We start from the raw sequence: 71,970 nt of genomic DNA, 5'->3' as shown, positions 1-71,970 counted from the left end.
AAGACCTGCAGCAAAATTGAAATTTATCTAGAAATTCTTAAACTGTTTCATTTTTTCCATCTTGTATCAACAATCATCACCAGGTCCTTTGCTCAAAGCATTGGGAAAGAGCAGCTTTCTCAAGCCTGTGACCTACACTTCATACTCCTTCCTATTCCGAGGCATCAAGCCATGTCTGGTCCAGTTTTATTTTTTTTCTTCAAATCGACCAAGCATTTCTTGAGGATGGAACATTCTGGTCAACGCATGCTGGCAAATAAATGATATGCACCCAGAAGGCTTTCCAGCCAACTGATCAATATATGTAGTGTCGTCATATAACTCAACTGTTTTCGTACTTGGAGAATATACAGGGTGTTCTGTAAGTGCTAGCACAGCCTTTATCTCTTCAACCGTCCATCGTAGAGGTATGATTAAAGTTCAAAAAATTTCCTGTACCAGTTTTGAGTAAAAATAGATTATGTAACGGAATAAAAAAAATATAAATTTTTTTTGATACAGTCCCCCCTCTCTAATTTCCAATTAGTAAGTTTTTGCCCTGCTTTGCCGATGCCAACAAAGAATTGCACTTAGACGGAGATTACACTATAAAAGTTTGATAAAGGTTCTTTCATAAAACTTGAAAAATACCACCAATAAGCGCATTGGAGTGAAGATTATTGGTTGTTTTTTCTCCAAGTTTTATAATAGGACTTTTATAGTGTAATCCTGGCCTTAGAAACACGCAACTCTATTGATTGAAACTCGTAGCTATTGAATCTATTTTTTCAAACGCTAGACTTTTTTTTGGTCTTGGGAGAGGCAGGGCAACAACTTTTGAATTGGAGACGGCCGTATCAAAATTTAGATTTTTATTTTGTTACACACTGTATTTTCACTCTCAAAACTGGTACATGGAAATTTTAGAATGCCTTTTGAGCATTTTTTAAATTGTAATCATACCTCCAAGACGGTTGATGAGATAAAGGCCATGCTAGCACTTACCGGACACCCAACATTTCAAAAAGCATTGAACATAATAGAATTATATTTTCCTTTTCCTCTCTTACCCAGAAAACAAAAAATGTAACATATTTACGCGTAAACGCTTTTCATATAAAAAGGGTCCCTGATGAATTTCACGTGAAATTTCTTGCTCGAGCTTTTATTATTATACCTACCAAGGTAATACTCAGTTTTAATGATCACGTGCTTGTATTTCTACTAGCTTTCTGATAAAATGCAATGATTTGCATCACCACATTTATGGCCATACTAGCATTTTTATTTTGTAATTAATCTATCGTTAAAGATGCTTTCAATTAGGCAAAGTGAGTCTGTCTATATTAGAAGAAATTTGACAGCACGATTAGAAGAGATATTTGCTGCGTGTAGCTACGGCGTTATCAGATGTTCTCCTAAATTTTAAAAAATTTGTCCTCCCCTTTTGAGGTTACCAGAATTATTTTTCTTTTTTTCCTGAGGAATCCCCCCCCCCCCCCCACTGTTTTAAAACACTGACCAATAGGTATCGAAATTCCCAGAATACAAGAACCCACGTTGCCCCCAAGCAGGGCAGATGTTATTTTAACCATGGCTCGGCTTGCTCCAGGATAATACGGAAAAGCCAGTCCGAAAAACCGCTCTGGAAGAACAAAACCGCCACATCCGTTTTAAGAATACCATTGTGCACCAACAGCTAATGTGGTACAGTAGAACCTCATTTATCCGAACAACTCGGTCAACCGAACACCTTTTCAACCTAACTCATTTTCAGTTTTCTACAGTTAGTGATGCTCAACAGTTGGTACTTTCTTGGAGCATAATCCTTGTACCTTCATTCAATATTTCACTTCCAAACAATTGTACATACCATACTGTACCTGTGAGCTATAGATGTAAGTAGGGGCAGATCTGGGTACAGTGTATGTAGTTATACGATTGACAAGCAAACAAATGTGTGAATAGGAGCAGATTTAGAGTAGTCTTTCCCCCCCCCCCCATCTAATGAATTCATCTGAAATTCAATCTATTCCTTTGCATTATCAAGAGAGAGAATTGGTTTCGAAATCGATTTTCCAGACTCCCTTCGGTCCCGAATGTCGATTATATACTGAAATGGGGGAGGGAAGGGGTATTCCCTCTTCTAATCAAAAATGTAAATAAGATGCACAAATAACGCTCATTGCTGCTTCTTATGGCAAAATCGCCCAGCACCTCCTAGAGGTGTGCCTCTGCACTCTGCTTGTGACGTCAGTAAGTAGTTAATTTTCCCTCAGAATATTTAAGGAAAATAATTCCCTGCACGTGCCAGTGTCATCGTTGTGCAGAAAAGAAATTATCAGGCTCAAAATAGGCGAATTCTATGTTCCACATCCAATCACTATGCTATTTGTGAGCCAATCAGGAAGATTCTACGTCAAAATAAGAAGAAACTAAATAGGATGCTGTATTGTCTGAATGACGTTTATGGCAATCCGTGCAGAGGCCTTCTATTTCTAGGAGGTGCTGAATCGCCCCTGGCAAAAAGCATTGAGGGTAGACAAAGAAAACCTTTCCCCTTATTCTGGGCAAAGTAATAAAACTGACCAGACTGAACAATTCATTAAAAGCGAGCAAAGACAAATCTATATTTGTTCTTTTTTTTTTGAGGTTCTGTTTTAGTTGAGAAAAATTATTGTAGCAACAGGTTTTGTTATTAGTACAGAGGCGCCATCAGTTGTAAAAGTTGGAAAAATTGACTGAATTGTGCACATGCTAGCATCCTCCTTTTTCGGTTTTTGAATCTGGTAACCTTAGTTACTGGTCAAATAGACTGGTGATGGTCCTTCCTAATATAACTAAAAAATACCTCAGCCAATTTTTTTTTTAATTTATGACAGTTGGACAGTGTAATATTTAAGCATTTTTTTTAGGAAAAGTCATGAAATTTTACAACATTCTAAACGATCTGATTCATCATGAAAATCAAGAGAGAACGAAAACGGTCAAAATGACAGCCATGGTCCTTCTAGTATGAGAGTGATGACAAAATTTTGCACATTGTATTCTTCTGCAACGTGTGCCCTAGTTGACTGAAAATGTTCTGCAGTAGACTTCCAAAGAAGAGTCATTTTCTTAAAATCCTTTTAAAAAATGTTCTCCGGCATATGTCAGTTTTCAGTTATTCTCACCCAGCTCAAAGATCCTCACTGAGGCCGCGAACTGCTGCATGTTAAACTATATTTAAAAAAAACGCAATAGCTATAAATGATATACGAGCAAGTAGGAACCACTGCCTTCAGTATACTATATTATCGCAAGCTATAAATAAAGTTGGTCTTCAAATTCGGCACAAAATAACACATCATAACTGTAATAAATAATGCGCCATGTTTTGAAAATCTCACAAGTCACAGAAAATTTTAATTCTCTCAATAGAACACAGATGGATCAAAAAGACAACATTGACGTCATAAAATATGTCGCGAAATTGCAACATTTTTTTCCCCCTTTCTTTTTGTTACACAAATATATAATTTTGTATAGAACATACATACATATGTATAGATTATATAATTTATCATTTCTTCATATATATATTGGATTCCCTTTATGCGTGTAAGTACTAAAAAATATCCACGATGTGATGATAACTTTGAAAACCGTATCCACACCAACATGCACTCAAAAACATTGTAGTAAAAATACACGCTGACAAAGAATGTATGCGCAGTCGAACCCCGCTTATAACAAACAAAATTTTCTCAGTAACTGCCCTGTATGACCTTGTATTCATTCTTCAATCCCTTAATCCTTTAAGCAGCAATGGCGAGATATCTCGCCTCAATAAAAGCCTCTTATTTTAACGTTGACAAACCCAGCTATTTTGTAAAGTTGATTTCCCAATGGAAAACTTTTCCCTATACCGCTTAGTTTACACCTGCTGAAAATCGGAATAAAGCCTACTTTATTAAAAAATTGATGGCATTTTGAAGAGGGTTAGTGATTTCTAACTGCCGCTTAAAGGGTTAGAGTTCGTTACAACAGGGGTTTGACTGCAGATAATTCACAAAACGAAGTCGAGTCTTCCGCAGGAGAAAAATATGTCAACAATCGTACACACACATGTATATGGCCACAAAACACATAGGTCCAAAAATATATATATCACACACACGCACACATATATAGTTAGCTTGAGTTTTTTTCCCGCCCGGTATAAGTTAGCTCATGTTGTTCTTTCTAATGAACAAATAAACAAATAAAAGAAATATCAGATCTATTGTGGGTGGAAAAAAAAGGCACTTGCGAATTCCCAAATGGCAAATTACATGGAAGATTCAGACAGGAGCTGAGATCCAGGGAGCTGTGTAATATAGGAAGCCCCCCCCCCCCCCTAATGCACCATCCTACTAAATCTGCACCTGGATCGGAACATATCGAGCAGGACCGTCAATTCAACTTTTTCCAGGAAGGGGGGCAAATGACAGGCCTGATATCAGGCATACATATAAATAGGAAGAGATCAGTGATTGTATCGTTGAAATTTCCATCACTCGCAAATAGGAAAACTGAAATCTTGCAGACCGCACTTATATAGTGTGTGCAGAAAAATTCATAGCCAACAATTCACTTCACTAAGAAAATTTACAGACAAACAATTTATCGATAAAGTGAGTGAGTGGATGAGATCAAGTTAGTCAGGGAGTTAGTGAGTGATTTAATGACCAGGTGAGGTAACGAGTGAATAGATGAGCAAGTGAGTGAGCAGGTCACTGACTGGATCACTCGCTCATTTAACAGTTCATTCATACACTCACTCAGGGAGTTAGTGAATGAGCAGGAGTGAAAATGAGCTAGTGAGTGAGGAAGTTAATAAGTGAACAGCTAAGCGAGTGAGTAACTCAAGAAGGCACTCACCCACTCAGCGGTTCACTCAGTTATTATTACAGTATTATAATTTCACTATATATACCGTAAAGCAGCACTACCTGTATCCGAACAAGGCGATGCCTCACAGATGCAATATTCTCAGATTTGATCATGGAGCTAAATTAATTATTGAACCTATTTTTTCATCATTAACACAGGAGGCAGATTCCTGTAAATTCCTAGAGGGCGGCACTGATACAGCAGGTGCTATGGTTTTGTGAAAACGAAAAATAAATAATACAGAAGTGACACATCTTTTTCATTGCCAAAATACATATCTAGCACCATAGATTCATCATCAAGATATGATATTAGTCTAAGATCGCTATCCCACATTTCTCAATGGGAGCTTCCAGAGACATCAATGAGAGATTCTGCGAGCAGTAGCACATATGTGTGTTTCCTAGTCAAGCCTGTATTTGATTTAAGAGAAATTCACAGGCAGCGGGTAAGCGAGTAAATGTGTAAGTGCCCAAGTAAGTAATTGCATGAGTGAGTTAGCAATTGAGTGATTCACTCATCTGCTCACTCACCAACTCCCTGACTCGATGAATCACTAGTTTGCTCATCGACTCACTCATTATGTGACTTCGTCTATGTATTGTTTGACTGAATTTTCCTAGTTGTGAATTGTCATGTGGATTAATTGTTAGTGATGAATTTTCTGCACATACCTCTCTGTGTGTGTGTGTGTATTCAGGGTCTTTTATACCCCTATACCATATACCACTTCAAGGAGGTTGAGCCCTTAGACCTGAAAGATACAGCGGCTACATTGCTGTATGGCAATTTCAGATTATCATCTTCATGAACTAGGTATCTATGTGGAGGTCAAACCCACAGCAAGATTTCTTTGTAGCCTCATGCACAATATGATGTTCCGATTTTCTTTCTGTGCACTGTAAGGCAATCAATCGTATATGGCGATGGTGAATTTCAAGATTTTGTATGAGCAAAAGTAATTTTCACTGTTTACAGCTTAGAAGAAAAATTTTGGTGCAGTTGTGTTGCACATGCCTATATATATATATGACCATGGTTCCGCTAATGTTTGAGACAAGAGAAGAACTATGGGGGACGGGTTTCTCTAGAAAATGGATATTATAACGGTTCCACAAGAGTAAAAAAATAATAATGCACAAAGCTGGTCAAAATCTACCAAATAGAATCAAAATTTGTTCTCATAATGATAATGTCTAAAAGAACTTCAATGTTGATAAGTTCAGGGGATTTTTTCTTTGTCTTTATCAGGATGAAATTGCTCAGGTATCAGATTTGACACAATCAGCAAAGCTTGAAAGCTGAACACACACACAATAAGAATTGCAATATCAATGAAGCATAACAATGCTGTAATAAATTCAAGAAATTTCACTACAAGTCGAGAAAAAGCCCTGGTCTTAAATGTTTCGCATGAAATGTAATTTGCAGTTATCAGGATAAACATGAAACAATATTTATGATTTGATAGGATATGATTTACACGAAATGTTCCGAATAATATTTAATATTGATAAAAGAAATCAGCCTTAGAAATCTCAGTATTTGACAATTGATACTCGATGACAATATAGTAACATGGAAGAAAGTAATTTCTCAAATTCGGCAGTATCTTCTGATATCTTTTCATAGATTTCATAATTTAACAAAACACACAAAGATACACAGACAAGCATTGACAAAACACAGTCGAAGCCAGATTCGATGAATTTTTTTGCTTTAACAGTGTCTCAATGTGTATAAATTCACATTCATCTTGACCCCATTGATTTAGTTGACAAAAAATGTCCTTGCCATCCCATTCATTAAATATGGGTTCGACTGTATACTTCACACACAGAATATACAGATTTTTTTTAAATGGACCGATTTCTGGAAAAAGAAACGTAAGAAAAAAACTTGTTCATCAATAAAATACTATAAAGCAACAACTGACATATTTTAGCAGTTTTTGTTATGGCATAGCTCAGTTATAATGATATGGTTCTTACATACTTATATAATGTCTTGTATGTGAAAATATGAATACATATAGCAGTAATAAACCTTGTCTTACATAACACAGAATTTGGGGGTTCGACTATTGTTACTTCACAGTATTTTATTGTGCTATTCCTTGAAAGAGAAATAACAAAACATTGCTATGCTAGATAGTAGAAAAATGTCACATATTAATACAATACCATACAATAGAAACTTTTTAATATCGAAAGTTCCAATTTTGCAGGAAGAACAAAAAAAAAAGGTGTTATAATCATTGAAGAATTTATATACGAGGTTCCTTTTTTTTCTCCATAGCGAGCAGATCAGGATAAAAGAAATTACATAAATAATAATCGATGCGTCCTACTATTATTCAATTTTCACGCAAAGCCCATGTTTACCTAGATTGCACACTCATCCTGGCATTCATCCATAATGTAGTACAAGCGTTGTCAAACATTTCAAGATAATTTTTGAAGCTATCCATCAACTCTACATCTCAGAAACATAGACCTATAAGCAGTTAACATGCAGTCTTAGTACTCTACGTTTAACAATTCAGTCATTCAGCTTTTATATAGGCGTAAAAGAAGTTATTCAGCTCTTACACAACCTTACAACCTTCAAATAAGTTATTCATCTTTTATTTTGTCCCAGAAGCTTTCAGTTGTATATGGCCCTCTGAGGGCCATTCTACGCTGGTGTAACACTACAAGTGATGCAGCCTGCAGCCTGACACAGATTAATTAAAAACCTGAATTTCAGGTTTTTTAAGCGATCCACATTGAGTTGCATCACTTGTAGTATCACATCAGTGTGGAATGCACCTGAGAAGTCACATTCAACTTTAGAAAGCTTTAAACTTTATAAGACCCTCTATAAAAAGTTATTCAGTTTTTATTTTGTCCCAGAAGTTATTCAGCTTTATATGATCCTCTAAGAAGTTATTCATCTTTCATTTTGACATAGAAGTTACTTTGCTTTTCCATTTCATTAAGCTCAGATTCATAATACATAATAAGTTACAACTCTAGCATAAGTAACTGGATAAATTTTATGCAATTTGCCATAACTGCCTCAAAGCATTATTTTTTCTGAAACTCTTGCTATCTTGAATCTTAGATTACATGTGTCAGAAAAATGCAAGGCATTTACATAATGATGTTAAAAAAGGTCTTCTCTCGCTGATCTCTATTCTCTTTCAAAAAGAAATTACAGACCTTTCTTGAAAGTCCTAAAAAGGGCACAGTGATTACAAGTTGAACCTTTCAGAAGGGCGTAATCACCACAGTTGTGATAATCTTCTAACAATTGCTAAGACTGTGAACAAATTTCACCCCTGGTAACCACAAAGCCTGAAAAATTCTTACAAAAACAGTTTTTGAAGATTATGGATTGACCAATGATTAATTGGCAACTGAAAATTCATTTCATCAAGTTTATACCATAGATATGCCCACAAGTTGATAATTCCAATCTAATAATTGCCAGGATATCATCATAGATTAATTATGACTTTTAGATGATCAGATATTCTTCCTCGAAAGAATGATTTTTATATTTTATTTAATTTACTAAAAACATGTATTTTGAATTTTACGCGGAGCAGGTTGCCAAATCTGATAAGTATGAGATGTCATTCATTCTTGTTGAAACCGTTGCAGTTTTTGTAAATTTCTATGGAATATGTGGACAAGGAAAATAAATGGGTTATAGAGACATTACAATCTCGGTTGTTCCTTTAGACCTTTTCCCCGTTTTTAGTGCTATTCATAGTTCTCATTTTCGCTGTATCTGTAGACTAAGTGCCTAATCTCATTTTATCTTTAAACCGCATCTTAAAATCCAGAAAAACAGTCATCATAATATTAAAAAAAAGTGTTCAGATATTTATCCGAATTGAATTTAATCCTACTCCAACTAGTTGACAGTGGAAAAATATTTGGTGGTGAATCTATTAATTATTTCATACATTCAATGTGATAAAAAAAGTTAAAAGGAAGACTGGCTCAAAATGCATGACAAAAATTTGATGACACATGTCCTTGAAATGTAGGGAGTGACCTTGATAATGAGAGATATAGTGAACAGGGGTATGAGCTTAATTTTGGGTGAACAAATTTTTTATGTTCTTTTCTTTTCTTGCTACAGAAGCAATTATAAAAATTTTCAACCACCTCAACCAACAGATCCTATTCATGAGGATAGCTGCACTGGCTTGATATTGTTCCTGAAATCACTGTCTATGTTCTTTTGTTGGCCACGCTAATTTAGGGCTTTACAGGGGTATGTAAAACAATATTTTTAAATGAGAAAAATGACATAAAAGGATACACATATCTGGTTAATTGATTTTGTTTATTTTATTGTACAGTGGACTATTCATATTCCGGCTAGTTCAACCCATACAGTAACAGCTCATTTTTTCTTCTAGCAAAGAGAACATAGCCACTGCATGTCTATGCACACAGGCGTTTATATTATTTATAAATTGGGCTTTTTCAACTAACTTCCAGTAAATCAGTGATTTTAGTAATATGGCATACCCTGGTCTGATATGTGCCAGATTAGCAAAAGCCTCCTGTATGGCTTTGGATGTTAAGTAGTCATACCCAGTAATTCGAGTTGGTTATAGTCTATACCCACTCATTAATTGGGATTGCCATTGATTGGGGACTCAACTGTAATTAGTTGCATCTATTCCTGTTAAAATATTTAAGATAAATCAAGTTAAACGACATATCATGAAACTTACAAACTTCAAGTTGCTCGGGAAGTACATGAATTTCTCTGCTGTACTTGTGAACACAAACATAAATGAATGCATCTCACAACACAGCTCTAGGTTCATGATCCATAGAAAAATGCTGTCATGTAAAATATATATTTAAGAATCGAATGATATAGTTTTGCATTGAAAATTGCCAGCAGTGAAATGTATGTAATATCAGCTCTCAATCACCAGTAACATAATCAAATCACTCAAAATGTGTGATAGCATCAAAGCATATGAAGCGACTAGTATTTAGCAGTGAAAAAAAATTAAATAGATATACGAATAACTTTCATTGAACAAAACACTCACACCTAAAAAAAATTGATTCAAGACGGAAATCAAAGTAAACAAAAGCTTAAATACGAAGAAAAAAAAAATCGAAAAATTGCTACAACCACTGTGTATATGTCGGCTGTGAGTGCATGAATATTAGTCATTCCATAAAATGAAATTAAAGAAAAATGTACAATAACTGTTCATAAATAAATATACAAGTTTGTAGAAACATACGTCTTGATGTAAAATTAAAATCAAGACATGCAAAACAAACAAGAAAATACAGATCTTTCGCTTCAATAAAAAACAATAAAAACCATAGATTTAGATATTTTAGAATAAATTTTTCAACATCAACCATACAACATAAGTACCATGAAATGATTCAAAGACCGAAAAAAAAACAATAATCATAATACCACAGAGACGAACCAACTGATCTATTTAAAATCATGTTAATTTTTAATTATCAAAATCATAAATTTCTAGATCAGCACATCTTATGACTTCCGATTTCTGCTAAATTTTATGCAATTTCATAAGAATCAATAAGCAAAAATAATTCTTTTAGCACTCGCTGCAGCTTGCAGTACGACATACCAAAAGAAACAACAAAGAAATTTTCAGCACATGATGCAGCTGTTTCCCAGAGATATGATAAATACCATATCCATAATTTATAGCATGGGCGCACAAACTCTTTCCTCTCGACCAATCTGGCTCATTTAAAATTCCATCAAACCTGAGAAGCATTCACAAACAAGAGCACTTGCTTAAATTCATTTCAAAGTTTCCCATTTTTATTTAAATCTTGAAGAAATAGTTCAACTTCTGAATGGCTGTTGAAGTTATGCTTTTATACAGCCTTAGAGAAATTATTCAGCTTTTAAAATTTGCCCAAGAAGTTATTCAGCTTTTTTTTTAAGCCCAAGAGCCAAAAAAAGCCATTCAACATTCACATGCCTTAAAAGAAATTATCAAGACTTTATTTTGGCTGAGAAGAAGTTATTCAGGTTTTATTTTAATTTAGAAGTAGTTATTCAGGTTTTATTTTAATTTAGAAGTAGTTATTCAGGTTTTATTTTAATTTAGAAGTAGTTATTCAGGTTTTATTTTAATTTAGAAGTAGTTATTCAGGTTTTATTTTAATTTAGAAGTAGTTATTCAGCTTTTATATCACCCAAAAAAAAGAATTGTTTATATCACCCAAAAAAAAATAATTGTCATTCAGTATTTACATGGCCTTAAAAAAAATATTCAGCTTTTATTTTGCCATAGAAATAGTTATTCAGCTTTTGTATGGCCAAACACAGAGTATCATTCAGCATTTACATGGTTTCAAAAGAAATTATTCTGCACTCATTTTGCTCTAGAGAAAGTTATTAAACTTTTATTTTGCCCTAGGAGTTATTCTACTTTTATATAGCCCAAGAAAGATTGTCATTCAACATTTACATGGCCTTAAAAGAAATTATTGCTTTTATTTTGCCATAGAAGTTATTCAGCTCTTATATGGCCAAAGAGAAAGTGCCATTCAGCATTTACATAGCTTTAGAAGAAATTATTCAGCTTTATATGGGCCCCACATGAAGCTTATATAACCCTAGAAGTTTTAGTTTCCATTTGTAGCCATTCCATTTAGGTTTAGTTTCCATTCAAACCTGGAAGTTATTCAGCCTTAAAAGAAATTATCCTGCTTTTATTTAGCCCAAGAAGAATTTATTCAGCTTTTACACAGACTTAGAAAAAATTATTCATCTTTCATGTATAATGTATACTTCTAGTAAAAGTTATCTGAGGCTAATAATGGATGGCTAGAAAGAAGCAAAGTTTGTGCACCCATGACCAAGAGCATTGAAAGAGAAAAAACAAGATGTGTACATTACAAATCTCGAGTTAAAAACATTTTGAAGGAATCAAAATGCAAAAATGAATAGCTGAGTGATTCGCAAAAATGACAGAATGTCATCATTTAAAAACAAAATAGGACATGAAATGGGGAAAAACCTCCATTTCAATCCATAATTCATGCACTTGTACATGCATGTTGTATACAAATATAACATATTTTCATGTCAAGAAAATTCCATGTTTCATAAATACCTATGTCATATGTTCAAAGTTTATATCATAGAAAATATATGTATATATATATATATAAGTACTTTTTCCACAAATGATTCTCGCACATGGGCACTTGCTTGTGCACCAGCTATAAAAATAATAATTGATTCTAAGTAATTTGATGCAATAAATTACGCTCGTATAATTTTGGCTTCTCCCTATTTCCCCCTCTTCAAAGTACGGACAGCAATGAATATGTATAATATATATGAATAGTATCGATCATTTTGAATGAATACATGACTTGTGTATGTCATTGATCGGAATGTTGTAGAGGTTAGACGGTATTATATGGTATATGAAAATAATAGGCATGAAAAAATGTAAGCCTCTTCTCCTTTCTGAGATTATGCAAAATACATGACTTTGTTGGTTTCTGAGTGGACGGTAACAGCTCTCGCTAGTGCAGTGGGAGTGCGATCTTCACCATTTGCAGATTGGTGACTGCCATCACCACTGTATTACAAAAAAACAAAGTAGGGAGAAAAAAAATCATTGATCAATTGAATTTTGATAAACGCAAAAAAATTTTCATGATAACCTAAAAATACAATCATAGTTGGAATATGAATACAAACATATATGAATCTTACATTGCCAATTGGCACCCAGGATTATTTTAAATTGCCAAAAGGTTTTCAATATGCCCCAAACGCAGAATATATGGCACCTTAAGCTATAGCCATTGTCAAGGCATCTCCTATGAGACAACATTGCATACACAAACCAAAACTAACATTTTAAATACAATTGCATTCTTTTTTTTTGTAAATAGATTTATGTACAGATGAATTCTGGTTCATTGAATTCAAATAATGAACCTTCGAATTTAATGAAAGAAATTTTTGGTTCATCCTCCTCATGATATTTCTTTACTAGTTCTGATAGAGAACCAAATTTTGGGATATAGCAAACAAAATGTTGTTATAACAGTGACCAAAACAGATTTATACTTTTGCCACCCTTCTCCCATTCTTGTCTAATTTTCTAGATCACTCATTCCTCAAATTACCTGCCATGGACAATAGCCTGCTTAGCCCCTCTCTTGCCCGTCTTCAAGTCACTCACATGCGTGCACATGCTACAGGTCACTCTTTTGGTCCCCCCACTGATCTGGTCTCTTCCTCTCTTTTGATCACTCACATGCTTGCACATGCTATAAGTCACTCTTTTGGTCACTCATTGACCCAGTCTCTTGCTCTCAGGGTCACTCACATGTTTTCAACCTCCATAGGTCACTCTTTTGGTCACCCACCAACCTGATCACTCACTGATCTGGTCCCCTTGTCCCTTTTGCCATCTCACTCACACACATAGTCCCTTGTTATTAAGGCAGAGGCAGATAGCTTCACTGCTTGTTGGGCTGTAAACATTTTGTCACCCTTATCCGATACTACTAACTGACCCCACTCATACTTTGTCACTCTGGTCTATATAAAGCCCATCACACTTATACTTATGGCATTGCAATTGCTTATCCCAAGCTTGTGTACAAGCAATTTGCAATGCACTATCAACAAGCTAACATTAAAGGTACAAGCAATATTCCTTTATAACAAGTTGCAAAATTAGGAAAAACTTGTTATAATAAGAAAAATTAAGTAAAAAGTCTAGTTCTCCTTTTTTTCATGTCAATAGTTACAACTTTAACTAACAACACAAACCACAGTTTACTGCTACTACTAAACCATGCATGCACCTCATACACATTCCTCTGGAATTTCAAACAAATTGGTATATGGAAGGGTGTGTGCGTACATCCATAGTCAAGACGTATTTATGTTAACAGAATTATATTTGTTTTGTGTTATTGCTAGCACTACTATCTGGCTTTCATATTTTAAAGTGAAAATGAGAAATGCTTGAATTTCACATGTTATGCGAGTATCGTGGTGAAGGTCTACATGTGGTTCCAAAACCACAGTTTTGTAAGGAGACTCGTTTGATTGGAACTTACACTTCACAGGTGCTTCCAACTGGTCAGACAGATCGAAATGCAAAACCAATCATGCAAAAACCCATCTGATTTGTATAAAGGTAATGACAAACTCTTGAAGCTATCTTTGATAATTACACCATGTTTTTAGCTGCAATCTTCACAATCTGTATGCATATGTGTCATATTTCAATCAACACAATACATCTATATGCCAACAAGATCTAGACTTAATTATTATTAGCGTGATTGCTACCATGTTATGTTATTACTCCTGCGTAAATAATATCAGTAACACTACTAAAAAGGTTATCATTATTATTACCTGTCATGTTCTTTTTCAACCATATGGTAACGAGCACGGAAAGCAACCAAATGTGCATAGTAGGCTGGAGCTGGAATTGAGACAGACCGGGTACACCTGACGTACGTATGGCAAAGCTGATATGTAAGGCACTGGAGCTCATCAGCAGAAAAATGATTATCATCCCACAGCACATGATAATGAGAAGGCCTACTTGTGCCCTGAGCAAATAAATAAATATAAACATATGATATATAGATTGAGTTAGTAAATGAAACTGCTTGGCACAACAGTAGTCATGGAAGGGAATGCAAATTTAAAAAATAAACATTGCTTCAAACCATGTTTTATTAGAAAAATGAAGTCTAATGAGATTTGCTCAAAATACAAAAAAATTAAACACCAGACAGTTGTTTCAAGGTTAATATAGTGGAAAAAATGTCTCTTATATAATTATATAATCATAGCACACACCACTTGCTGAAATGAAAGCATGTGATTGGATTGAAAGCTGATGCATTACAGTGATGATTAGAGCCTGGATTATATGCACTAAAAAGTGGTGAATCTTTCTACTCTGTGTCAAAAAAGTATTCCCATTGTTTATTAGTTGCTTTTCTCAATTATCAGGACCTGTCTGCTAATGGGCACATCAGTTTTCTGTGTTAATTTTTTCTTTAGTGGTGAAGAAATTATTAATTATTGTATAATTCTTTTGTAGAATGAACATTTCACAAAAGAAGAAGAGACTTTGTAAGTGGAATTGAGATTAACAACACTTTTCAGTGTTCTTCACAAGGCATTGAAATCTAGTGTCATGCTTGAATTTTTTAGTGCCAACACCTATTTTTCAAATATTTTGGTAGTTGAATATATATATATATATCATATTAAAATTAGTATAGATGATGCTAGATTCTTAAATTGATGGACATTGGAAAATAAAATTGATGGAAATTACAATTCATAGGCTTGCCACCTGATTTATGTTGGATTATTAATCAAGGATTGACTTTTTATTGTATTATCGTTCTTCGCTATATTACACCTCAGTTCAAATCATACAGCACAACAAAACATGCTTACCTGTATACCCGCATGACTACAGAGGTAGAAATCGAATTCGGTGGGATGAGTGATGGACACATCTACAGTAGTACCAGCTGGTATGTTTCCACTCTTTCCAGTTTGCTCTTTTCTTTCGGCACAGAACAGTCGCGTGTGGTGCCTTTTCTGAACTAAAATAAATGTTATGCCCGGTTTGTAATCTGCTTCCAGCTGCAGGCATGCTTCCCTCACCGCCAGAAGTTCATGAGTGAGCACCTACGGGAAAAAATATATAATCTCACCGAATCAGCTTTTACTACAAATAGCATCATAACATCTGATTAGTTATGTAGTGCATGTTCATAATTTGTTACATACATTGAGGTACATAACCTTAATACTATAATTGAATCGAATAAAAGTCATTAAATCACACAAATTAAATACCTGATGAAACTGTCCTTCCGAGACACCATCTCTGTAGAAAATTATCCTGAATGGTTTGAATCTCGTTGACTTGTAGAACTGGAGCAGCAGTTCTTTCACCATAGATGCCAAATCTTGAATAACTTCCTGACGATGCTGCTGGACACGTACTGTCGCAGCATATCGACTAGGGTGAGCATCCATGCTGCCAACAGCCTTGACAACAAACATAAGCAAATTATTTGCAAACTGAACATCAAGAACTCAGATACACACACAGTACAGTTTAGCATAAGGCAAGATAGAAAATAGGTATACCCACCGCTGCTATAGAAGGTTTCTTGGTATCTCCAGCAGTGGGATGAGTGACATCAGCTCCTAGAAATATTACTGGTTCATTGAAAACTTTCGGCCTGAAAATAAAATTATTTTTTAAGAATTAAACTACAGTCAAATCTAGATATAAAAATACTCTGCAGACCAAGAAAAAAATATCATAATGTAGGGATTATCGTTATTTTGATAGGCAGTTTGGTATTTGAGTAGAGGCATTTCCAAAAAGACTTGAAAATATATCATTGTATAAGGGATTTATCGTTATATCGGGTATCATTTTGTAGTGAGGTTTTACTGAAAATAGAACTCAATAGAAGAATTCTTCAGCTTTCACAAATAATCAGGGCCATGATACACATTGAAAAGAAAGACGGCAGAGAAATTTAAATTCAGTCAATCTGAAATTATTTCATCATTCCAACACAAAATTTTAATAGCAGTAATTTTTTTTTTTTTTTTTCGATTCTGGAGTGTTACTCATATTTCATGTAATTTGAATGTTACCCTAAAGGTTCAAGTATAATAGAATAGTTTACTATCTACTCCAGGGTTTAAGCTTTTTCTTTTAAACCGAAACACAACTCAGGTCTATCACCATTAACGGGCGATTTACTACCTAGTGAGTTGTGCCGGAGGTGTAACTGTGTGTGTACCTAACAGTCTGAGTGTAGTGTTATGTGTGATTTTTCAGTGCTGCCATCTATATTTCAGAAGTGAAGTGAGTGATGTGTTATGATTGATTTTGTGCTGTTTGTAGGTCTGTTGTCAGGGTTTAAGCTGGATAAAAAATTCCTTTTGCAAAAAAGCGAAAATGGGAGGGAAAAGCTTTAGCAAAACGCTGCAACGCTAATGTAATGATTGATGGTTGGACGTCTACTCGTTGCGTACCTCCTGCACGCATTTCTGCGAAAGTGGTTGCTACTTTTTTCGCATTCTACGATTTTCTTTCGCATTTTGCAAAAAATGCGACCGTAGCTTAAATCCTGATCTACTACCTGCTACTAAATTTGTTCAATGCAAAAAATTTTGTTAAGAAGTCACCAACAAATAAGGCAACTATACAAAAAATACAACTCCTAATGCAGTTCGACACGCAGTGGGCATTGTCTTCAGAGGAAAAAATATTTAACCATTAATCACACTGACTGAGGATCCTACTTGGGTTGGATGCCAAATCTTAACTCTCAGTTGCTCAGTGGAATAGAGTATGTCTACTTCAAATGCTGTGGTCAGAATGAAGCTGAGAGCCTGCACATAAGAATAATGCAGCACCCTTATTGGATGCTTGCAAAACGGAGCTACCCAATTGGTCTATATGAAAAAAAAACCATGTAAATATTTTTCATTGAGTCTGTCACTCACTTACCTTATATGAGGAACTAGAATGCTGTTTATGCCACCAAGCTTGACATTGATTTTGAGACACAGATTGGAAAGTGTTTGTGCTGTTATTTTGTTCACATTTTTTGCCTGCACGCATTGTGTTGCCATACCGAGCACAGTGTCACCAACTCTCTTTACTTCAGCTGCAAGGTGAAAAACAATAATTCATTAAATTGATGGGAAAAATATATTAATTTTTCAAAATCTACAACCAACCATAAAGGTCTATTTCCACGCAACAGTCGCAGCCCATCTCTGTTCTGAAAGATAAGGCTCTTGCCTTTCTAAAACATATTAAAATCTTATTAATCTTCTTCATTGCACCTGAAGAATGTGAATGAGTAGGCTACAAAAGACAGATTTTTTTAAAAACAGAAATGGTAAGTAAATGTTGCATGTGAATAGACATTAAAGCCGGAAAACTTTCAATTACCATAAATTGGTGTTTTTCCTGGCAGTACAACCACAGTAAGCTGCAAGCCAGAGAAGAAAGTCTTCAAGTAGCGAAACATTGGCTCCACCTGATCAGGACCCGTGCCGTACTTACAGAAGCAAGGCTGACCTATTATTGGCATGCCAGCATCGTTGCTTATCCGTTGAAGCTGCTGAATGAAGTGTCTGCAGGAATATAGGTATACACTTTATAAATTTTCATATTGAAATCAATTTTAAGAGTTATTTTTTTTATCATTCTGCTATCTCCCTGTTAGATTGTACATGTTAGGAGAAGGAAAAAGCACTAAGCAATGAAAATGCAATATATTTGTACTTGTTAATTAAAATTTTACTCATGGGTTTTAGTGAAAAAGCACAAAATATCTGAATGCATGTTACAATGAGAATCTAATGTATAATTCAGTCAAACCTCTTTTTCTAGAAACTCTATTTCTGGAAAAAGTTTTCTCTCGAAGAAAAAAAATTCAATGCACTTCCATTCACTGTACTAATTCAATGCATTTTACCTCTGTCTCGAGAAGTAATTTCCAAAAACTCTCTATCTTGAAGGCAACCCACGCTGATAGTGAAAAGCAAGGCTAGATAAATCCTAGGCGCCAATACTAAAAAATTGGTATTAATGCCTAAAATTTTCTTTGTTAGAAAATTACAGGCTGAGAGCAGCATAAAATTTTTGAATTTATAGCTGCATATTTTCCAACACAAAAGAAGGTAAATAATAAAAGGTTAAAAAAAATAATAATAAACATTATTTTGGGCCCTTTTTCTTTGGGTGAAAAATTTTTTGGTACCTAAAGTTTTTTCTCTGGCACCTTAAATTTTTTTTTTTTGTGATTTTTTCAGCCCTGGTAAAAAGAAAACACCTAAATTCTTCTTCTTTTGTGCAAAAATCTGTCTTTTTTTCTGAAGGTGAAAGAAACTGATAAGAAAAGATTCCTATTACAACTTATTGCGTTGATGGATCTTGTCAATCATAGACGGATACTATGATTGACATGGGATAGATACTATGTGGGTGGCTTGTTCAGCATAGCAAAAAAGTCAGCCAACAGAAAATTCAAAAAATTACATAAAAAATTCCCGGGTTTCAAACCAGTCATGTCGCTGATGAAGGATCAGATCTTTAACTGGTATTTCAACGATTCTCGGAACAATGCTGAAGATAAAATTTCAGAAAATTGGGACATTGCCAAAAAGCACTTCAACCTAGAAATTTCATTTTCCGATTTTGTGGAAATGTAATTTCATGACATTCTCTTGCGTTACCTTAATGGATACAAAAATTACTGCTGGATGTATAACGTATGACTACAGTTATGAAAATACAGCGGAAGATGATTCAGAGGAACTAGTATAAGTAACAAGAAAAATGCCAAACATCCTGCACATAAATGTTGCATCATTTTCCGGAGCAAATTAAGATAATAAATCCTGATATATCTTTCTAATATAGATGACATTATGAAGGCTACAAAAAAGCAAAAAATATGCATCAATCTAAGAGCTTATGGTTTCTTTTAAATAAGATATGTCAATAAAATTGGAATTTTAAACAAAAATAAACATATTCCTGTATATTTGCATATAGTGTAATTGAACATTGTGTAATTTGACTAATAATTTCATTAGGATGTAGTAAAACATAGTACAGTATTTTTTTAATTTTTCTCAATTGAAATTTCCATTATCTTTGGCATGTGTGTTTTTCCTTTCCTTCACAAAGAAACAACTATTTCTGGTTCTATATCTTTATCTCGAAATTTTTTTTTGGGCCCATCAGTTTTGAGATAGAGAGGTTTGACTGTACTTTTAACTTATGACAAAAAAGTACACAGAGAGAAACTCCAAGTCTGTTTCATGTAAACTGTTGGCTATAGAAACATACTTTCAATTAGAAGAAGTATTTAAATAATGTACCATCTTAGTTGGGTTATTTATTATACTAAGGGCCATATATGTACCAAGATACAAAAAAATATGCTAATTATACAAACAAATTTTGTCGACAGCAAAATAATGTTGCTATATACACAGGTGGAAAATAAAATCCCAACACCAAAAAGGAGTTATGGTAGATAAACAAAATTTGGAAGGCGTGTTTGCACATCTGAAAGATGACGTTCATTCAAATTTCGTACTAGACGAATAAAAGTGGCACTAGTTGTGCCACTATGATCATGCAACTAACATTTGCTTTAAATATGCAATGTAAATTTCATGAGCGTTATTTATTGTCCGGATTGGACGTTGTGAGCTACAATTGAGTCAAGAATGTCTTTAAGGAGATGAAAAAGGCAGTATCAGCTTACTGAGTTTGAAGGAGGCATCCAATAGGGCTACGAGTCTCACGACCTGTAGTGTGTTTTCCACTAACTCCAAATCACTGCCATCTGTGACATCAGTGGTATCAAATTAGAGCTCATTGAAGGGCGGAGTGGGGATTTCTTCAGATGAGAGCCGTTTCTATCTTGGTGCCAGTGATGGTCATGCGTTGGTAAGAAGGAGACCAGGTGAGCGCGTGGAACCAAGCTGTCTGCGGCGTAGACACACTGAACCTACACCAGGAGTCATGGTCTGGGGAGTGATTTCCTATGACAGCAGGAGCACTCTCGTCGTTATTCCTAGCACCTTGACAGCAAATTTGTATGTCAGACTGGTGATTGAACCGGTTGTGCTGCCATTCATGAGCAGTATTCAAGGGGGTGTTTTCCAACAGGATAATGCTCATCCTCATACTGCTGCTGTCACCCAACGTGCTCTACAAAGTGTCAACATGTTGCCTTGCCCTGGGAGATCTTTCTCACACAGAGTACGTATGGGACATTATTGGAAGACAAATCCAGCATCATCCACAACCAGCATTAACCATTGCTGATTTCACTGACCAATTGCAACAGGCATGGAAATCACAAAATGACATACGGCACCTGTATGACACAATGCAAGCACGTTTGCATGCATGCATTCACAATCGTTGTGACTACAGTGGTTATTAATGTACCATTTCACATTTGAAATGCATTTTCTCATGCTTATATTAACCTGTGACCTTGAAACTTTAATCAAATAAATGTTACCTAAAAGAAACAATTGCTTTGCCTAAATTTCATTCCCCTAAACTGACTTCTTCTTGGTGTTGGGATTTTATTTTCACCAGTGTATATCTAGAGAAATTGTCAAAGGGAAGTAAATCGCTAATTATAGCCCAAAAAAGAAGTGAATCTCATTACATTCTATTGCAAGAGTGTAAAACCTGTGAACTGAGGGGGGGGGGGGGAGGATTGTGTTCCTGTAGGAAAGTATGAATAGTAAAGGGCCGACCATATTCCTTTCATAAAAGTATGAAAAATTGGAATCCATACAGAAGATCACGAATTATCGCCAAAAAATTGAAAAAAAATAAGTAAAGTTGCCAACTACTGTCAGAAAAATTGTTAAAGGTGATTAAAGTCGCCAACTATCATTAAATTTGCTCAAATATCCCCAATCATGGGAAAATAAAAGCCCATTGCGACTCACTATTAAATAAATGTAATTCCCTAAAAAAATATTTTTGACAAATATGTGAAATGAAAATATTTATCTGACTATAATTAATTATTATTACGGTGGTGATTATGATCATATAATTTATAATCTCAATCCTTGATTTCAGTAAAAAATAGAAATTTGACTAAGATTCCTTGAAAATCAGGGGAACAACAGGGCATTTTATAAACAAAAAAGTCAGGCTGGCCAAAATGAGGCTGAATGTCCCATAAAATACAGGTCATAACTCTTATTTCTCACATGGTCCCCGTCCTGTAACTCCCAATTAGAATGTTGTAGCCCCGTTTTTCCTAAGCCAAAAAAAAATTCCCATGTTTTCAAATGCACCATTTGATGATATATTTGAATTAGAAAATTACTGCAAGAAATTACTGAAGCAAAGAACAGCATATAAAGTATGGAATCAGCTTGTCTGTTAGTTCAAATGGTTGTTTCCCTTATTTTCAGTGATTTTTGAATTCAAATAGCTAAGCGAATAGGGCACTTAGGAACATGATTTTTTTTGGGCTCACACACACAGGAGAGACAAGGCAACAACTTTTTAATTGAAAGTTGGAGGACAGGGTCATCATATAAAAAATGAAATTTGATTTATTTTGTTCATATACAACTCTTAGTAAAATAAATGACCCATCTAAGATGGGGTATGTTATTCAAATATTTTTCCAATTACAAGTATGTTTAAATAGTCAACAGTTCACAAGTTATTTGAGGTGAAATAAACACAAGTTTTCACCCTGTTTATGTTATGGAAAATGTGGAGAGGTTAATTACTGACGAAATCCAGTAAGTTACGGTCATGGGCGTAATATTATGTCCAAACATGAGTGAAATACATTCAAACAAGCTCTCCGCTTTCTCTCCTCTCTCTTCACCATCGCGGTACTTAGCAAACCTATTACCTACGGAAGTTGCTTTTCCCTTTTTTCCCTCCTTTCTTTATGTATCTATGTATCTTTCTACTATATACATGTAACAGCGCGAAAAAAAACATCTAAGGTAAAGGTGAAAAGAAGACTCTAAAAAAATATCTATTACTTGCTCCTTATATATATTTTCCCCCTTCTTTTTTCTAACACGCAGTTTAGTTAAGGCAAGGTTACCAGATTTATTGTTGATTCGTTTAGTAGAGATAATCCTAATTTATTGTGAAAACCTTGTATGTGAAGTGGTTAAGCCCAATCACCTGCCATTTGGTAACTTGATAAATTTTACTAATATTGTGAGTTTATCACATTTTACTGTGATTATATATGATCCCCAGGTTATACTGTATGTATGAAAAATATTCTATAAATAACTCCAATTTTTTGGACATTATGCATAAAATTATGTTTAGAATGATGAATTGGATCAGTAATGTTGGTTTTATTTGCACATGTTGATAAATGAGAAGAAAGCTAATATTAACGAGACTGATAATGAATTTTAAGGTTTTTATCTTTTTAACACTCATTTTCCTTCAAATAAATTTTAATGGACAGAGGTGATAATTCTTGTAGTACTTGATCAAACTTACCAACTTCATTTTGGAGCAATGCATAATTGCTGGTAAAAGTGACAAATCTAGAAATATTTAACAAACTTACCAAAATGATTGGTGATTACATATAATAACCGGCAATAATGTATAATTACCAATTTATCACACATATTGTAACATGTACATTCTAGATTAATAGTTCACCTTAGAGCATCATCTCTACATGATCTTTGAGGAGCAAAACAAGCAATGGCCCAAACTTTGATCTCTATGCCTGTATAAAATTGCTTCCCTCGCATGTCCCAGACACCAAGGGTTGGAATTGCTTGAAGTTTTGTCTGCAAAGAATACCATAAAGAAAATTTCAGTTATGTCTACATGATACATTTCATTTGATGCACTCTAATTTCTTGCTTATAATTATCATAAGAAGTCAAATAAGTCAGTGGGGAGAGAACTCCCCCCCCCCCCCGTCAATAATCTAGAACAGACTACATTTACAAATGAAATATTACAACATCATAGGCATAATGTGTGATATGAAAGCATTATTGGCCCCCTCTTCAATTTGAATGTACATAAAGCCAGACATTTTAAACAATGTAATGAAGATTTACTCAATACCCTCAAATTCATGTGATTCATCATACGTGCAGGATAAGATCCAGCAAGTCTAGGTTTAAATTTTGTTTAAACCTAGTAAACGTTGCTCATTTACAATTTTTGGTTTACGAGAAACATCTTTCGCACCTTTTCAGTTGAGACTCTCACAAAGAAAAAAAAAAGAAAAACACAACAACAGACCCTTATTTATATGGTGATGGCTGTACAGACCAGACAAATCTATTTCTCTATTGCCCAACAATTGTAGAAACTTTGATTGGGTATGTATTTCTTTCCCTACAACATGCTTGATGTATTACTTATACTAGAGAACTTCACTAAGTAGAACTTCAAAGTAGTTGAGATCGGGACCTGTTCAGATCATTGGAAAGTTCAGATTAAGGTGACTCGACTTTTAACCCACAACTTTTTTTAAACTGTAATAATATTGAGCATCCCAACAGCTGGAATAAGAGTTATAGATCAGATAATTCTATTTAACAATGTCCAAAAGTAAATAAAATCTGATGCTTTTCTTTCTTTCTCAGAAATGTAATAAATTCATTGAATGAGAGCGATAGTGTGCATTGAGTGGGTGGTGGGAATGCGGCAGCTGTTTGAATTACACAAGTTTTCCGATTTGTATATTGATTCAGGTATGTGCTATTTTATGTGTGACATGTAAATTTTCATTGATTTGTCCAGCCCAGGTGTAGACATCATCAACTATTGAAACTTTATAATTCACAAGTTGTTCAGTCAATCAAATCATATTTCAAAATGATTCAGCAAATTTATAATAGCTTACAAACAAACTTGTAAGTAGATATTTACTCATATAATTTTTATATAATTTAATTGCAACAAGAAATTAAGCTCACCCTTCCACCATATTGCAGTTTTGGGGGTGGCAGAACACGTCCTTTGACTTCCATCATGGTATTTGAAATAGACAGACCAAACTCTTTCACATAAGGATCTTGATTGAAATCAGCTTTCTGAACCTATTTGAAGGGAAAAAAAAAAGCCAATAAAAAAATTAAAATAATATTCCTGATATATATATATATATATATAGAAGCATAAATACTATACTTGTGTATAAGCCGAGTTTTTCTGTGGAAAAATTTGTTCCTCAAGTAGGGTGGTCGGCTTATACTCGGGTCAGTTTTTGATGAAAAAATATTGACCCCCCAAAATCAGTAGTCCTTTTTGTAGCAGAGTTCGAGGAACAGGTATTATTGGTATGATCTCATACCAATGTATGTTCAAACCCCACAGAACCGATGTCAAACCGAGGCAAAGAAATCAAAAACATCATTGGCTTTGATACCAGGTGAGCTAACGTTGATTGTACAGCCTTTAGATGTGAGCATCAACAAGCCTCTCAAAGACTATTTGGAAAATTTGTGGATCGAATGGATGAGTTCCGATGATAAAGAAACAACTACTACAAAAAAGTGGTGCCTTCAAGAAACCTGACATTGGCCTAGTGTGCCAATGAATAATGAATACACGAGGCGTAGAATTCTGCTTCCGCTGATCCTTGAAAAAGTGTTGCATCAGCAATGCGATGGGCGGAACTGAAGATGATATTCTCTTTGAAAGTGACAATGGCGATGATAGCCCAGATAAGGATAAAAACGAATATGCCACACCCACTATGATGATCCGATGGATTACGATGAGCTTGGAGACTCAGAAGAAACGGATTAAAAAGTTTGAATCATTTTCTAATGTAAATTTCCACAAGCTATTTGTTTTGCATGAAAATATAAGAATTTTTCTTCTCTAAAATGCACAAATTTTTTGGGGTCTGCTTATACACGGGTTTTCAATTTATTGTGGTTTTGGTAGTCCTGAAGTGGGGGGGGGGGGGTTTGGCTTATACACGAGTATATACGGTATACATCTACAGGATGGGTAGCAATTTTTTAAAGTAAAAAACGCTTGCTTAACAGAGCGAGGGAAAAAATTCCTTAAATATTTCAGCAGAAAAGTATGTGATTAACATGTTAAATGACCAGAGATTTACTTAGAATCTATTTACACTTTCTCCTAAAATAGCCAGAAGTTGGAAAAAAAAGTTGAAAAACTTCTTTTTAACCTATTTGAAAGTAGTAATGTTCATTTTGTAGGGAATTTAGTTTTGAATAAAGAAGAATAATCAATATTCGTTACGCATTTTGTATGAGGAGAAAATGACATAAATCTGTTTGATTACAAAAATTAAATGAAGTCAAAGAATGAGAAACAAAAAGGTATTCATTTTTTTCGCAAAAATCAATTTAAATATTGCAAGAAAACAGTATAACATGTATCATTCATACATTTTGAATACTAAATTAATTTTCCATTAATTTTTTAGTCTTTACAGGGTTCGGAACAAAATCTGCTTGAACATTTCCCTGACTAAACTCAAAATTTTCCCTCACCAAAAATGCATACACAGGGTTCGCACTCAAAAAACTAGAAAAAGTAGGATTGGGGGGGGGGGCCCCCCCCATCATAGCATAACATTAAAAGAGTCCATCAAAAATCCCCCCTTTTTTAAATTCAAAAATAATTTATTTTTTCACAGCACTATTTTAGTTATCCTATAAGACTGACACAAGCTTAAGTAAAATGACAGGAATGACTTGGCAACAAAAACAATTTTTGGCCAAAACAGTGTACCAGCAACCACAAATAATTCTTTTGTGTCTCTCCCCACCATATGTAACCTTTTTTTGAGGAGTCTTCCAAAGTCCAGCGTGTAAACTCTCTTCCTTGATGTGGAACAAATTATAAAGACATGCAAGTTTTTTAAAGAATGGCCCTTCTTCGCGAACACTTCCAAAATGTGTAAATTATAGGGTCCAATGTAAATAAGTCCAGATGAACTGGATGGTGTTACTGCACTGTCCATCTTTTTTAAAGGGATTTGTTTACATTTTACTGTTCAATGCCAGTGTCATAATTTTTGATAAATGAAGCACACTTTTATTTCTAGCTCTTCGCAGAGCTTTGTGAACATTGTTTATGCTTGTATACATGTCCTAAAAATACAGAAGACAATCCAATGCTATTGGGACAGAGTCACAAAACCTAGAATAAGTGGTTCTTAACTAGGAGTGCGAAAGAGCATTTTAAGGGTGCGAGATCAAAAATATCAAAACAAAAAACATGTTGACTGATTATTCAGGAAAATTAAAATCAGGGGCGGCTTCCAATCCAGATCAATTTTAAGAAGTTTTTTGTGGAAGTTACAGCCTCTAATTTATCAGATTCCAATCTTGCAATAAGTTTACAGATAAGATCTTGAAAAAAGTTTCAAATAAAAAAAAGAGCAAAATGTTTGGAGTTTTGAAATATTTTTAGAAATGACTTGCACTTTGGAGGGACAGTCTTAAAAACTCATCCCACACTTAATGGAATATCTTTTACTGCTAGGCCAACAAAGGTTGCAGGCTTACCTCAAAGAGACTTGTTGTCAGGGTTTAAGCTGGATAAAAAATTCCTTTTGCAAAAAAGCGAAAATGGGAGGAAAAGCTTTAGCAAAATGCTACAATGCTAAGGAGCCATTCAAGTATTACGTCAGCAGATTTTTAGCCATTTTTGACCCCCCCCCCCCTTGTCAGCAAAAGTACAGCAAAACACTGACCCTCTCCATCCCTTGTCAGCAAAATTTAGTTAGCAGCTTAGAATATTTCATACCTTCAAAAAGGGTGGTTGATGACTTAAGCAACCCTCAACCCCCCCCCCCCTTGTCATCAAAAGTCAGCAAATCCAAAACCCCCTCCTCCCACCCGATGCTGACGCAATAATTGAATGACCCCTAATGTAATGATTGATGGTTGGATGTCTACTCGTTGCCTACCTAAACCATGGTTTTAACCAAGTGGTGTTTTTCAAAAATCGAATAAAAGTGGCCTAAATATAATTTTTTCCCTTGAAAAATATCATATTGGTTCATTTTATTAGTCAAAAAGTTTTTTCATTCTTACCACATTTTATATTTTAGGGGACATTCTGATGGTATATCTTCAAATGGTATAAGAGGTTTTTTTCCAAAAACTCTCATAAAAGTGGCCGGAATGTATATTTCTTTCATATAAAGTATCTTAGTTATTTAAAGTGATTGTAACCATTGGCTATATTCGGATGCTCTATTTTTAGAAAATTCATGAATAAGGATTGCATTACACATCTAAATATAGTGCTGCATTATCTCACAAGGGTTTTTTTTCCCCTTCACAAAGAAGCAGCAACAGTAGTGACACCATCATGATAGGAGCAGGTGGTCTTGTAATCAAATAACGACACCAGCTGTCCCTAAAGGACAAAGACCAGTATACTAGTAGTTACATTACCCCACAGACATTTTCATTTTCTTTCCCATAAGAAGTACCACATCTCATACAGACGTCCAATATTCGTCTTAAAATTCAATAATTTTTTTTATACTTTCACCATTAAGCCCAGATAATCAAGGTTCTGCTGTATAGTAGTAACAGATTTATGAAAAATAATCAGCTATGCACAGGGTGATTATAATTTAAAGTTTTGATTTCAAACTATACAATAAGAACTACTGGTCAGAATGATTTGAAAATTTGTATTAATACTCCTGAAGCAATGAAAATTTCTATGGCAAAAGAAAAGAGAAAAAGTGCAAAATGTGCACGTAGATGATGCTGTACTTGGCCAGCAGGATACCATTTTGTGTAACCACATCATTTCCGCACTTCAACATCATCAGAATACCAGCAAAGCAGCTGCTGAACACCCATTTTGATAATAACAGGATGGCATGACACTTAACTGGCCATCAGTTCACTTGACCTTAACCCTTGCAACTTCTGGCTGTGGGGGGGGGGGGGGGGGGGGGGGACTCAAAATGTTATGAACAGTGGTCGGATTGCAAACTCCAAACTTTGGTGAATTGCAAGCTTCAGCGCATCCCCTATATGTTAGAAGTTCCTCAGGAATATTAATGTGGGAGAGCGTTGGTTTAATAAAGTTGAATTGCAAGCGCAGCCACATCATGACCATGGCATACTTTGATCTGTTGTTGAATAAACATTTTTGTGCTTTCACTTCATAGCCAGAACACAGTGGACAACATATTTAACATTTCTTAAATAAGTTTTAATTGTTCAATTACTTCATTTTTGTAATGTTTCCATGAATTGTGAAATCGTGCAATGCTAATTAAGTTAGCATTTTGCCCTGACTAGCTATTATTTCCATTCTGTAAGCAAATTTCCCCACGTGTTGGATGAGTACAGTGTCGTTAATTTTACATTTTTAAATATTTCCCCCCCCCCTTATCATTTAAAATTCCATTTCTTCAGGAATATTCATGTAAATTTTGAAGTCATTCTGATGATGGTTCCTTTATTAAAATGTTTTGAAATCAGAATTTATAATCACCCATAATTTAATATCGTAAATCATCGCTAATTAATCGGCATTATTTGTGCTTCATTAAATACATTATATTCACCTAATTTTATGTTTTTGCAAAATAGCTTCCTAATTAAGCATACTGAAAGTAACCAGAGAAAAAAACCTTAATGTTATTATTAACCATATAATATAAAGCATTTTCAAACACAAAGTAATTCATTGAATTAAGCAAAAAAAAAAAAAAAAACTAAACTGCAAGAATGGATTTTTGTTAAAATTTAAGAAATACTTGTAGATTAATTAATATGGGAATAGTGTTAATTACATTAATAAACATTTTATTTTAATTAATTATTAGAAGTTTGAATGATTTTTCAGAAATTTTATTGCTTTTAATGTCAATGCTATTTAAACCAAAAAAACAGGGGTTTTTTTTTATTCAAAAAAAAAACAACCCCTGGTTTTTTTACCAACCCTGCTTTTTCTAAATATTAAGAATTTTCCCTGACTTTTGACAAATATTTAGCATTTTTCCTGACTTTCCAGGTTGATGGGAACTCTGCTCTATACAAAAATTTGAATTCTGTTAATGGGAACATTAACACCATTTGAGTGAAAAAAAAAATCCCTCCTATACCCAAAGTTATTCTATTTGTAAGGACCTAACATGGTACTAAAATATATATACTAAAAGGATTATTAAGAAGTCCCTAACGAATAAGGCAAATACAAGAAAAGGATTAGCCCGTATCTACTGGTCAAGTCTATTATCGAGTAAACAAGCAGTGCATGAAATTACTGATGTCCAAAAGTTTACAAGCATTCAGAAAAAAAGAATTCGGAAAGAAAAAATATTCCACAATAAGCTAATAAGTATGTATACTTACCAAAGTATTTATTTCTTTCTCTCTATCCGGAGCTGATCGAGCAGTTGCCTAAAAAAAGAGAAATGAAATATATGGTAAGCATTCTCAGGAATGAGAAATGAAATTTATAAAATACTCAAAAATAAGCAGAGTTGAAGATACCATTCAAGGAATGTTACTTTTAGTTTAATGAGGATACAGTCACTACTCAATTCACAAACCTCCAATTTATAAAACATGTTTTTATGAACTAGTCCACTGGTCCTGAGCAATTTTTTTAAAAACATATTTATCACTTACAAACTTTCAATTTCATAAACTGATTATTTAAGTCTGTTCAATTTTGTAAAAACGAGCAAAAGAAACATATCCATAGAGATACATGGATTCTAGTAACCCAAACCAATATTCATGTTCAACTTATAATGGATAGAAACTGAACGGTGGTAGACAACTATGTGACAAATCTAGTATTTATTGTCATAAAGGTTTCTATGAGTATATGATGAAAAATTCAAATAATCAAAATAAAATCAAGTTATTGTTTCAGTATAAAAATTTAAAAGTTTTTCAATGTAAAATAGGATGTGTATAAGAGAGTTAAATTTTGTAGTTTAACTAACTTTTGTAGATTAAAAATAAACCAACCTTGATCATCGTAGATGTTTGCATATCCGATAGCTTCTTTATACAACGTTGTCCAGCTACGATGTTGCAAACCTATTGGAGATAAACAAAAAACAAGTGGAACTTATATGTTTGATCATGCAACAAAACTCCTATATATAGTGATATTCAAGGGTATGAGAAACATATCTTTATAAAGGAGTGGTTGTTATAGATGGAATGTTTTAACACTATAAAAAGTACATTGGGAATGTGCTCTGGACTTGAGTATGCTGCAAGATTTTGGAGACCATACCTACAGAGGGACATAGACTTGGTTGAAGGGGTGCAGAGAAGAGCTACATGTGTCCTTATTGGCACACGGGGCTTGAGTTATGAAGAGAGACTTCATTTTTTGAATATGTTTACATTGAATGAACGCAGGTGTCGAGGAGATATGATTGAAGTGTTCAAAATTTTCAATGGGATGGACCATGAACTTTTAGTACACCACCAATCGACTGCTTTTACAAGGGGACACCAGTATTGATTGGTGAGGGACAATGCAAGGCTATGGTGTCGCAGGGAATTTTTCTCTAATAGGTTGTTAATAAATGGAGTAACTTACCCCCGGAGGTAGTAAATTGTAACACAATTGACACGTTTATAAAGAAATACGATGAACATGTTGGGGTAAATCGAGAAGCTATCGATACTTAGAATGAGACAACCATAAGTGTATTTTATGGGCATTGTATAATATTTTATCATGTGTATATATTGTTTATAATTCTTATTAATTGCATTTTTAATTGGGTTGCTGTATTTTTGAAATATATGACATCCATATTTTTATGGGCATCTTTTTCTCAGCCACCTCGTTGGGCATTTTGCCTGTTGTGGCTTTGTATTTGTAATGGAGATGGATATCATTAGGTAGGCAATTGTCCTTATAGAGGTTATCAACCAATATAAATACAAATAGATATCTGATGATACTCACTTCTAAAGGCAAATATGTGTGTTTATGCTCTTGCCCAACTTGTAAGCATGGCAAGTGAGGATACCTAAAATTCAATAAGAGACAAAGCAATGAGTTTCTGTGCAATCAAGTAAATTTCACAACAAAGTAAGCTATAGCTATAATTTCGATTTGAAATAAAAAGCAATCAAGCAATTTTTATACTTATCAGAAGAAATGTATTTTTGCCAATTTAGTGATTCTAAGTGAAACATATTCTGCCAAAATATAAGATAGCCCAAACAAAAATTTACCATTCACATAGTACTTACCTTAGTTTCATCTTGTATTTGTCAGCAAAATATTTTGCGACCGTACATTCCACGGTCTGTCCATTTTCAAGCTGCAAGGGAAACCTGCGTAGATAGGAATTGAATGATAATCCAGTATTCATTGCTTTGAAATGATGTTACAATGCTGTAGTTAAAAGATACATTTAGACTAAATCATTCCTATCACAAAATTGTCATTTCACCAGCACGAGTGCTAAATTAGACAAGGATCATTAGTCTAAAGCTGATTCAAAAGAGCTAAGTTTCTTTGTCTGCTCATTTCTTCTAATTCAAAGAGCTATGCCACTCCCTATGATTAGAAATAAGGCCAGTTGAACCAGAAGCTATGTATGCTACCATACTAAGCCATTTTTATGTCACGTTATGTCTGAAAATTAAAATTATGCCTGAAACATACTTGACATAAAAACATCTAAAAGTACCTACTTTTCTAAGTACTTGTCTATAAAATAGTACTGGAGTTAACATTATAAATAAAATTTTTTGATATAATGCGTCTCGAAATGGTGAGCACTATAATAAATTTTGGACTATGTATGCCATTTTATGCAAAACAGTCATTTTTCTATCACATTTTAAGCAAAGTTTGTGAAACATTTGAAACAAAATTTCAAAAAATTCTATGAAATGTTTTATTTTCACAGTATAGTCAGCTAGTAATGATGCAGGATATGAGCTAAAATCGAAACAATTGTATCACATGCTCATAGGTTACACCCAAACATCTCATTTTACAGATCATGTATAAAACACTATAATTAGACAAATAGAGCTTAGATTCAGTTCATCACCTTAACAATATACGACAGAATATAATATTAAAATTTTGTAGTGATACAATCAATAGATTTCCAGAAATCATGTTACAAACTCAAGTAAAAGGTGAAAATAATATTATTCGTAAAACACTTTTGAAGTTTTTATTTACATAATACTTGATGCAAAAATGCAACACCAAAGTCAACGTGACTTTAGGGTCGAATAAGAGGAACATAATTTTCATTCAAGAACCAAAAAATACCAATAACGCACAAATGAAATTAAATTTTGTGTTTAACTTACTGTTCAAGTTTTTTTTTTTAGAATTTAATAGTATTACCCAACATTAGACATTATTCTGGAGTACAAATTTAATTTTCAAACTGCATTGGAAAGAAACACATAGCAAAAAAGCTTGCAAGAATTAACAAGAATCCCTTAAAGTTAGAACATCACAAACAAAATTAATAGATAGGCCATAGCTTTGAATTAGCCACCAGCTAAAAATTAATTTATAAAGATACATAAGGTTAAGGTAAGTGTACCAGTATAGTGGGCTACTTGTTTTAAAAGTTGAAAATTATAAAGATAGATTATGAGAAAAAATCACATTGTTATAGTTTTCAGTTTGTGTTGAAGTTAGATGAATTTTTCTGAAAATTTGGTAAAAAGGGAGTGTTGCTTCACCTGATACTTAGCACTTTTTTAAAGTCATGTTTGTATTAAATATTTTTTCTCCTCCTCAGTACATTTCATTTTGTTTTAAAGTGTTATTATTTCACGTTAGTATATTCTTAACATTTTATCCATTGTGGTTTAAAGACATGAACTTGATGGTACATGAAGTCTAAGGGGTGGCCCACTTTAGGATCAATAATTTTCAAATTGCTGCAATAGCGGGCCACATGACCTTATGGCAATTATAAATTGTGCTAGAAACAATCTAAATTATGCTATTGTTGAGCAAATAACATCTTTATCTTTCAAGTGTTTTTTTTCCCGGCCAGATATGCAATATGCTTCGATATCTCAATGAGATGGGAAGCGGGGTGTGTTTGGTTTTCAAAGGGCCAGATATGCCAGCATTTGTAGAACAAAAAAAAAAGCCATAGTTTCCCCAATGGCAAATTCTAAAATGTTTCAGTATTTTAGGAAAGAATAAAAAACACAAACACTAAAACTTCCGAAGCAGACAAAATCAAGAGTAAAAATAAAGAAAACAAATCGAAACAAAAATAGAAGAATCTTCAGTGATTTTGTATCTTTTATATCATTAAACTAAAAATAGTGCTCAAAAGGCATTTATGTATGGTTCAGGAAATAAAAAGGTAAAATTATATCTGTTCAAGGTTTGAGATCAATAAGAATACTAAGTCTTGTTTGAGTAGAAAATGTGTTCAAAATAACATTTCCAGATCATAATCACAGCTAAAATAAAAAGTTCACCACCTTGTCTTTTCCATGGAAAAAGTACTGGTACAAGAGCGTGAACTGAAAGAGTTTTTGATGGAAAGTGTTATTACAGACATGGTTATTAAACTTGCATTATTTTTTACAGTTATGTTAATAACAATGAAGGTAAAGTATAAATTTTTTTTGGGGGTCCTTTTCATTCAGTTTTTGGGGGCCCATAATTGGTGGGCTCACTACTGGTGCACAGACTAAGTGTACATTTTTATTTTTTTACAAAATTTTAGGCCGTCTTAAATGTAATGTTTAAATAATTAAAATTTAAGTTCTAAATGTAAATTAATTAAAACATATATTTTGAATGTAATGAATTAAATATTCTTAAGTGGCCCACTACTGGTGCATTTACTTTATACCATAAAATTATAGTACATTTTATCAAAACAATATCTGTAAGTAGCGATTGCCAAAAAAGAAAAAAAAACCCCCCATTCAAATATACTTACGATTGCAGCTGAGCAGGCCGCCGGGTCACATTGCAAACCCTATACTTGCGTCGCATGTTGCCACAGTGCGTGATCTCAATCTTCAGCCCTTTTACTTCTTTGGTGAATTTTACTCTTTGAGAATCTGTCAATGTTTTCTTCTGCTCACTGATATCTCTGATGTCGAGCACTTCGCACATGAATTCTGTCACTGGCTGGCATTTGTAGAATGCTGTTGCAGATACTGAAGAAGAAATAAGTGTATTACTTCTGTTGAAAATCACAGAGCTTTTCCAATGGAATAACATAAGAACTTGACATTAGATCTTGAATATGCCAGTTCAGAGTGCAAAAGCAATGTTAAAGGAAAAAACATGTTCAAAATTACTACTAACCTATACAGTACATACACCTCATACATATTCCTCTGCATAATTCCTAACAAATCGGTACATGCTGGAATGTATGTTCCGAGTGTAAGTGTGGCCACTAATGTATTTATATTAGTTATGCATAGTTGTATATATGTGTATGCAATTTGTCTTCTATATTTGGAAATGAAGATGGTAAATATGTGAATTTTCATGTGATGCGAGAATTACCTGAAGGTCTGCCTGCTCTCTGCAGACAAAATTACTCCTCCTCCTAACCATTTCATGACTCGCTACTCTGTCTCAATAAAGAAAAAAAAAAGGTGGTCAAAGAAGACCTGGGTAATGCTGGAAGCTGTGAGCATGTGTGTTGTGAACCTAATGTGAAGTTTGTTTCTGTGTAATGCATGTTGTGATGCCGCCATCTGCCATCTATATTTTGAAAGACAAAATTACTGAAAGCTGGAAATAAATATGACTCTCACCATCAATATTAAGCATCATTTTCCACTGACTTGGACGAACACTTTGATGGAACCCGAACCAAACTTCTCTTCCTCCACCAAGAGGGTGATAGTATCCATCCGGAGAGGAGAAAAATGATCTTCCAACAGGAGTATAACTGGAATATTAAAGGATTAAATAGAAGTTCAGTTCCACAACATTTACCATCAACTCTATAATAACCACTTTACATGAATTCACTGAAGCATACTTACTTCATACTGGGTAGATGCCTCATGACAACATCCAATGCCTGCATGGTGTCCATAGGAATAGTCCTTGATCTGCCCTGCAGGGCCTCGTCTAATGCATAAAGATCAACTCTAGCCATCCAACGTATAGCTACGCGAAACACCCTGTCTTTCCCTTCCCCTGGTAAAGTCACTTCAAGCTCGATCTGCAAAAAAATCCAACAAAACAAGCACTGTCATCGCTGTCCCTAAATCAAGTTCACATTAATATCATATTCTACCTCATGTATATTGATGTCCACTTCAATATAGTCAGTGTTCATTATAATGACCTACTTGACCCAACAGAATTCATATTTATATGGAATAAAAAATTATACAATTGGTGTTTATTATAACAACCCTCCCTGTTAAACAGAAAAATAGCGTTATATTGGGAAGTAAAGAATTTTTGGCTGTAGGTGGATTTGCACTAACAATCTCAGAATCTGCGAGAATCAAGTTTGGATTGAGACCAAATGATCCATCTTGGAAAACCCTGCAACCCAAGTTTGGATCCTGACTCGGAGGGCAAGAACTTCTAATATAATGGGTTAATGTCAAACACAATTTTTGCAAAAAAAAAGTATTTTGTGCATTTCTGTGTGAAAAAGAGGTGGAGCAGAGCTTCCATTGGACATTGTTTTGGATTGAATGATCTTTGTTGGTCGTTATATTGGATTAATAATAACATGGGATGATTATGAAAAAATTTGGGACTTATTGCTCGAGTCATTATAATGGAACAGCCACAATAATGGATGATTCTTATAAGTGTCGACTGCTTCAACTTTGTTATAATGTGAGCAGCTTCAGTGAATGCATAAGATTAGGAAAAAATAATAAAATTTTAATAATTACATGCACACTATGGGTGTCGTCGACACCCCGAATGAGCACTGTGAACTGTATCTAAAAAAGAGAAGTTCTGGATCTTTTCTGAACATAGTGATAGGAATGACACAATTTAAATGAAAAAACAAACATACCCGCTCTCTACCAAGAGGAAGGTCATCTTTTGTATACATGTTCTTCCTGCCGTCAAACACAGGCTTCTGAGTTGCAAACATCTTTGAGTATGACTGCACCATAGTTTCAATAATCTCTCTAAAATAAAGCATTTAAGAAAAATATTTCATATATGGATTGTAAGTTTTTACTCAAATTGAAAGATGAAATGAATGTTGTCAAAAATGACAATTAAATTTGAGATAAATGATTGATTTCGGATGAGCATAACAACGTAGATATTTCAAATTTTGCAACAGCCTCTCTGTCTTCAATGACATAACCTAGTTTTTTACTGACCTGTTGACTTTACGAGGACACTTGTCTGGAGTGATTGTGACTTCATAATGGTTGAGGAAGCCTTTCTTCACGCTAATCTGGAAATGATTCGCTCTCAATTTGATGGTGCGGCCTTCTTGTCCAATGTTAGGCCGCCGAGGACAGATGAAAGTAGGAAGCTCAACGGCAGGTGTCACAGTACCAGATGTCGATGCAGAAGTGGAAGCCTGTGGTATAGGAGTCGCTGCAACTGTCACTCCTGGTGGAACAGGTGTGGCCATGCTTCAAGCTTTTATCAACCCAACACCTGGTGAAAAAAGAAAAAAAATTAGAGAAATACAATGATTAACATTATAAGTTTGATACTCGATGGTAAGAATATCATAGAAATGTTTAATTCTCATATATAAACTTGCAGGCTATACAAATGTTTATTCCCTCCTGGTTTCCAGCTGCACGATTTAATCGTGCAGCTGTAAACCCAAGAATCTTATTACTTATTCACACATTGGAGCAGGGGTTCTTAACCAAGAGTTCCTGGAGCAATTTTGGGGGGGGAGGGGGTTTGTGGGCTTGGATGAGAAAACAACTAACTCATCTTTACATTGTGAATACTATTCTGTAAAAAGATACACATGTACCCCAAAGCAGATTGTTTGCATTGTTTTGCATTAATATAATTTCCATAATAGTATTTTTTAAATTTTATTCTTAAAATTTTTCCAGATTGTTCTGCAGTGGCACTGGTTATTCTGCAACGTACGTCATAGATTTCAGCATATTCTGCTTTGGTTTACCCCATGGGGGAGCTGGGAGAGGTGCTGAAGAATCCATGAGATGTGTTTGAGAGCAAAGAAATAATTGAAATAACAGTGCTGCCGGAAGTATGGGTGCTCGTCTTGAGCATTACATTTGACATTTTAATTTATGAATCAATTCTACAGAGTTTGGACTGTGGGTGCTGAAGCACCTACAGCTACGACAACACTGGACCATGACATAATGCAGGGGAAAGTGCAGATTGAAAAATATTGATCTTTAGTAACAGGTTATCAATCCCACTGTATTAAAGTCATTTTGCATGTTTAAGCGAGTATTGGGTGAACTGTAGGAGTGAAGTATGTCACTCAAGACAGAAAATGTGCTTGGGATTGCTTGTGAACTTGACATGTGTCATCAGCCACTTAAATGAACTGGACCTGCATACAGGTCACTCAAATGATTTGGAAATGCTTGGGGTTGCCCTTAAGTGATCTAGACATGCGATATTGGCAGCTTAAATGAACTGAAATGTGTCATGGACCCTAAAGCGATTTGATAATCTGCAGACTTGGACTCGAATAATCATGGAAATGTATCGTCAACCACTTAAACGAACTGTAAGGGGTGCTATGGTCACTCAAGTGATTTGCAAATGTGCTTGGGGATTGCTAGAGTGATCTAGATATGCATCGTTGGCAGCTTAAATGATCTAAAAATATGCCATGGGCCATGTTAGAGGACTCCAAGGGCCACATCTGGCCCACGGGTCAATAGTTAAGCATGTATGCAATAATCATTCACTAATAAAACCAAAAAAAAAAAATGAAAGCCTTTCCTCACCCCCCCCCCCTCCAAGTGGGGTATCTGATCAAAAATGCTCATGCAATGACATGTACAGGGGGGGGGGGGAGAGGGATGAATGGCATGATCTGAATATTGAATAGAAGCACGATGATTCAAAAAACCAATCAAAACATGATAACATGAACAAGAAATGAATGTGAACACCGCGCCATCTCCGAACCATCAAAACGACTATACACTACAGTTTGGTGACCTTTGGCCTAGATCCTTTTAATAATACCGCGCAATACACAATGCAATTACAATACAATAAAGACCAACAACAATTGTATTGCACAACAAAGAGAACGCCATAGAATAAATTTTTAAAATGAAGGCCATTAATTAATTAATATTCATGTAAACTGCTTACCTGCGTGCTGAGAGGAAAGCGTGTATAAACAAAGGTGTCCTTACAATAATGCAGACCCCGCAAAGATTCCCATCGAGCGTCCGTCTGACGGCACTAATTTAACACAAACAGCCGCTATAAATTTTTTTCTTCTTCACGTCATTCGACGTTTTTCGTAGAAATCAAAATACGAAAGGAAGCTACGAAAATGGCATGATGATGATGAACGAAAATGTTTCAAAAATGATGGTCCGAGGAAGGGAAAAAAAAAAAGCACAACACAGACATACACACAACAACACGACGGACGCAACTGCGAGCAAAGAAGACGGGAAACGTAACTATTGCACTTCCGTTCTCAAACTTCCGGTTTTTTTTTTCCCTCTCGTCTGCTACCCTGTCTCTGAACAAGCTTCGATAGATGTCGCAAGTATCGCTTAGGGCAAATGCACAAGCTCGGTACACGTTTATTCAACTGACCATATGTGCTCGAGAGAAATGCGGTTCATCCTTAGAGGAGGAAATATATACTGCTCAAAACAAGTAGGCAAGCAAGCAAAAAAGTGAAGAAAACCGTGCGAGACAGCACGTAGTGGCATACAATGGATAGTACACGCGTATCAATGCGCAATATAGAAAAAAGACGTACAAAAATTTGGAATTAAGCTTTAATTCTTTGAAAATATGGAAAAAACATGAAAAGATGATTTAGGGCAACAATTTGGTTACATGTAAACGATAAAAAAAAGTACTGTTTAGACATGATTCATGAGTTTTAATAGGGCGTGTGGTCTCCTCGAACAGCTAAGACTGCTGCACACCTGTTTGCCATGGATGCGATGAGGTTATCGATCAGACTTTGGGGAATACTGTTCCACTCCTCAAGAAGTGCAATCTGCAAGTCTCGGACAGTAACAGGCGGCCTTGGTCGCGCAGCAATGCGTCGACAGGATTCAGGTCAGGAGAGCATGCTGGCCATTCCATACGCTGTATTGTTTCAGCTTCAAGCATGTTCTCCACCAGACGAGCTCTATGCGGTCGGGCATTATCATCCTGGAAAACAAAGGAATCTCCAATGGCTCCAGCGTAAGGGATGACATGAGGTCGCAGTATCTCGTCTGCATACCTTCGGGCCGTCAAAGTGCCATTCCGAATGATATGCAGGCCCGTACGTCCGCCTATGCTGATTCCACCCCATACCATCCAACCAGCTCGTCTGTATTGTGACCTTTCACGAACGAATGCGGGGTTATTTCGAGTGCCCCTGTCCCTCCATACCAGAACACGTCGGGTGTCACACTCCAGACTGAATCGGGACTCGTCTATAAACAGCACTTGGCTCCAATCATGTTGCTCCCAATCTCGATGTTCAGCAGCCCATCTTCTTCGGGCCGCACGGTGGCGTGGGGTCAACGGAATGCAGACCATTGGCCTACGTGCATAGAGGCCTCCCTCAGGAAGCCGATTACGTACTGTTTGGCTGGACACCCTTCGTCCTGTTGCCAAGAGCAACCGTCTTTGCAGCTGCGTAGCATTCTCTGTTCTGTTTCGACAGGCTGTTAACCGTACATACCGGTCATCAGTTGCTGTAGTGGCGCGTGGCCGACCTTGCCCTGGTCGACGTCTAACATTTCCTGTTTCTTGGAATCGATTCCACAGCCTTGCAACAACACTTCTGGCGACTCCAACAGCGTCCGCGAGTGACCCGCGGCACATTTACAGATTACCTGAGTGACCCGTGACACTGCCAGAGCACGTCCGTGGTGCAATTCCACATTACTCAAGTGGCCCGCGATCTCCAGATCACTCAAGTGCTCCGAAATCTCCAGATTGCATTAAGTGATACGCAACACTTTCACAGATCACTCAAGTGACCAGTGGCACACTTCCGTAGCATTTAAGCTGCCCACGTCAAGTTGACAAATCACTTGAGTAACCTGCGATGCAGATCAGAGCACTTGAGAGGCCCGCGGCACATTTACAGTTCATTCCAGTGACTCACTTCATATTTTATAGATCACTTGAGCTACCAGCGAAGCAGTGAAATAAAAACTTTCGCATTAAAAAAAATCGGCCGTATTACTGGAAAGTGCTAGAGCACTTAGTTGAGAGAGAGAGAGAGAAATCTGACATTGTGTAGTAATATAATATCTCTACTTTCTCCTAATTTAACCTTATTTTTCAAATGTTTTTATAGCATCCTTTCCCGAAATTCCAAAAAATAGCATATATAGTCGAGTACACTTATAACATAACCCGTGGATATAACATACGGATATGAAATCCTTAAAATTTGGTCCATTCACGTCTATATATTTTTACCTCTGTTATACAAATACAACGCCACAACAGGTAAAATGCTCAACGAGGTGGCTGAGAAAAAGATGCCCATAACAAATATGGATGTCATATATTTCAAAAATACAGCAACCCAATTAAAAATGCAATTGCTCTGTGGATATAACAACCAAAAGAATGGTCTGAACTAAGGAAATAATCCGGATATAACATACTGCAAAAAAAAACCCTGGAAAAAGGTCAAAAACTGACTATTTTTGTGCAACATTTATTGTATGCGGGTGATATCTTGACGTTTTCTCACAAAGACCTAAATTTTTTGAATAATTTTTTCATTGCCGGAATAGTTATAGTTCACATCAACAGATGACACGGATTATGGGACTTGAGCGCTCGCTACCTGTCGATGATAAATGCAACTATTTTGGCAATAAAATTTTTGGCATTTAATAAAATCCTGTCGTTCTGTGAAAACTGTATCGTCTATGTTTTTCGAATTATTGGATTTTTACTTGTTTTTATTACTTTGTGATCTTTTTATTGGTGGCGGTGATTAAAGAAAATCGTTGTAAATCAGTTCAGTCACTGTTGAAAATGCTAATTCAAGTGTATTATTGATTAGGAGGGACGAGTATATAAAACTCATAAGCACATCAGAAGGGCTATTTTTTCTGAATTTTTAAATTGTAGAATACTGTCAACATGAAAGGGAAAAACCGTTTGCATCAACTCAAAAAAAATCATTAACGTTTCCGAAAAATGTCTACATGTTGTTGTACATCTTGCGTTGTCTAATAAATTTTCATAACTTTTCAGATATCAATCAAAAATTATATTCATGCTATATTATTTATTATAATATTACGTATTTCAGTTATGTGTCGCATAAGCTTATTTCATAGTCCACGACAATCTCAGAAATGCATATATATTATTGCCACGTAAGCAAATTTCAACGCCTCGCTTATAGCGTACACATCGATTATTACAAACACTTCTCGAATCACAAAGGGGCTTTGTTATAACCGAACTAGACTGTGTTCACATCAAAGCTGGTTAAAGAGTACTCTTTAACCAGCTTTGGAACCATGCATCCTGAGCTCTTCCCATTTCAACTCACCACAATAACACTGGCTGCAGGCTGCTATTACAGTCGAATCTCGTTTTAACGAATACCGTAATAGCGAAAATCTCGTTCTGACGAACACTTTTCTGATCCCTCAGAGATGTTTTCATAGGAACAATGCAAAAACCTGTAATTCCGTTATAATGAAATTTTGTTATAACGAAGTGATTTCTCCGGTCTCTTGGAGTTCGTTATAACAGGATTTGACTGTATAAAATAAAACTACAAGTAATTACTTTTTACTTGTATTTCAAATCAGGCCAAATTTATTCATTTCCATGTATACACAAAAGTTACAAAAGAAAAAATGTGAGACATATTTTATCATATAGAGGCAGATGATTGAAAAAATTATAATTAAAGAAATTATATAATAGAAAAAAAAAAATACAACATAAAGAAAGACAAATTAATGTATTAAAATTGATGTATTGTGTAATATATTAATTATTTATTTAACACTAGAACCGCGAACGGGGTCAAATTGACAGGGCCGTCTTAAGAGCATCATGGACACCCGGGCCAAATGATTTTTTGAGGCCCTACCTGGCAAATTTTCAAAAAATTCAACACTTCTCATTTTTCTGAGGCCCCTATTCTCCTGAGGCCCCCGGGCCGTGCCCGGGTGGGCCCATGCGTTAAGACGGCACTGCAAATTGACCCAAACTGTGAAAAAACGGTGTTTCATAGCGAAAACAGGAATTTATTTTCGGTTCCTATGTTTTTCCCCTACTCTTATTCAATGTTGTTTAATTGCGTATTCATAATGGAAAACTATATTTGTTTATGAATATAAAATGGGCTTCACAAAATTAGCTAAAAATGTATGTAATTCAGTAAAAATCAGATTTAGTATACGTTATTTACTCTATTTAGTCCAAAAACATTTTTCAGTAATCCCATAATATGACAAAGATGTAAAATAAACGTGTCAAATTGATGAAAATGTCTATAATATGATCCTGTCAAATAAGTATTGATTTCTTACTGATAAGTGGTTTTTACTTTTAAGGCACGTTTACACGCACCGTTTTGTCGTCCGTTCTGGGGTCGACCAAACCGGTCTGAAAATCGTGTCAATTTTTAGGGGTGTCTACACGCAACGATTTTTCAACCGTTTTCACTTGCGATCCAGCTTGTGATTGTTGATGTCCACAATGGAAGAAGCGCTCTTGCTATTCACTATTTACCAGTGCCGTCTTAAGGCATGGGCCTACCCGGGCACGGCCCGGGGGCCTCAAGAGAAGAGGGGCCTCACAAAAATGAGATCTGGTTGAAATTTTCGAGTTGTTTGGCAGGGCCTCAGAAAAATCAATTGGACCGGGGGCTCACGATACTCTTAAGACGGCCCTGCTATTTACCTCGCGCAATTATATCAGCTGCAGAAGAACAGAAAGAAAAATAAAAACCAAATGGTAGAGGAAATGGCTGATGAAAAGAAATCAGTACTCGCACGTGAAATTACTGAGACAACTGCGAGGTGAGCCTGATGACTAACGCAACTACTTGCGGATGGACTAGTGGACTGTAGTGCATACAGTCATTTGTTAAATTTGGTTACACCATTCATAAAAAAAAGAAGATACGTGCATGAGGAAAGCGATATCGGTGCATGAAAGACTTTCAGCAACTTTGCGGTTCCTCGCCACTGGAAGATCCTACAAAGACTTAGAATTCACCACGATAATATCGAAACCAGCTTTAAGCAAGATAATTGCCGAAACCTGCAGAGCAATCTACGCAGCTTTAAAGAAAGAATATCTGAAGGTTAGTTAATTCCACTTTTCAATTGCTATACAGGTTTTTAAGTTCAATGTTTGGTGTTTGAAAACCCGGAACCTAGGGCCTGAGGCCATTTGATTTTTCTTCCCAATAAACTTTGGGAGGGACCCGAGCCCCGCCCCAATAATTCCAGAAAAAAACCAATGAGATGCACCTTCCCTCTCTTGCGAACGCACTTGTGCCCGTATATACGGGACGACCAGCAACTTTCAGCCTCCCCAAAATTTTCCCCAGGTCAGTGCCTCTGTTTGAAGGTGAACTTCGCTTCTATTGCTTCATTTCAAACGAACTGTAAATATGAAAATCAAGGGTTGACAAATCCCAGCAGCTAGGTCGACTAAAAAACGGGCATTAGCACCCAAAATTTTCCACGAGTGAGTTCCAACTTGGTTATTCGAGGACTGCACAAAATTTTTGAAATTCATTTCAGCAGGTCTGCTAAAATGAAATGGGTGTCACTAAGTCCAAGAGGAAGAAGGAAAATAATTGTTTTAGATCAGTTTTTCGTCGGAAAACATATATGCCTAGCTCCTAAACAATTTGACTGGCGCATAGATTTTTTTTGAATTTGTCAAGCCCTGATGAAAACAATCACAAAATAATAGCTCTGCAAAATGAGCAGGAAATGTTTTTTTCCCCCTTCTTTTTACGATTCCTTTATTTTTCATGTTTAAAATGGTATACCATTATTGATTAGCGAAAACGTGAAAGTATACAAAAAAAGAGGGATGAATAGGAATCCCGGAATTTGGCGATTATTCAAATCGTAGTCTGCCAACGACGAACCTGCATGATGGCGATGCATCATATTGCGGAAAACACATTGGCGGGAATGGTATTGATACTGGAGGTGCAAGTGGTGGATAGTTTGGGTTTGTATCATCCAAATGTATGAGGGCGATAACGGGGTTCTTTCTCCGCCGTAATAATGATTTTAGAGTGGATGCCCAGGGATTCAATTTCTGCCTCGAAATTTCTCTCAGGGCTCAAACCCTGGGGGCTTGCTGCCAGTGCCGTCTTAAGGCATGGGCCCACCCGGGTACGGCCCGGGGGCCTCAAGCGAAGAGGGGCCTCACAAAAATGAGATCTGCTCGAAATTTTCGAGAATTTGTTTGGTAGAGAGCCTCAGAAAAATCAGTTGGCCCGGGGGCCCATGATAATATTAAGACGGCCCTGTTTGCTGCAAACGTTAATTTTTATCACCTTTCTTGCCGCATTATAAATTTAGTGCAGAAAAGCCTGTGAAAAATTATGGCCAAGGGGGGTCACCATATAGACCCCTTCAAACTAACTGAAATTATTCGCATTCATGGGAAGAAGAGAAAATTAAGAAAAACCATTATTGGGACAAGAGACAGATTTTGAGAAATATTTTCGAAAAATTCCACCCACACATCAGCGTATCCGAGACTTTCAGGCTTCACTAGGCGTGAAATCACTGGGCTCGGTAGTCCTGGTCGATAAGATACTCGCCTAAAGTACCAAAGGATGTTTAGAGGTGTCGCGAGTTCGATACCCGGTTCGTCTGTGTCAGAAAACTTTCCTGACACAGGGTTACAACCAAAGCGTACAACAGAAACGGCCATATGACCGCAGAAAATGTTGCTACCGCAAGGAGTCCCCCACCGAGGGGTTAGCGCACCAACCTCTCGATGTGTATAAAAAACAAGCCTGCCGTTCGAAATCGGCAATAAATTGTAGGTCCCGGTCTAATTAGCCCTCGTGTGTAGAAGATGACCGTGGTGTGACAAAAATGATCAAATGTGAAATCACTTGGTTAAGTCTACTACGCTATGAGTTCCACAGTCGTACGCAAGATTTTATCGGGGGGGGGGGGGGGGTGTTTTTTTACTGTGAAGATCTCGGCTGGGAGAAAGTAGTTACCTCCCCCCCCCCTCTTCTGCATGCCGGTGATTAATTGCTCCCCAGCGCCCGAAACAATAGTTGAAATTTTGAAAAAATTCCTGACAACGGCCTTGATTTAGAATGGTGCATTCATGCAGATTCATGTCAAGTACTTACGTTCCAAAACACAGTTTTCAGTTTGTTCAATTTTTAAAAATTCAAGTGATAGTCTGATTTCATTCTCAACTAGAGGCGCCGACATGAAGAAAACATTGGAGGTGCTGAAAGTTGCTGGTCGTCCCAGGACTCAAGCAGGTAAGCAGAAGAGGGGGGGGGGGGGCTAAGACCCCGTACAAAATTTATTGGGGGGGGGCGAAAATGGCCTCAGCACCCCTAGCTTCCGGCGTCTATGTTCTCGTATTCAGCTGATCATTCAGTTAATTGTATATATTTCTTAATTTTTCAATTTCCCAAAGACGTAAGCTTTTACTTTCCCAAAATCTTCATTGAGTTCCGTCAGAGAATTCCAGGTATTCAATGTTTACAAAGGAAAAAAATATATATTTAGCTCTACTTGCCATTTTCCTCCATTGAAAAAAAGATAACCTGCTCTGACAATGAATTGGCCTTGACCTTGAAAGACCTTTATTCTTCACTATCTTCATTTACAAATACTTTTTAGAAAGGGCATGCTCTTCCAAGAAAATTCTACACCCCTTTTTTCCTATAGTATAGTACAAGTTCACGTTGTACTAGCTATACGTTGTACCTATAGCTTATACGTTGGGTCAAAATGACCCAAACCTCGGTTCTAGGTATAAGTGCTTATTTATAGCTATGAAACACGAAAGGGCGCGGTAGCCCGGTCGATAAGATGCTCGTCTAAAGTACCGAAAGGATGTTTAGAGGCAGGGGCGTAGCCAGAAATTTCGTTCGGGGGGGGGACCACTTTCATTTCGGGGGGGGGGGGGGGACCAAAGTGACAGAACAATGGATTTGGCCATCTTTTTCCCTTTTTTCGGTCATTTTCACGCACATTTCGGGGGGGGGGGCAGACCCCCAAGTTCCCCCCCCCCTGGCTACGCCCTTGTTTAGAGGTGTCGCATGTTCGATACCCGTTTCGTCCTTGTCAGAAAACTTTCCAGACACAGGGGTACAACAAAAAACGGCGACTTGACCGCAGCAAAAATTGCTACTGCAGGGAGTCCCCCATCGAGGGGTTAGCGTACCAACCTCTCGATGAGTATGAAAAACAAGCCTGCCGTTCGGAATCGGCAATAAATTGTAGGTCTCGGTCTAATTAGCCCTCGTGTGCAGAAAATGACCGTGGTGCGACAAAAATGATCAAAAAATGATCAATGAAACACGAAATGTGAAGATAATAAAATTTTCGTGAATTAATATTCATATGATATCATGAAAAGTCACGAGATTTTTTTAACATCTGCGTGCATAGGCGTAAGCCGAATTTTCTCGAGGGTGGGGGGGTTACTTTTTTTTCCTGCAAAATAACACTATAATCTTGCATATAGAAATGTCCTCTCCACTTGTCAATACAAGATTCATTGAAAGACTGGTTATTTGTTGAGATGAAGAAACATCTTTATCTCCACAAATAACCAGTCTTTCAATGAATCTTGTACTATAATCTCGGCTCGGGGGGGGGGGGGGGTCAGAACCCTAAAACCTCCCCCCCCCCCCTTTTGCGTACGCTAATGTTTGTGTCTACGTTTTCGAGATGAATGAAAACGAAGTTTGATTTGGACCAAATTGACCCACTCCGCGCTTCAAGTGTTAAAATTATTAATTTATATAACCTTTTCCCTACTATATCCGGCCGATCATGCAGACTACCACTCAAGGGCGTAGCGAGGGGGGGGGACTTGGGGGTCTGGTCCCCCCCCCCCCGAAATGTGTTAGAAAATGACCGAAAAAAGGGAAAAAGATGGCCAAATCCATTGTTCTGTCACTTTGGTCCCCCCCCCAAAATGAAAGTGGTTCCCCCCCCCCCCCCCCCCGAACGAAATTTCTGGCTACGCCCATTTGTCGCTTATTGCGAGGCGTAACAGAAGTGCTACAGCTTCTCAGCTCTCTCGTGACTTGTATGCAGCCACAGGAACCCATGTATCAAGGGTGACTGTTTCCAAAAGACTTCATGAGAGAGGGTTGTTTGCAAGAAGACCTGCTGTTTGTGTCCCGCTCACTTCTACGGACAGGAGAATCCGTTTATCATGGTGCAGAGAGCATAGAGATTGGAGTATGGATCAATGAGCGACCGTTCTCTTCACTGATGAGTCCCGGTTCAACCTAAGCACCAATTCTCGCCGTACGTTCATGTGGAGAGAACCAGGGACCCGTAACCTACCCTCCAATGTCCGCGAAATCTACCATTATGGCGGAGGAGGTTTAATGGTCTGGGCAGGCATCATGTTGGATGGCCGCACACTTCTCCATGTCTTTGAAAGAGGCACTGTGACTGGTGTGAGGTATAGGGATGAGGTCTTGGAGCCCTATGTTTGCCTTTTCAGGGGTGCAGTTGGCCCTGAGTTCATTTTAATGGACGATAACGCGAGGCCACAAATAGCTCTTCTGCTCGACGATTTTCTAGAGAGCGAGGATATTCGCCGGATGGATTAGCCAGCCAGATCTCCAGACCTTAACTCCATAGAGCATGTCTGGGACGCTCTGGGGAGGGCAATTGCAACTCGCAACCCCCCTCCGGGAACCATCCAGGGAATGAAAACAGCGTTGCTGAACGAGTGGGACCAATTGCCACAGGAAATGATAAACTGCCTTATTTCAAGTATAAAATCTCGCTGCGAGACCTGTATATCTGTAGGGGGGGGGGGGGGCAAACCCCCTATTAACCCATTTTTTTTGTTTATTCCGCTGTTTCATACCTTCCGACTTCAACGAGTGTTACGCACGATCATGCGTGTTTTTTACAATTATTGAATGGTTATTTGTTTTGTATTGTATCAATGTATGTACATATCAAATTTCATTAAAATCGTGACAGTAGTTCTAGAGATAATCGACCAAGACTGCAAATTCTCTTAATTTCTTACACCAGTGTACATCAGAATATCTTCTTTTTTTTTTTTTTGTAATTATTAACAGTTATGTGATGATGCAAAAATGAGCAGTACGAGTATAAGTGATGATGGCTCACGAAAATAAGTGCTCTTTCAAGTTATCCGGCATGGATAAATGGTAAAATAATTCTCGAACAAAAAAAAAAAAAATTCTAATTCAAAGCGGGACGTATGGGAAAAAAAAATCAGGTTTATCTCCAGGTACCCTTCATATCAGCCTCTTGGCATTATCGCCATTATGGGCGGCACGTGAGCTCGAGTCGCCCCTGTAAAGCTCCTTTCTGCTCTAAATATCCCGAATTTGTTTATCACACATAAAACTGTTAAGGTAAAAAAGGTCATAAAAATGAAACATCACTCTTCCATCGTAACTAGATTTATTATCCTCAGTCCTCAAACGAATATAAAATCGATTATGTATTACTTTTAGTGAAATTAGAAATCTCCTAAATGGATGCCACTCCAATAACTTGATAACTGAACACAACCTTATTGTCAGAAATCTGAATCTAATCATCGGATTTGAAATCTTCATTTGCGAACTCTAATAAATACGAAGCATACATATTTTTTTCCGGTATAAATTGAAATAAAATTTTATTTACTGAAATTGCTGGGAAGAATGGGGGGGGGGGGGTGGGGGAGGGAGGTAACGTCTTCTTTGGGGTCAGTTTCAGTTTTTTTTGTTTCACCGATGTAGCATCAAAGTTCTTTTCTATGCATTGTCGTCTTGGTGATTATGTTTTATATTTTAGTCATGCCCCCCCCCCCCACATCCTGAAGCAGGGTCCCTAGGCTGGGTTCTTTTACGGGCCCTCCGACCAGACTTTCACGGAGCCTTCTTTATGATGAATTTATAGCGTGAAAAAACAAAAAAATGATTAAATTTCCTCCCGGGCCCCAGGGCTGGAGCCTTGTCAGCGCAATCACTGTCGTTATTGTTAATTAACTTACGTACAATTTCAAATGATTTCTAGAACTAAGACTACCGAAGTTCGATCTTTTCATGTTTTTTCTAGCTGTTAGTGTTTTTCTAGCAAATCATTACGCACACCAAGAAAATAAGTACTAATTAAATATCGGTAAAACTGAAAGAAATTTTTATTTTTATGGATTTCGTGCGAATATTCTGTCTTCCACATTAAAAAAAATTAAAATCAAACCCGGACCCCAGGGCTGGTGCCTTGTCAGCTCTGCCCTTGTGGGGGGTCATGCTCGTGGCTCCCTTTCCCTGTTCATAATTCATCTGTGGCTCTCGAAATAGTTTAGTATAGATATTGTACATCCATAAAAGAACCACTTCAAAGCATAAATAGGCACACACACACTTCAATATTTCCAGCTAGTCGTGACACCCCTCGCAAAAGGTTGGAAACACCCCTAGGAGCCACAAAGCACACTTTGAGAAACACTGCCCTGCCGGCTTAAAATTTGTGATAAGAAAACTAGAATAGATTTTGACATACACCACTCCTTGTCTCCAACATTTTCAGCCTCTGATCCACTTCATGTATGAGAGATAAGTAAGGGTTTTTATACAGGCGAGTTCCAAGAAAAATTGGCCTGGTCTGTACTATCTCAATACATATATGCTTATAACAATAGCAGAATTTGGGCTGTGGCTCTCACATAGGTTTGTTGTGCTGTTTGTTATCCTTATCTCATTCTGTTTGTATCAAAAGCAGCAGGGCTTTGGATTAACGAAAATATTCGCCCCTGGGCAGGACTCTTCAAAAGAAAGACTTCTTGAAAATAGAAAGACTTATGGTGAAAAGATTTGGGTGCAACGTAAAATTAATCATTTGAATGATTTCCTTCTGCGATTGGAATTTGGGAGGCCCTTACTTATCTGAAAACACGGCATTTAAAATTCTTTGGGAGCCATTCAAGTATTACGTCAGCGTAGATTGGGGGGGAGGGGGGGGGGAAGGGAGTTTCCGATTTGCTTTCCGATATCTTATCTATAGGGGGGTGGTGCTCAAGCGCATCATAGGCCCCCGGGCCAAGTGATTTTTCGGAGCCCCAAAATGGCAAATTCCTGAAAAATTCAACTACTTCTTATTTTTCTGAGGCCCCGGGCCGTGCCCGGGTGGGCCCATGCGTTAAGACGGCAATGACGAAATCAACCACCCTTTACGAAAATATGAAATATTCTTAATGGCATCTTACTCGGTGCGCCAAAAACGAGAAAAACCTTTCGATATTTTGTAGGCACTTGATGTAACATTCCCTCCTATTGATAAGTGCCCTACTGATCCACTTTAGTGATCTCTAAATGTTTCGCGGATCCAAGTTGTCTGGAAATGTGTCCGGGCCGCTTAAGTGCTCTGGAACTGTGCCACGCATCATTCAAGTGATCCGTAATTATATGCCGCGGACCACTTAAATAATCTGAGAATGTGCCGCGGGTAACTTGAGTGATGTAGAACCGCACTGGGGTCCACTTAAGTCATCTAAAAATACGTCACATGTCACTCAAGGGGATCACTGAATGTGCCACGGACCACTTAAATGCTCTGGAATTGTACCACGGGACACTTAAGTGATCTGTAAATGTGCCGCTTAGTTCATTTTTACAAAAGTAGGTTTGAGGAGAGCAGGCCACATCAGAAAACCCCCCAGCACCATATTTGGTCCACGGGCCAAGAGCGTTTATGCAATTTATCATTATATGGCTTAGAAGGTGGGTCGCAATGAATTTATTAAAGATTAATTTTGAGTTCATAGACTTCAAATAACATTGAAATTAACAGAAATTGATTATAATAACATATAAAGGTATTTTCTTACGAAATTTCAATTTAAAAAAATAAATTTTTGATCGTTGGGGAGGGGGGGGGGCACGAGACCGCCCCCCCCCATGGCCCCCTCTGCGTAAGTCTCTGATCCCACCAATATGCGTTAGGATTCAGAGGGGCAGAGTTGATGACGAAATTGTGCTGACGGGGGTCAAAATGGCTAAAAATTTGCTTATGTAATACTTGAATGGCTCCTTTTAAAAAAAAATAGCTCTTAGAGTGGGGGTGGAAACTATGGCTCTGTGGGCAGGGCCGCAACTAGATGCTTGGCACTGAGCTATAAGGAAAGGTTTAGTTATAGCTCAGTGATGCTTGGTCACCCGGTGCAAGCGCGCATTTTGGCGTCCCCTTTGTAATGTTGAAAATAAGGTTTGAGAATGAAATTTGCACCCCCCTTTGGTCCAGCGCCCGGGGCACGAGACCCAGCTGTTCCCCCTCTAGTTGCGGCCCTGTCTGGGGGCACGTACACGTGGCTCTTTAGTAAAACTGAGAAAAAATAATACAGTGAAGTTTACTTGCATAAAAAAAAAGAAAAAACCTTTTGGCTGATGAATAAATTTTGAACTATTGTGGATATAGGCTATTGTGGCTATATCAAGGATATATGTTTGGGGGATCCTTGGACTGAAAAGTTAGCCAACCCCTGGGGGCTCGGTCAATTGCGTCGAAAATGGGAGTGTTTCGACTTCCAATGTATTACCCCAACAGGTCGATGGCGCCCAGTCTGATTTTAATCTTTGTGGGGACGGGGGTCGGGAAGTTACCAACTGTTGATTGGGGGTGTCACTCAGTCTATAGAGACAGGATTAGTGCATATAGGTAGAACGCAGTTTTTGCCACAAAAAAAAGGAAAAGAAAGGTAGATAAAGATTTAAAAAATGTGTATATCAGGGTGTGTTAGGATTTGTATTTTACTGGACGTTACCGTAACTTGGACTATCCCGACTATCCAGGACACGTGAAATGTCCCGTTTTTTTAATTTAATTGCAGGAATTTTTATTCTCTATTGAAATCAAGGATATTAAGATGTAAACTTATGTAACTTATAAATTATATTACTATAATAATCATAATAAATTATAGTCTTATAAATATCTCTCACATATTTGTCGAACTATTTTTTTCCGCGAACTCTTCGTCTACTCTCTTCTCGATACAATGTAATTTTTTCCCCAGGAGATATGGGCAGTCTTAGCATGATAGTATAGTATAGTATAGTATAGAACCGAGCACGCCCAGGCTCTGTCGCTTAGTATGATATATGGCGTTTTGTGTATGTTTACACTTTCATGCCGAATACCTTCCGAGAGCCGGATGGAAACCCTTGGCGGGAAGCATTTAGTCCGCGGGCCGGATGTTGCGCATCCCTGGGTGTAGATGATTTTTAAATCCACTGCATTAAAATATGCTGTATATTCATAGAAGAGAGAAAACTTTCATATTTTCTGTTCCTCGTCTGATATTAATTTTTTTTTTTTGATGAAATATCGCCATATCTTCAAAACTCAAGTCGGCCTTTAATAAAATTAGGCTGACACTTATATCGACTCCTCAACGTCGAGCTCAGTACGTCTCGGTGGCCAACTGCATATCTTAATTTTTCAATCTATATACAGTCGGCCTGGGTATTCGCGGTTTATTTCTCAGGTTGTTTTTTTTTTTGGAAAACACTGTTGAGGTAATACAACCTCAAGGTTGCAATTCTCGTATTGAAACAAAATATAATGTTGTACACATAAACGTTTAAAATATCTCCCTCGTGAAGGTTTTTCTGGCGCATCTGAAAATATTTATACAAGACTGTCGTTTAAATGTTTCTATAAATGAAAAACGTGGAAGTAAAATTTAAAATATTGACAAAGGGTTAGCTTCATTGCTGCGGGCGTCCGTTATTACGGCATCAATGAGTCTACAGAAGTGTTTCTCAAAGTGCGCGTCATGGCTCCTAGGAGCATCGCCAACCTTTTCAAGGGCGTCGCGGCGAGCTGGAGATATTGATTTGTGCAGGGAGTCGCAGATACAGGGGTGGATATAGAGCTCTCTTGGGAGGGGTGATTTTACAAATAGTTTAAAAATAAGTCTCTGCATGGAGTGACCATATGTCCCGTACTTTTAGTGACAGTTCCGTTTTTTTCCTCCGACCCGAATTTTTTGAAATTCGGGACGTGGCCATAGGCGGAGATAGACTTGGAAGTCTGGGGGGGAGGGGGGCACGGTCATTATTGCTGGGGGGGGGCAAGATGATGATGATGTCAATTCATATATACATTAGATCAGTCGACTCCACCTTTGACCCCACATCTCCACCCATGGACGTGGCCCAGGACACAAAATGTCCCTTTTGTCCAATTTTCTGAAAATTAGCCTTATACAGGTATTCTGCTATTATAAACTTTACTTTTCAATAACAAAACTTTCCGTTCCGTATATTTTTGATTAAACCTTTTGCTACATATTTTGCCTACCGTTTTTTGAAACATGAATATCTATAACGACTTTCAAAAAACAGAATATATTTGGATTGGGATGAAAAAAAACTGTCATTATATATACCGTGAATGAAACGATCCGCATGCCATGCATTCGTGGTGCGTTCTGAAGTCACACAGGAACTCCCCATATTGCTGGCGGAAATTTTCAGTCCTCTCTGTCACTTTACACCGCGAATTTCTTAATATTTTTGCCTGTAGGTTGGTCCGACTTGGCTTGAGGTCTTCTACGAAAGCGTCAGAAACATCTTCATCTTTCAAAAATAGTAATCCGAAATACAAGTGAAGCCACTGAAATTTTTCAGAATTAGCATCTTTATAATCCCCCACTGAGGCTATATTCCTGAATTTTTCGGTACCATGCTTGGGTCGGATGGAACCGACAGCCAGTGATGCTACAGTTGGGCCATACTTCTTTCGCAGCTCTGTGTATAGAAGTTTCGAAGTCAGCAACAACTTCGAGCGAAATAAAATCTTTTCCGCATAACTCAATAATTAGGGATACGTAAATTTCGTATTTACGAAATAACCGCGGTTCTTCCGCTCTTTTGAAGAGTTGATCAAAATCGTCAAAGAGCGTCATCTAGCGAGGGATTTTTTAAAATTCTTGTGGTTTACCCTCCCCCCCCCCCTCCAAAAAAAGATATATATAGATTTTCTTTCCAAATTATACAGCACTGCGTTTACGATATAGTTGATGGACATATGTTACGTTTCAATTAATAAATCAACTAGAGAAATATGCAAAAATCAAGCTTTTCATACCAAAAATAATATATAATAATATACTTTTTCCCTTATTGAAGATCTTCAATAAGGGAACACTAAACCACGTACACTAAATCAGACACGTAAGGGGTCGTTCAAGTATTACGTCAGCAAATTTTTAGCCATTTTTGAACCCCCTCCCCTTGTCTGCAAAATTTCGTCATCACTGCCCCCTACATCCTAACGCATAGTGGTCGGATCAAAAACGTACGCGGGAAGGGGCATAGGGGGCTCGTGCGCCTCCCCCTCCCAGACGAAAAAAAAAAATTTTAATGCGAAAAATATTTAAAAAATAATAATAATTAAAATTTCGAAAGAAAATACAGTCGGATCCCGTTATAACGAATACCGTTATAGCGAAAATCTCGTTGTAACGAAATGTTTTCCAATCCTTCAAATCAATTTACATAGCAACAATGTATTGCGCGATTCCGGTATAACGAAATGAAAAATCCGTTATAACGAACTCTAAAACAAAAATCCGAAAAACAACAGAGTCAATCTCCATCTACTCTGTCGACGTTTTTGAAAAAATCGGGCGAAATCGAAATTGCAAATTCAAACAAAAAGTTATAGTATCTCCTAGGAAAAAGATCTAACTTTCGAATTCACAAAATGTGTGGATGCAGCTGTCTTTACCTGGTTCCGGGACATTCGTTCCCGAAATGTGCCAGTTACCGGTGGTCCACTCATAGGAGAAAAGATTTTGGAATTCACACGTGCTGTTGAATGCGAAAACTTTCAAGCAAAAGTGTCGGCTGGTTGGGTCGTTTCAAAGAACGAACGGTATGGTGAGGTAGCAAAACAGATTTGCGGGGAAGCAAATTCAGTTGATATGAAAAACGTGAATGAATGGGAAGCTGGTGAAATATCGAAAGGGATAAATAGGCCTACAGGGCTCCACCGTAGAAATTATGTACCAGAAAGTATTAATTATGTATGTTGTTTATGTATGTATATTATGTTATTTATGAAAGTATGAAATTATGTAACCAGTCAAAAAAAGGTTGAGAACCGCTGCACTAGAGAGTATGCTTTACTACCTACAGCATCTGAAGCCTTAGCTAGTTTGGAACTCTAAAACGATATTTATCAGATCAAGAGAACCTTCCAGACCATTTGTTTGAGCATACTTATACTTTAGAGCAGTGGTTCTCAACCTTTTTTTGTCCATGGCCCCCTTTAAACCATAACCATTTCTCATTCCTATGGCTCCCTCTTGCGAACATGAATAATTTTCTACCCCCCCCCCCTCCCTCCCCACCTCCCCACCCGTGTTTTTCCATTAGATGATAGTTATTCAAAAATTGTCTGAAGTATATAAATGTGTTTGAATTTAATTTGATTAATTTTTTAATTTATGAAAATAACGAAAGAGCAAAATAAACGTAATAGAATACAGTAAAAAATGGTAAATAGTAAATAAATTATTTCCAATCAATGTAAATTCTGCGCTTGAAGACGACACGAAGTCATCAAGTTACTGTACTGGATGAAATTTGTATTATTTCCAAATTAGTTTATTTTTGTGTAAATTATTATGGTTTCGTTGAGAAAATGTCAGTTGTAAGCTTCCAAAATATGCATTATTGTAGTGATAAGCAGTGGTAGCAAGCAGTTTTATTCATTTTATTCTCTTCATGCTGATAAAAGTAGTATATACAAATACAAATACAAATACAACGCCACAACAGGCAAAATGCCCAACGAGGTGGCTGATAAAAAGATGCCCATAAAAATATGGTTGTCATGTGTTTCAAAAATACAGCAACCCAATTAAAAATGCAATTAACACAAATTACAAACAATATATACACATGATAAAATATTATACAATGCCCATAAAGAATACTTATGGTTGTCTTATTCTAAGAATGGATAGCTTCTCGATTTACCCCAACATGTTTATCGTATTTCTTTTTAAACGTGTCAATTGTGTTACAATTTACTACCTCCGGGGGTAAGCTATTCCATTTATTAACAACCCTAATAATGAGGGAGTAGCCACACAGAAATGAATCACAATTGAAAAGTTTAACCTTTCACATCGTTTTCAATAATGTATCAAGGATATAGGTTCATGTTGTTGCCATACTATGAAGTTAAAAAAATGAACTAAAATACGCGTGTGAAAATTTTTTAAATAGTAGTTTGAAACATTCATATTCCAGAGAAATCATGTGCGCAGTCACAGGGCCGGATTAACCATTAAGGTATCCGACTACCTTTCTTGTCACTTTTCTTTAAAATGTTTCTGGAGTGAACCTTTAAATACATTTTTCGATAGAAAGTGTCTCGAAATGGTGAAAACAGAGACAAATTTTTGTCTATCTATTATATTTTCTACGAAAATGTCGTTTGTATGTCAAATTTTAGGCAAAATTCATGTGATATTCGAAACACGATTGCAAAAAATTTTATCAATGAAATGCTTTGTGATTTTCACAGTGCATTTAGCTAGTAATGTTGCAGGTTATGAACCAAAATTTAAAGGATTGCATGATATGTTCATAAGTTACACCAAAATATGTTTAAGTACGTGTGTGTGTGAAGTTTTTGAAATTTTATCCTACATTTTGTCTATAAAACACTGTAATTCAAAAAATATATGTAATAGACCTTAGATTTTGGTTCATAACCTCAACAATATATAGCAAAATATCACATTAAAATTTCGTAAGGATGCAATGCATCAATTTTTACAAATCATGTCACAAACTTAAGTAAAATGTCGAAGAAATAGCATTCTTCGTAAAACCCGTTAAAGTCTTAATTCGCGTATTACTTGTATGTAAAAACGCAACACTAAAGTGAACGTAACTTTGATTCTAAGCATCATATAAACAAAACAAGGCCCGTTTTGGAATCACAACAAATAGGGCTTTTATAATAAATAAAAATCCATATTTTCTTCCAAAATGACGTTTTCAACGTAGTCGGATACCTTAAGCAAAATAAGCACGTACTTAGGGCATCAGTACAAAAGGGACACCACCAAAAAGATATCATATGGCATTTTCTTTTTAATGCACGATTTTTTTTTCAACATCCATCATCCGATAGAAGATCCTAAAATTGTAAGAACACTTGATGGTATAGTTGAAGATCACTATCACAAGAATGGCACGAAAGATGAGAATCTAATAATATTGCAAACCAGACTTCACATTATTGCCAAGTTTTTCGATTAGCTTTTCACAATTTTCATAAAGTACGCCCAGGGCTGTCTTAACATTATCATACGCCCACATACAAAGCGACTTTTCTGAGAGAGGCACTACTACATAGCTAAAAATTCCTACCTACCTATTTGCATATTTACTCTTGAAAATCGGAACCAGATCTAATTGTCGGTTGCAAGAAGTGACCAGATGGGCTCCATGCAGCAAACCAAGTTCTAAAGAATAAGGACATGATTTTTGTGAGTCATTAGTGGATTAACTGTGTAGTTTGATCCATAGAAGTGAAAGAAATGCTACCAGGTGTAAATTACAAACTTGAGAATCATAGGCGGTGATCGACTTGGAAGTCTGGGGGGGGGGGCACGGCCATTATTGCTGGGGGGGGGGGGCAAGATGATGCTGTTGTCGATTCATCTATACATATATGCATTAGATCAGTCGACTTCATCTTTGATGCTAGGGGGCATTGTATCTCCGCCCATGTTGAGAATGTATCTAAAAAGAAAAAATACCCAATATATATAACAGTGAATCGTCAGAAATAAGATACCTATTGGCAGGGCCGCAACTGGATACTTGGTTAGCCGGGGCAACCACTCATTTAGGCACCCCCCCCCGTAATGCTTAAGGATAGGTTGAATGGTTGAATTTGCGCCCCCTTTTGTAATGCGCCTGCCGGCGCCCCCCACTAGTTGCGGCTCTGCCTATTGGTAATATTATGGCCATTATAAGATTCAATGGTTCCTCCTTGGAGTGTTGGTACAGCCTTTATCCATCAACCGTTCGTCGTAGTGGTATGGTTATAATTTTAAAAATTCTCAAAATATGACCAAAAATCACCCTGTACGGGTTTTGAGGATGAAAATATAGTGTACGCAAGATAAAAAATGTATATTTTTGTACGATCCTCCCCCCCCCCGCCCTAATTTCCAATCAGACAGTTGTTGCTCTTTTTCTTCTGAGCCCAACAAACAAATCATATGTTTTTAACTGCATTATTCCCTGAGATATTTAAATTCAAAATCGGAAACAGGTCCGGTTTCAGGAGAATTTCGCGACCCAATGCAAAAAAAAATTTTGCGGCTCCCTCTAAAAACATTTTATGTAGTTGTTCCCGACTTACAAACTTTTCGAGTTGCGAACATAAACCTTGGAGGGGAATTCTTTTTCAGAGAGAACGCATTTTACTACACTAATTTTTTTCATTATTTCAGGAACGCGTTGATGGTCTGGATCGTAATCAAACACGATATCCATTGAGAGGGAATGACATTTAAATTAATTTTACAAAATTCGTAGATTATTAATGATAATTAGCGCGTGGTCCACCTGCTGACATCGAGGCTCGAATCATATTGAACAGTCATGAATTTTTGTCATACTTTTAAAGCGCTTCATCATCTCTTTATCAAATATACGTAGCAATTCGATAACTTTGATCATTTTTCGAATTTTTTATTGCTGTTTTTGTTTAATTAACGTAAATTAATAGAAGTAAAGGAATCAATTACATGACTTCGACAAGAGTAGGGCTGACAGGCAGAATCATCGTAATAGCGTCATAGCCCCCCCCCGAGCCAAGGGATTTATTGGAGGCCCTACCTGGAAAATTCTCGAAAAATTCAACTACGTCTCGTTTTTCTGAGGCACCTCTTCTCTTGAGGACCTTCGGGTACGGCCCGGGGTGGGGGAAGTATGCGTTAAGACGGCACTGTCTAAGGTTCGTTTTCAGTTTTGAATCTGGTAACCCCATCTGAAGACCAAATAATCCATGTTTTCACTTATTTGTTCGATCATCCACATATTGTCCGTATGTTTTTGTGGAAAGAAATAATTATTTTTTCTACATAAAATCGATTCTTGCAAATCTGCGAATTTTGTTACCGAAATTTTCGTCTCATAAAAAAATTTCATGCCAAAAAATGGCAAAGAATGACAGCGGTCTCAGCCTTGACAGTGCTGAGAACCGTGTCCCCCAATATCTTTCGTCGGAACATCACGTGACTCGGTGAAAACAAACACGACCCCCTCCCCCTGTTATTTCCTTATGGCATAAATAGGAGTTTAAAACAATGAATGAAAAATAATTTCATCTTGGACGAGATAATTCCAAAATTAATGAAAGTTATAATTTCAGCATTAAAGAAAGATAATGGCAGCATTAATGGAAGAAAATATTCTAGAATTAATGTAAGAGATAATTACAGCATTGATAAAAGTGATAATTCCAAAATTAGTGAAAGAATTAATGAAAGCGATAATAATAAAATTAATGAAAGATAATTCCAGAATGAAGGAAAGAGAATTCCAGAATGAAGGAAAAAGATAATTCCAAAATTAATGAAAGAGACAATTCCAGAATTAATGAGAATTAATGAGATATAATTTCAGAATCAACGACAGAAATAATTCCAGCATTAATAAAAGACATAATTTCAACATTAATGAAAGAAACAAATCCAGAATTTATGGAAGCAATTATTCAGAAGTAATGAAAGAAATAATAATTAATAAAGGAAATAATTCCAGAATTAATGAAAGAATATTCAAAAAATAATGAAGGAAAATTCCAGAAATTATGAACGAAATGAGATTCCATCATTAATGAAATAAATAATTTAATCTTTTTTCATCTCTCTTTAGATGAGTTCTTCTCTATCCTTTTTTTAAATCTTTAAAACCCAATATTTAGAGACCGAACGATACATTTCTATGGGCAAATTGCCAGGTGGGAAGTTTGTTTTGACCGAGTCACGTCATTTCCTCTCATTTGATGTCGCTGCAGTCGCGATGGCTGGATGCTCCCTCCTGTAATATATAATCTCTGTCGTCTGCTTCTCTCCAGGTTACTTGTTTTGGGCGTTTCCTTGTGTCCTGAAAAATTACTGAACTGGCAGTTCAAACTTCCAGTTCTGTTTGTGAGCTTAGCTTGTAGGGAACCGACTTCTTCTCTGTCGTCTGCTCATTAAGAGGCTCTTTGTTTTGGACGTTTCCTTATGCTCAAATAAAATAACCGAACTTTTAGTTAAAATTTCCAGTTCAGTTTATGAGCTTTCTTTATAAGGAACTGAGTGGAATGAAGAATATAGTTTTTTTACCTCAATCTTCATCATCACCACGAATCACTTTTAAATTTGAGATTAGATGGCAGCACATTACTATAAAGTGGAGTGTGAAAAAATTCACTTTTTACGATCTTACCTGTCGTCACTAAGCCAAAACGCTTTGCACAAAGCTATAAGTACAGTGGTCAATGTAGAATCCCTTAATACACGAGTATATGAAGTCGTCTTTTAGCTCGATGGACCTTCCACATGCTGTGGACATTCATCTTCACTGCAGGGAATAGTCTTAGATGCTGAAAACCCTGAATAATAAAGTCAGGTCAAGTCAAGATGAATATGGCCGCCTTAACTACAAACGAGAACTCTTTAAAAATTGGATTCACCACCTGGGATGTGAAACTCCGCTTGTCAACAAGTATGTATCAATGTTTCTTCCGATCCAGCATTAGCAAAGAAAAATCTCGCCATGTTGTGGGATTCCTCGTCCATTTGTGTTCCGTTTGAATGACATTCGCTTATTAATCCCATGCAAAAAAATGGAATCCCTTGAAACACCTTCAATGAGCTTGGTTAAAGCTATTGGATACACGGGTAAAATTACGCTGAATATATTTTACACTTTATTTCGTGATTCTCAAGTCACTGAAAACATTGTAGGAGTTAAAAATTGTTTTGCTTCGCAAATACTTTTTGTTCCTACTTTTTTCGGGGGGGGGGGGCTCCAACAAAATATTTTCTTAGTTTTTTTTTGAAGATGAAGGCACATATTGGGGGCCCCCTCAGTTCCAGTGCCGTCTTACCGCATGGGCCTACCCGGGGGCCTCAAGAAAAAAAGGGGCCTCACAAAAATGAGAACCGGTTCGAATTTTCGAGAATTCGCCAGGTAAGGCCTCAGAAAAATCACTTGGCCCGGGGGGGGGGGGGGGGCCCGATGCTCTTAAGATGGCCCTGCTCAGTTCCCATAGGCCCCATACAAGTTTATACAAGTAAGCCTATATTTTTCCTTCCCGATTTTGAATGACTATTTGCATGGTATTTGCTTTACTTTTTTTTTTGTTTAATGTTTACAGAAGTTTGATGTTACAGCGGATCTCGTTAACAATGTTTTTTCTTAAAAAGTCATTGTAAACAATATATAATATGTATATAACAATAAACAAAGCTATAATATGAACAATAATGTGACAAATTATAGTTTTTACAACCTCTGTCATTGTTTTACGTTTCATTCATACTTTTACCTTTTGACATAAGAATAAGTTTTGTATTTTGTATATGGACATTTGTTTTGGCGCAGCTTGACCTAGATGGTCCTTGCGCCAAAAAAATCAAAATCTAATCCAAGAACTTTGTTTTCGGGGAAACGCATTGTTTGGGAAATCTCTGTGAGTGCAGTTGGCTCTCGATAATCCGGCCGTGCAAAAACTAACCTGGCCTGTCCAGTAATCCAGAGTTTTTAGGTGGGTTTTCTTCGTGCAGTAGAAGAGGAAAACATGTCTGTGCGCAGAAATGTAGGCTATTATTAAGTGGTTGTTTTTTTTTCCAATCAACTTTCAGTAATTTCGTATATTTGTCTTATTTGTTGATAAATTGTTGAGTATATAACAACATATCATAACCAACACTCTTTACGAATGGGGTTATGTCATTTAACAGTAAAAAAAAATGGCAATTTACAAGCCAAAGGAATAATAATAGCCAGCCAGCAGAAAAAATACCAACGAAAGAAAATTGAGACTATCACTGACCAGGAAGAAAAGCACCAACAGACTGGAAACGTGCGGCTGTGGTCATAGTGACGGACGTGCATTTCCAGAACCAGAGTTTGTACTCCATCATCGCTACAGTGGTTGGCTGAAATTAACCGATTTTTTTTCTTCTTCTGTGGTTCCCAATATCAAGGTTCGAGTCCTAATTTCTAATACGAGCCGATCTCCCCATTAAAAAGTCTAGCCATAGAGAGCAACAGGCGTACAATGGTACAAATATTCAATCATTACACTTCATTTCTGAAATATAGATGGCAGATGGTTGTGCTCAGTTTAAAAGAAAGAAAGAAAGGCTAGAAAAGAAATCGTCAAAGAAATAAGAGGGTTTACAAGTAAAATTATATTATAGCTGTTCCGATTTCCGTAACCTATTGTGTTTGCCAATACACATCTAGATGCTTGATTCATGCATCAAAAATTCTATTTTACTCTAAATTTTGTTAAGGAGTGAAAATATTACTCTAAATTTTAAGTAATTTTTTTAATTTACTTATTTCTCGCTACAGGGGTGGGAACTCTGCAGCAATTGCGCAGCACTGCGCCAAAATTAACATCTTCGCCATCCTGCTTCAATAGTGTATTTTCGTATTTTTCTGCTCCAAATAGCAAATCTTGCTTCAGTATGCCCGGAATTTTAGAAAGAACGCCAAAAATTTTTTGTTCCTGCTACTATCGCCTTATTTAAACTATTGGCTCTTCATAGAGTTTCCGAAACCCCAATAATATCTGTGATCGTGCAACTGAAGATGGTTTGCAATGGTCTTTCAGCTTTAAAGCGCAAATGTGAGTCAGTTTCCGCTTTAAAGAAAAAAGTCGCCACTGGAAGCAGCAGAAATTACTGTAGTCGATCGTCATTGCGTCAAATCCTGATGTTTCGTGAAAAAAATTTTCATTGCGGGAGTAAAAAGAGCATGTCCACCAAATTACGAATGCTAATTTAGAAACTTTGGCGAATAAGGAGTGTTAAATCACCAAATATCGAGTGTCAGATCGCCAACCTTGCCATAATGAGTGCTGAATTGCCAAACACTGTGTTGATCCTTCCGAAATTCTCTCCCATTTTTCAACAATTTCTTTCCGAGTATAAAAAAATTGAAAACTTATAGAAAAAGTTTAGCCCATTTGAAGTGCTGCTGTTCCAGACAGCAAATACTGCTTTCAGTAAACAAAAATAATCTTAGGCAACGGACACATGGGAGAGTTTTCCCACTGGACGCAAACCTATTTTCGAGCAGCTTTTACCTCCTGGTCACAGGAGAGTGTATTTCGGACGCGAACACAAGTTTTGTGACGTCACAGTGCCAGCTCCTTATTGGTTGTCTGTCATAAGCGCCTTATGACCATTATGACAGGCAGACGCTGCCCCTTCGTGGAGGGGCCAGCCCAGTTGACCCACTCATCCTATAATGGATTCAAGGATGTTAAAAATTTTCAAGACAATGTTTCTAGACAGTGACAGTGCAAAAAAGGGAAACTAGCATTCCTTAATTATGGTTCATTTTTCCATTGGGTAATATATTTGATAGGTAAATGTGTATATGTAAATAATTAAAAATGTTAATTAGTGGTAATGTATGATTGTGTTGATCATGATGATTATAACCAATTGATATGATTAATTTTATAGATCGTTATAATTAAAATTTTTGACTAAAAATTACCTGGAATTTTTTGAAAATTTGACTAAAAAGCCTGGAAAGTCTGAATTTTTTCACGAAAATGAGTGAATCCAGTTCTTATAACACTTTAGTCTTTCTGATTCCAGTAGTTGAAAACTTATTGGATCAAAATTTTGCCTATTTCCTTAAAGCTGCATCCTGATGTGGGTAGCTTTGTGATATCTCCTATGGTAATCCTGTCAAGGCATTCTGTTATTCTAAAAAGAAGCCAATTAAATGAAAGCTAACCACGATGGTGTCCCAATTTGTGTAGGGAAGTTATTGATTCAATGTTTTGCATAATGTGGTCTGGGTCTCTAGACCCCTTGGCTGATTTTTGTTGGCTAAGTTTCATCTTGTATTTATGTAAAAAATTAAAACAATAACAATAACGTCTATGATCAAACGTAACAAAGGTGGCCTGTTCATGATTTGTTTGTGTGTTTGGAGCGACGGTGCTTTGAACTCAGAACGTGTCACATATCTCTTGAATATATTAAGGGGGAGACACAACATATATAAACACTTTCCAGCATGCTTTTAGAAATTCCTCAAAGTTGAATTCCAATGAGATACAGGTGAGGTTTAGTAGCTGTGTTAATATGTCATCCTACATGTCATTTTTTTTTTTTAATATTTTGTGAATTATTGTTTTAATTCTTCTAGAGTATTACTAGGAACAATTCAATATATTGGAAACCTAGCATGATTATTTACAGTTTTGTAATATGCATGTTTTTTTTAATTTTCACTTATTTCTATCAACAAAAACATACTCTTTATATAAGGAATATTATTTCTTATTTTGCTTTCTTAGATGACATTGGTTTTGGTGATACAGTTGAGGAAATACTAGAAAGCAAAGCTGAGGTCATTCTTGTGTATAGAGTAGGTTGTATAATGAAAGTAGACTGCAAAAACATCAAATATGAAGACACCCTGCAAACATTTGAAACAGTTGTAAGTAATAGTCATTCTATTATAAACAGGTGCTCTATCCGAGAAGTTAGGGTATTTTTCATAGGGTAAAATGTAATTTTCAACTGGTTTTTATTATAAACTTTGTGTTGTTTGAAAAAGTTATTTTCAAGTTTCTTGTCTGTGTTAAACAGGTTTAAGGTGTTCAGGTGCATGAAAATAAAACAAAGATAGTAAAACAACTTCAACCAGTGAAGGAAACAAATATTCTAATTTGTGAGATGCTGACTATTATCTTGTTAAAAATTTCTTTGTTAAAAATGAATACCTTTCACATTTCTAACTTTTCCATATTCACTATTCCCTTTAAAAGACTTTAATAATTGAATTGCTTATTTCAGAAACCCCTCAAGTGCAGAATTTAAAATTTTGAGGTATTTGAGAAAAACAACTATGCTAAGAAGAGGCTGAAAGTGGCGACAACACTGATGGTGAATATAGTGAAAGGAACCCGAAAAAACAAAGGTAAAATAGCATTGTTCTATCAGTGTCTTGTCCGTTGTCTGGATATTTTTATGTACTTAATATTTTTCTGTTTGAATGAGTGGGAAGAGTTTGGTTTGTCAAGCTGGTGAGTCCAGTCCAGTCATTTCTTCAGTGAGTGAAGAAAGTGTCAGTGTTCCTTCAAGAAAGATGTGAATAGAAGTCACTGAGTTTTTCTCTCGTAAAATTTTCCTTGAACTCGTAATGTTGGTATCAATTAATTTTGCCAGCTAGCACATTTCAAACTGAACAATCGGTGTAGCAGTGCAACCTGGTGGACAATAAAAAATTCTGAACGTGAGAATCGCATGCAGTCACATTTTGCTGTAGAAACTTTCTCATGTTTGAAGGCAAAAGAGGCTTATAGGCATACTTTTGAGCAATCCGGCCACATTTTCATCCAATTCAGGTAAAAATTTGGACAACTGTAATTATGACTTACTACAATATTGCCCCCGGGAACGACAATGTATTGTGGGCCATTTAACAGTTAAGTATATAATGTAGGATTTTTTTTGTGGTGTCGGAATCACTCAGGAAGGAGGGTGAAATTTTCTGAGCAGGGAGGGAAGATGGTGATGCCAAGCCACATGTTGGGAACTACTAATTTCGACACTGTGTGTGGGTAATTTTTTTTTTTTTGCAAACAGCAAAATAAGCATTTTAAAGTCACAATCTTTACTTTCTGACGATTTCAGTTTTCATTGAAGCTAACTTAAAGCATAAAATAAAAACTACAATGAAAGGAAAGAAATTGGATGTAAAAAATAAACCACAAAAAAAATGGGAAGAAACAAATGTAAAAAAAATACTCATGTTTATAATTGCATTAAAAAAAGAGCAGATAACACTAGTGGGAATGCTAGCTTATACAAAAGACTGTCAGGCTTCATGTCAATCATTCCCAAGTGAAGGCTTCAGATGAGTCTTAATTTGTTTTACTTTTTGATTTCTTGCTGCTTTTTCAAATAAAGTTGTTTGCAAATGTATGTACTTCCAAACAGGGAGAAAATCGTTGATGCATTTTTTCTGATATTCAGAAAATTGTCCCAAGGCAAGTATTTTGGTAAAGTCCAAAATTGGAACCTCTGAGTGTCTGGTTCAGCATAGACTTGGAGTTCAATGAGTTCCATCTGAATATCTGCAGGAGAAGTTAACACACCTGTAAAGAACATGTTGATCACTAGTATCACATGTTTTTCTTGCACAACAAAATCCTGGAATCTCTCGAAACTGATTCTGGAGCTTGTTTATGGTTAGTTGCATAACCAGGAGCATACTCTGTGGCCTCTAGTTGTGCCATTGTTTTGAAATAAATCTAATTTTTTGATTTAACAACTAACTTTTGTACAGTTGAAATTTTATTTTAAAAGCTTTGATGTGGTTGAAGAAAATGTGAACTTATTGAGTTTGTGAGTGGAGCTTTATATTGAGTTCATTCAATTAGTTCATGACAGGAGTTGTCAATAAAGCAAAGCCAGCCATCCATTTTGAATCGTTAAATTCAATCTCTAATTTTCCTTTCTGTCATAAACTCTTGGACGGCATCTTTCAGTTCCAAAATTCTTTTGGGAACCCTCCAAGTGGCTCAACCATCATACTTCATAAAAGTATATATCGCAGTGACCTTGATCATATTGAATTTTAAGAAAATTTTAGAACTGCCAGAGGTTTAAACCCCTTGTCTGGATGAATTTTACGATGCTGGTGATAACTTTCATTACATATTGTCGAATCCTAGAGATTTCCCGGATGAATGATGCAGTAGTAAGAAATTAAATTTGACATTTGATTCTTCTTTTAGAAGTTTAACACATCCTTAATTCTTGCTGATCATACTTGGAGCCCCATCCGGCACCACTCCCACCAGAACTTCCAATTGAGATAGCTTTTCATCACTATATATAGTTTTAAAATGAGTAAAAAATAGGTAAGTCAAGAATAGAATTCAATCTGTCAATGTTCCCCATTTTAATATCACGCTTGGGGGTCATTGTTGTTTGGGCCATAGGTTTGATATATATTGTATATTGCAGGGCTGGACAAATTCCAGGCATCAGGTTGGAATGGCGACTAAAAAATTGGTATTGGTACTTAAACTTTTCTTTGTGTAGTTATTAAATTGCAGGCTGAGAGGAGCACAAATTATTTGGAATTTATAGCAGTGCATCTGCCAACATGAAAGAGGAGTCCTATGACCTGAAATAGTCAAAAGAAGCATTATTTGGACGTTTTTCTTCAGGTAAAAATATTTTTGGCACCCAGATTTTTTCGTGATTTGTCCAGCCCTGGTATATAGTGATGGCTATTGCCTGTATCTCCAATGCTTACTGGGCAAGAGGGAAGTCGAATCCAATGATACCTCAAAGCATAGTGCCAGGTGACTGACCAGTATGATAGTGCCCGAGTGGCATGGTGGTAAGATGCTCGTCTACCATCGTGAAGGTTGTTGTTAGGGTCCCGGGTTCGAACCCAAGGGAGGATATCGATAAGATATTTCCCCTAACGAACTCGAGGCGACCACTGATGCGCCTTCACTTCCAACCCATCTCACTAATGGCAGTAAATTGCAATATAGCGATATGGCCAGAGTTGGTGTTTGGTGAAGTAGTGACCAGTATGATAGTGCATAATGCAAGAGTCGTGCAGTCTATATTGAATTTAGGTGCCACCAGAGATTTGAATGTGGCTGTGCTATTCATGTCCAAAATAAGCCAGTCACAGTAATGCCTTGTAATTTTATATTTTTTATCTGATTTTATTGATTTAGAAAATATCAGGTTTGCTAATATGCCAAATATTAATGTTTCTTGTGATCAGTGTGGGATGTAATATGACCAAATTTTGTTTTTAGAGGTTATTCTGATCATTAAGTCTGATTTATTCTAGCTTGTTTAATTCATGAATGATGAGTAAACCATACAATGACCTTTTCGTTTCTTTTTTTTTCTGTGATTCAGCTCATTCATTGTTTAGGAAAACAATTGGAAAACAAAATGTGTGATAAGACATTTTTTTTAATTTTTTGACAAGCGAAATGATTAAATATTGTTGTCATGCATTTTACCATGCAATGTTTTAGAGTGCAGCACAGCGGTCTTCAACCGTTGGTCCATGAAACATTTGGCCCATCATTTTTTTACAGTGTAGCTGTTACATAGTTTTAGATTTTAATGAATAAAATACTATCTTTGTATTGGTTTTTATTTGCGATTAACAGGTCTGTTAACTTTTGAATACATTTTTCCTCCAGATAACTTGTGCTATACATGTGCCTTCACAGAAGTTTCACTATACATACACGCACATTCCAACATGTACCAATTCGTTAGAGGTTCCACAGAAGAATATGGACGAGGTGCATGTCTGGTTTAATAGTAGCTTTTAAAAAAAGTTATTGCTGTCTTTATGAATGCTACCAATGCATTACATTTTTAGTTTTATTCAAGTTCTTGTTTTATTTTATGTATTTTTTTTAATATTTATCTAGGATTGATGTGAGATTTTTGCCAAAAGATGGTGTGTTCCATCACTTTTCAAATGGACTTATCAGTGTTTTTTTTAACACCACAATGTTTTGTGTTGATATACAATTCACATGCACCTGTTCAGAAGACTGAAAATTGGTTGCACTATAATCCGCCATATGTACCGTAGTTATATGCCTTATTTTTCAATATATAAATGTATTTTTTATGAATTGACTTTTCTGACTTATTTGTATGAGTGTTTTTTCAGTTTACGCATCTAGTACAAAACTTAAAATTAAGCAACTTAATAAACAGTCAGACCTCGTATAAAATTTTCCTGGGGCAGTGATGGGCAAACGTTTTAGGAGCGGACCAAAAAAGAAAGTTTCAGCGGGCTGGAACATATTCAGACATTGATTCATAATTAGAATTTTTGTGCTTTTAGAAGTGAAGAGGTGAGGTATGTTGTATTCTTTGAAGACTGCCCATGAGGGAAATTGTGTATTCTTTACAACTGTGAAAAATAAATTTCCATAACTATGCATATTTATTGCGTATCTATTCCATTTTTTGCATATGCAAGTTTTATAAATCCAGTTTTATTTGAATTATTACAACTATATTTTCCATATGCAAGAAAAAGAAATACCCCGTTAAACAAATTTTTTTAAACACTGAAATTGAAAATTTCTGTAATGTCATTTTGAAATCTGAGGTGAGCTGTATAGAATCTAACAAAAGGCTTATATCCCTGGAGGGACAGAGCCTGGGCTGTGACTGGTTTGTCGGATAGAATCTAAGTACTCTGGCTCGCAGGATGTAGTTTGCCTATCACTACCCTAGGGGACAGAATAAAAATGACTTTTTAAGTGAGTGATTCAATATTGAGTAAGTGCACTTTGCTAATTATGCTGGTATAAACTTCAAAAACTGATGTTTTTGCCGGTATGTCAATCTTTTTTTAAATGCTTGCCAGAATTATTTTTCGACAATCACTCTAGTTATTAGAAATTATTGTTAATCATGCAAGCACATGTTGCTGCATCGATATGGAAAAAGTGGATTACAGTTCTATTAATCCACAAGATCCGAAAGCATTTTTTTTTATTTGTTTGAAGAGGTTGTGTTAATTTGTGCTTAGCAACTGTCTTCAAAATTATTTCAGTTGCATAAAGAGCTTTCAAAATTTAATACTAGGTGATAGTAATAACTTGACAAACAGATTTTAAGTTGATGATTATAATTAATGAATATTCGTTTATTAATAAATAATATACACTTATTTTGCATGATAATAAATCTTTTCAAGAGGCCCCAAGAAGGTCTGCCCCGGGATCGAGAAGGCACCCTACATCCCTGGGTGGACCCCATAGGCTCCTTTCCACAAGCAGGGTCGATGCTTGGTCAGCCGGGCAAGATCACATTTTGGTGCCCTTTGCAATGTTGAAGGAGGGTTATAAAAGTTGAAATTGGTGCCCTCTATGGTCTGATGCTAGAAGCACTGGACCCGCTTGTTCCCCCCCCCCCCCACTAGTTGCGGCCCTTCCCACAAGAGTAGACAGGACTGCAACTAGATGTCAGCAGAGGCAAGCACGCATTTTGGTGCCCACCCCCTTCTGATCCGACGCCAGGGTTACAAGACTTACCTGCTCCCAAGGGCCGCAACTAGAGGGGAGCTGACACGGGACGACAGCTGAAGATTTATGCCTTTGCTCAGGAACGGATCCAGGGGTAAGGGCGATAGGTAAGAACCGAATATTGGAAAATTTTCCTGTCCCGTCGAGACGATCCAACGAACTTACACAATTTGCTTCTCCCGCGGTGGCAATGCCTGGATCCGCACTTGGCGGTGCTCCATACAGCCGCGCAGGTCGCACGTCCCTGGTCAAGAGCACCGATTATATTTTCTTTTCTGAATATGTGGATAGATAATATCTTGTAAAAAGGGCTGGACGAATCCACAAAAATTTACATTCACGAATAAATACTTTTTATGCAAGAATAGGTCATGTGGTTGTGCGAACAAAATACATGCCTCGTCAAAATTTTTACATTCCCAGGGCATTTCGGGCAATGGCCCTGATGATGACGTTGTCGTTTTTAGAAAGTACGTGGTGGTTTTCAAGAGCCCCACTTTGATATAAACTGGCCAATGATAGCCAAAGCAAGAATTAAAGTCAACTACTTAGACCACAGTGAAGAAAAGGGGATTTACTCTATCCCACTACGGCCCTGCCGGGGCCCAAGGCCAGTGTCGTCTTAACGCATGGGCCCACCCGGGCACAGCACACGTGGCGTGAAATGAGATCTGGTTGAAATTGTAAGAACCAACAGTGAAACCGATACGCTCATTGGTTGCATTTTTCAAGCTCTATTTGCCAATCTTTTATAATGTAATACCGGACTTA

General features: G+C 36.5%; 1 protein-coding gene and 1 long non-coding RNA gene across 5 annotated transcripts; one reads left to right on the top strand and one right to left on the bottom strand.

Annotated features, from left to right (window-relative positions):
- Positions 1 to 12,098: 12,098 nt before the first annotated feature.
- Positions 12,099 to 39,072, bottom strand: LOC149084630 (protein argonaute-2-like). Its single transcript, XM_089235020.1, has 19 exons — positions 38,777 to 39,072; positions 36,820 to 37,105; positions 36,501 to 36,618; positions 35,497 to 35,678; positions 35,263 to 35,399; positions 34,428 to 34,650; positions 31,732 to 31,815; positions 31,442 to 31,505; positions 30,481 to 30,552; positions 29,854 to 29,901; positions 24,457 to 24,579; positions 23,177 to 23,310; positions 17,918 to 18,102; positions 17,468 to 17,627; positions 16,088 to 16,178; positions 15,787 to 15,981; positions 15,379 to 15,615; positions 14,314 to 14,513; positions 12,099 to 12,508 (listed from the first exon to the last, which is right to left on the bottom strand). Exons 2-19 carry the CDS (start codon positions 37,077 to 37,079, stop codon positions 12,400 to 12,402), a joined length of 2,622 nt encoding a protein of 873 aa, XP_089091146.1. The 5' UTR covers positions 37,080 to 37,105; positions 38,777 to 39,072; the 3' UTR covers positions 12,099 to 12,399.
- Positions 39,073 to 61,278: 22,206 nt separating this feature from the next.
- LOC149084629 (uncharacterized) lies at positions 61,279 to 69,792 on the top strand. 4 transcript variants are annotated; one of them, XR_016193040.1, is made up of 5 exons: positions 61,279 to 61,619; positions 65,449 to 65,591; positions 65,744 to 65,825; positions 65,951 to 66,074; positions 69,583 to 69,792. It is a non-coding gene; the product is annotated as an uncharacterized LOC149084629 (long non-coding RNA). The 4 variants fall into 4 exon arrangements; XR_016193039.1 differs by lacking the exons at positions 65,744 to 65,825; positions 69,583 to 69,792 and adding an exon at positions 67,897 to 68,508 and having other exon boundaries at positions 61,282 to 61,619; XR_016193038.1 differs by lacking the exon at positions 65,744 to 65,825 and having other exon boundaries at positions 61,285 to 61,619.
- Positions 69,793 to 71,970: the final 2,178 nt, after the last annotated feature.

The sequence above is a fragment of the Pholcus phalangioides genome, unplaced genomic scaffold (genome assembly GCF_987345545.1).
Source record: "Pholcus phalangioides strain wild (caught in Gottingen) unplaced genomic scaffold, Ppha-v1.0 ptg000008l_1, whole genome shotgun sequence".
Taxonomy (NCBI): Eukaryota; Metazoa; Arthropoda; class Arachnida; order Araneae; family Pholcidae; genus Pholcus; species Pholcus phalangioides.
This window is presented reverse-complemented; position numbering and strand designations above follow the sequence as displayed.

What these genes read in the sequence shown, in the direction of transcription:
- LOC149084630 (XM_089235020.1), bottom strand. Translation starts at nt 37,079, where the DNA reads ATGGCCACACCTGTTCCACCAGGAGTGACAGTTGCAGCGACTCCTATA. An exon ending in TTCCTCTTGGTAGAGAGCGG is followed by an intron (nt 35,679 to 36,500) that starts GTATGTTTGTTT and finishes ATTTTTTTGCAG; the next exon opens with ATCGAGCTTGAAGTGACTTT. An exon ending in AGGAAAAACACCAATTTATG is followed by an intron (nt 17,628 to 17,917) that starts GTAATTGAAAGT and finishes TTCACCTTGCAG; the next exon opens with CTGAAGTAAAGAGAGTTGGT.